The following is a 72,089-nucleotide window of genomic DNA, read 5'->3' as shown; positions in this document are numbered from 1 at the left end:
TTTTCTTTGCCTTCAGTTTCCTTCCTGTAATGACTTGATGTTAATTCAAATGTTAGTTTTTATCGTTGCCTACTTTCGTTGATAACTCTTACTATACGCGGGGTAGGAGATCAAGTGTTCAATTGAGAGGTCACTATTCTTTTATTATTAATTTCGGCAACTGTTGCAATATTGTATTCGGGTGCACATTCTTTAGACACCGCAGAAAGTCCAGACCGATCATTCAGTGGTGTTGCAACATTAGGTGCCTTCCAGATTTTCGCATTATTGCTTCAGTTCCATCAGCTGGTCATGGTGTGGTTGATCAACAACTTGTACAGCAGTAGCTACAAAGACCTCTTCTGTGACGAAATTTCCATCACATGATGATAAGCTGTTTCTTACAACCTTTTACTGCTGTGTCCATACAAACTGATCTGGGGTATGCGTTACTCAGATTTGCCGTAGCCACAAAGATGCCGCTTCAATGCAGCTGTTTTTTGTATTCAAAAGAACGATCTGTCCAATAGGTGTGGAAGATGAGTCGTGTGAGCAGGAAATAATGATTATCCCATAATCACGAGCCAGCTGAAATACCTCTAAATTTTTCGTCAGTCCTCTTAGTAAAAGCAAAATTAGTTTCTGATACCTGTTTTCTTCCTTTGTACGTTTTATGAATCCCAGCCATCGGAGGAATATTTCTCATGTTATCACCAATCTGTAGAGCAGCCGTATGGTGTGTCTGGTGAAGCTCACATTTTAAGACGTCATTCATTCCGCTGCGCTTAAAATTTAACGTCGAAGGTATGAGTTCGACCTCTGCATTCAGTGCACATACACAGGTATTTCTAAACCCCTTTCTCCGCTCACTGCGCTCCGATTGTGATTGGGCCCTCTTGGTGTTAGCACTTTCGGACAATTACCTTAGACGGTTTATGAACTGCAGATAATGCGGTTTCATCTACCTTATATATTAGGTCGGCGGTAAACTTATGATCATCTATAATTTTCTCCTTCGTGCCATTGATACTACTTCGGGAACTCGCAAGGACAGAGTGGGATGGATGATCTTTCACAAATCTGTAATACCATTTTTTACCGGCTCTATTTCTTTCTTTGTTGAAGCAATAGGATCCACGATATTTCTCAGCAAATTGGTAGGCTAATTTCATTAATTAATTAATAGTTTCTCTGAATTATATGCTATGCTATTTCATCTTCCATCTCTGCTGTCATATAACTGTATCTTCCATATTTTGACGGTGTATGTAAACCATTGATATCACAGTACTTTGTAGGCTTTCGTGCATTATCTACTACATGCTTCATTAAATGCAGTTTCACCATTCTAGCGTTTCAGTAAAACTCCATCCATATTGTCCTGCTTCCACTTACGGTAAGCTCTCTTCGTCACACTGATCAGCTGCAACAAACAGTATTCAGTTGGTGTCTAATCGATTGATGGATCATCCACTGGCACGATTTAGCGACACATCCACCGTATCAAACCAGGACTAAAGACAGAACCTCAATGCTTTCTACTGTTTGTTGATCCAATGCAATTACTTTATCATAACATTCTTTTCCGAAATTGCTTACGAAACAGTGAGAGAATATATCTTTACCCTATGTGTGTGATATCTGTTGTTTCGGACGTGTTCGAAGTAATGGACACCACATATAAAAAGAAAAGTTTAAATTTGTGTCAGTAATAAAAAGTCCGCCCAACAGATGTTGTGTGACCACTTGTGAAGGACATTATTTGGCGAGACTGAAAGTGCAAGACTTTCATTTTAGAAGGAAGAACCGTTATTAGAGAAATGAAAACGGATTAACCCGAGGGAAGATTTCACTATAACAAAAATAAAAAAGGTAAGTTATTTCGGTTTCTTTGTGTGTATATTGTAGTACGAAGTTAACAATATGAAGCTTAACTTTAAATTTACACATAACTTAGCACTTACTGTGTAAATGTTTTGGCGTTATTATTATTGTTGTTATTGATATACCTTAAATTTTCTAATGACATGCTTTTGTGTGTTACACGTAACGTGTTTAGAGAGGTAGTTTTGTCATTGATTTAGAGCAGTGGAGGTTATTACCATCACATTGGTGCCCAAGTTCGTAGCATTTTTCCATAAGTTCAATAAACGTAACAATACACGTAACAGAGACTTCAGTCATCAATAATACAAGATTTTAAACATGGCTGCAGCAGCAACTGTTAAAATTCTTCACAATAAAGGATGACAGCCAAAAACAGTTGCAGGATAGAATTTTTTTATTGAAATTCTTGACCAAGGTTTCGGTACATATAATTTTAGAAGTTTTACTTCTGATGAAGGTATATTTATATGTACCGAAACCTTGGTCAAGAATTTTAATAAAAAAATTCTATCCTGCAACTGTTTTTGGCTGTCATCCTTTATTGTCATCAATAATACATTCCACTTCACTATTTATTACAGTCTGCCAACGGTGGAGTAACTTTATAGCTTCGCAACTGTAAAAATCACTTGGTTTGGAGGCAAAGAACTCGTCGAGCCATGTTCGGACTTTATTTTCATCCGGAAAGCAAGTTGCTTGGAAGTTTAGTCGGTGGAGAGCAAAAAGGCGAAAATCTGAGGGCGCACTATCAGGTGGATAACGCGGATGTGGAATCACTTCCCAGCCCACCTCTTGTACAGTGTTTCTTGTTAGCCTAGCAGAATACGGGTGGGCGTTATCGTGGAGTAGCATCAATTCACAGAGTCTTTCTGGTCCTTGTTCTTGGTCTGCGTCTGAAGACGTCTCAGTTGTTCATAATAAATGTCAACAGTGTTGATATACCTCGGGGAAGCAATTCATAGTATACCGCAGCTCCTCTGTTCCATCAGATGGGTAACATTATCTTCTGTGGATGAACACAGGTCTTTGTATGAGGAACTGCAGCTATGTTCGTGCACAACCAATCCTTTCTTTTCCTTATGATAGCGTCAAGACACCATTTGTCGTCAACAGTAACGGTGCAGGATAAGGTTGGTCGGTGTTGTTCACGAGCCAGCTGATGGAGAGCGAGTAGAGATGCACCCGCTGACTTTTGTGATTTGGCTTACGGTACCCAGACACTCGATTGCTGAACCTTCCCCACTGCATACCAATGTAGTTCAGTGGTCGAATGATCACATTTCATCACATGTGACACCTCTAGAGTGCACTGATGCATATCATTATGGATTAATGAGTTTAAACGAGCTGCATTAAACCCTGAAGGTCTTCTTGAAAATGAAGAGTGACTAATGTCAAAACGATCCTCCTTGAAACTAGAAAACCATGTTCTTGCCGTCCTTTGACCAATGGCACTATCCCATGCACAGTGAAAACGTTTCTGGTTGCATCCGCTGCAGTTACCCATGTATTGAATTCAAACTGAGGAATATGTCGGAAATGTACAGACTTCTCCACTTGAAACTCCATTTTCTAGTGTCCACAACTCCACTAACTATCTCCAAACGACAAAAGGACAATGTGTAAACTCAAATAGCAAGAGTAAATGACAATCTATAAATAAACCCATAGCAACTGGAATACCAACACGAGAAACTAAAAAGCTGCACACTTTTGCACCAGTCTAACATGTTAATTGAGTTGCTGGCAGAAATTTGACAAAGCGTTGCGTTTAGCACATGCTGTATTAGTGTTGCAGCACTCTAACAGCTAAGTTCTCGAGTCTCAGCTAAAAGGAAGGTAGAAAGACTAGAGGTTTTCGTGTTGTCGCCAAGTGATTAGAGAAGGGAGTCTATTTTGCTGTTTTGTTATTTGGGCGTTTCAGAATAACAACAGTGTTTCTCGAATAATGTGACGTGAGAAACCCCCAATATGAATGGCCAGAGACTGAGGTCCTTCAGATAACTAATACTTCATAAATACCAGAATTACCAGAAACAGTAATAAAATGTAATATTCAGCATTTACAAACACGTATGTAGCTAAAAACGTGTGTATAGGCCTAATTAAACCACATGTTAATTTGTAAATTCTACATTTCCAGTGTCGAAGCAGGTACGTGTTAGTGTATTAGTGCATGAAATTTTATTTATTGAGCGTATGGCAATACACATGAACGGCGACTAGCAATTGCGGATTAGATAGTTTTACAAATTTTTACAAAAAATATTAATTTCATGATTTATATTTAAAAAAATAAGTATATAAATTAATTCGGAGTGCAGGAACGTCAGAGTGCATTGGAAGCTCGGGGCTTTTGAGTAATTTTTGGTATTCCTTTATTCCTTGAGGAGGGCACTCTGTCTTCGGAGGTCTGGTGGCGCAATGTTGCTTAGAGGTGGTAACCAGTATAGAGGAGCAGATTTGATACAGCTTGTTATTGTCATTGCTGCATTTAGCTCCAAGTCAATTTTTCTCACATGTGTGCTACTGAGCCACACTGGGGCACAGTATTTGGCAACACAATAGACCAGCCCTAAGGCAGCGCATTGCAGGTTCGTAGCTCTTGCGCCTCATGAAGTACCACTCAATTTCGGTATAATGTTATTGCGTGATCTCAGCTTTGCTGCGGTGTTTTCTAAGCGCTTCCTGTAAGAGAGTGTTCTATCAAGAGTCGCTCCTAGATATTTTGGAGAGTCTTGGTGGTGAAGGGCCTGACCATTATAGGTGACATTCAACTTCGCTTTAGCCATTCTGTTTTTAAGGGGAAAGCAGCTGACTTCAGTCTTCGTTGGATTAGGTATCAGTCTCCTCTTTTTGAGGTATTCATCTATTGTCCTTAGATCTGCGGATAGGATCTCCTCACCAGCTTCAAGAATTCTCTGCTGGGTGGCCAAGGCCAGATCGTCTGCATAGATGAACTTCCTTTGCTCTACTTCAGGGAGGTCAGATGTATACAAGTTGGACAGAATTGGCGCCAAAACTGAGCCTTGAGGAAGGCCATTATTAAGTTTCTTCTGTCTGCTTAGTTGGTTGCCAAGGACTACTTGGTAGTATCTCTCAGACAGCATGTTGTTTATGAGCCTGCTTTTGGTTTGGCCTGTATGACACTGGCGAGTTTGTACAAGAGTCCTTGTGTCCATACTGTATCATAGGCAGCTGTAAGATCAATAAAAGCCACTGACATTTTAAGGGGATGATGGAATCCACCTACTATGTGTGTAGTTAAGCTGAGTACTCCGTCTGCGCAGCTTCTGTTTGGTGTGAATAGTGCCTCTTCAATGGAAATAACTTCATGAATCTCTGGACCGATTCGGCTGAGGATAACTCTTTCCAAAAGCTTGTAGGAGCAGCTCAGGAGGGCGATTGGGTGACAGATGGCAGTTTTGTTCGCTGGTTTACTCGGCTTCAGTATTGCTATGAGCTTTGCTTTTTTTGAAGGCTTTTGTAATGTTCCCTGATAGCATAATATTAGTGAAAAAACTTGCAAGCCATCTACAAATCCTGTTTCCACAATTCATGAGGAACTCTGGGTGTATCCCATCAAATCCTGGGGCTTTATCTTTGTGAAGTCTCTGGAGAACTGATTTACTGGATGCCTTCTGCTTCATTTTTCTAAGCTTTTTGTTAACCATTCTTGTGTGTGACTTACGTGGGGGTGCTTTGGAGAAAGAACTTATTCTTTTCGCAGTCTGGTCTGGTGTTACTTCAGGATGTTTTCAGGTGGGTGGTCGACTTCCTCCTAGTTTTCTCAAGAGGTTACACGCCACTCTGCTTGACCTCTTAAAATCCGGAATTTCTGTTTCTCGCTCCCAGCACTCTTTACGAGCTTTATCAAGGTGTTTTAGGAGTTCTGCAGCAGTTCCGCTGTCATTGGTAGTGAACTGACTGATACAGATCTTCATAGTCATTACGCCAGCCTGGGGTATATTCTCTCCGTAATCCTCTAGGCACGCATTTTTTTGCTGTTGTTAGAACTGCTGCGACGAATGTTGCATAATTTTCACTTAGTGATAGATCCATCCTATCACTTTATCAAGTTCTTTGGAGAATTTAGGCCAGTCTGCTTTTCTGAAGTTCCATCTTGGTCTAGGCACTGATGGGATTACAGGAATTTCACTTCTAGAATTAGTGGCCGGTTTTGGCTTTTTGGGAAACCTCCAAGGACTGTCTTTACTGTATGTAGAGGTTGTCCCTGGTAGCCTTGTGTTACAAAACATAGGTCAGGGTTGGAATCCTTGCTCCAGGGTGCAGATTTAAATGTTACCTTGTGCTTTGAATCAAAAAGTAGGCTAAGGTTGTTATGTTCAGCCCAATTTGCCAGTTTCTCGCCATTTCCATCGGTATCGCTATATTTACAATTGCTGTGATGGCTGTTGAGGTCGCCAATGTATACGCTTGGCTGCGAGGAAACGGGAAGAACATGAGCTGGTCAGTTATCTGCTGGAGGCTTGTAGACATTTGTTACAGTAACATCTTCAACTTTAACTGAGACACTCTCCATATTTTGCATGGAGTTTGCAGATATCAGATGCGCTTTTTCAGTGTTACTGCGTATACAGGTAGCACAGGCATAGCTCTGGTGGTATGTAGCTCCCAGGAGTTCATAGCCAATTTTTGCTCGTTATCTATATGAGTTGCTTGAATGACAGCCACATCCACGTTGTTTTCGAGTAGCAGACGAGAGAGATGTTGTGATTTAGATCGACTGAGCCTTTCGATGTTGAGCTGTAAAATCCGAATGTTATGGCTTAGGTGTCTGGTTTGTTGAATCTGAGAAGAACCATTGTGAAGCAGTTTCGCGTTCATGTTTAAGACAGGAGATCTGTAGCAGATAAGTCTGGCTGCCAGCTCTGATACTTGTTTAGCACCACCCAGGGGTACGTGCAGCTTATGGTGTGCTACAGACGCGAGTCCATGAAACGATTTATATAAATTTGATGCTATTAAAATAGTGATGTATGCCACTACAAATATAGAAATTAGCCAGTAAAAAGCGTTTCTAGAAGTGCCTAACACTAGAAGCTGCTGTGGATTGATCAGAGTTGTATGATAACTCCTGGTATGTGGGCTGCTCAGCGGATAGTCCTCCCTAGTCTAGAAGGCGTTGCTAGAAGGCAATGAAACAAGCAAAATATCCTAATAAACAGAGATCCAGAAACCAATGGCTTCGCAGATATGTTATATATTACGACTGAGCACATGAACACCTTCCAAAAGAGTCCCCGAGGATCCAAACTGCAGATATACACTACAGGATAAACACATTACAAGAAGTGTTCCACATAGCCACTGTTCACATGAAAGCAGTGTTCAAAGCATTTCGTCGTCGATAACCAGACACGTTCAAAAATCCCCAGCCATTAACAGTGTATTCGTGGAGTTCATAAACAATATCAACAGAGCAACAATACATAAAAATATTTGACAACCTCCTCCCCCCCCCCCCAAAAAAAAGAAAAAATGCAACGGGCTCAAGTCGAGGATACTGGGAGGCCATGGCGGTGGCCGTGCGGTTCTAGGCGCTGCAGTCCGGAACCGCAGGACTGCTACGGTCGCAGGTTCGAATCCTGCCTCGGGTATGGATGTGTGTGATGTCCTTAGGTTAGTTAGGTTTAAGTAGTTCTAAGTTCTAGGGGACTGATGACCTAAGATGTTAAGTCCCATAGTGCTCAGAGCCATTTTGGGAGGCCATGGTATTGGCGAGCCAAGACCGATATGCTCGTTGTCGAAGATTCATCGTCTAATTTTTCGTAAAACTCCGACGACCGACCGTAATAAACACACACATTCGTCAGCGTTGTAAGTTAGCAGATGATGTTTTAGCTAGTGCTCTCTTCGGTGTAAATCTTCAAGACGCTACCTCTTGAAACACCATACACATCGCTTCCTTGTCAGTCTGCGACCGACAGCTAGAGGGAGTAGTAGAAGATACAGAAAATACCCAGTGAAGAGCGGAGCGTTTCGACACGGGTTCAGTTAGTACGCAGAAGTGCGTTAAGGAGATACTCGACAAATTCCTGTGGCAGACATAACAACATAGGCGTTTTTTACGGCGCATAAGTTTGCTGTTAAGATTTCCAGAGTACTCTTCGCAACAACTGTCGGTCAACTGGTTACTTTCTCTCACGTACTCCACGGGAAGTACATCGACGAGTAAATTGTAGAAGTTAGAACCAATATGGAGACTGACCGACAATCGCTCATTCCGTGCACGATTCACAGATGAAAGAGGAGAGGAGCAAATGTTTGTGGAACGAGAACTACCCTCCGCCACAGACAAGGATGTGGGCTTGTGGTACAGATCCAGACGTACATTTTATGCATTACCTGCAGCCGACACTTGCAGTTGCGGAGCTAACCTGCACGGGCGGTTCAGCGACCCCACAGCATTAGAAGTTCTGTGGGGTTGCAGCAGTGCTGCAGCACCTCCATCCCCGCGTGCAACGGACGGTAATTGGATTGCGGACACACTAAGCGGCGGCTTGGGGGCGGCACTCAGGCGCTCAAACCCCCACCCCACCCCCGCGTCTCCACCCCCGTAGCGCGGCGCGCAATATTTAAAAGGTAAACTCTGCTTACCGCCCGGGCGAGCAGAGTGCTTGCAGCGGCAAGGAGGGAAAAGAAGGGGGGCACGAAGGAAAAAAGAAATAATATTATACGAGGGCGAAAAATACTAGAGTCGAGGGGCGGACGCGACGAGGGGAGTAAGAAAGGGCGAAGGGGAGTGAGTCACCTTTTTAGGGAAGCATAGAGTGCGGACACCGAGCGCAGAAATTATCAGCGTTTGTTGCCCCGTGTGTGTAGGCGCGAGGGAGCGCGCACGGCCGCGCCTTTTTTTTCTGTGGAGTTCCGACGCTGCGATCTCCCTCGCTCCAAGGAATCCGGCTGGCAAATTGCGTTAAATTATTCTCCTCTTGTCTGTTTAGGCGTTCTGGTAGGATCAGGCGGAAGGGAACTCAGCAAGAAATTCTGCCGCTGTGGTCGCTTTTTGATTGGTGGATCCTGGCGACAGGAAATCGCGTGCGCATCTCCCTTCCTATGATCGAGAAAAGTGGGGAAGCCATCTTTATGAGAAGCGCTTACTACTCTTCCTATTTTTCTGTCTATCTGTTAATGTGTGTTGCCGAGCGCAATATGCATCTTTATTCAGTTAACCACTGCACGCATTAGATGATCTGCACTTGATAACCCTGTCCACTGCTTTACGTTGTTTGCGTTTAACTAAGAGAATCCTCTTCTCCTTTTCGTCTTATACCCTTGATTTTCCCCTCCATAATCAAGTGCAGAAGCGTGTGGTGTACCGTAAGATGTGTCCTAAGTATGGTTGTCTTCATTTAAAGGTGATTTTCGTGTCTAGTTGTTTGTGTATTCGTCGCATTACTTCGGTGTTTTCATATTTTATTTTATATTATTTTATTTCAGACTGAGCCCGTTTCACCAGGTACAGTTATTGCACATAACTGTAGAAACAGGACATCGGTTTTATTTCGTTAGAAAATACAGCGGGAATCGCCTACGATATTGCGGAGACTGAAAGTGCTTTTGATCTGCGGTTTTCACAGAATCGATTGGTAGTCAGGGGCCCGTATTGTTAGCAAGTCAACAGCCTGTAATAATACTTAGAAATTTCGTATCTTTTTGCAGAAATACAATTTTTTAAATGCAACAGTGCATATTGTCATTCACAAACTAAAAGTAGGATGAATCAGAATGTCAGCGGTGTCTGTTACGGGTTTCTAGTGCGAGTCGTTTACGAGATCTCATATTTTGAAAAGTTCCCACACCGACACTTGTACAAAACCTGCGGTAGTAAACACTAAAAAACAAGACAAGTGGGTAGACTAGGTGTGCGGCTCCTGACCAGTAGCGACACAGTTGACCATCACACATTATGTTCGAAATGACCACCAGCAGCGGCAATACGAGCTTCAGGTATAGTACCGAATGACTTCTACAACGTACTGCATTTCGTCAGAGAAGTTCGAGCAGGCTGCAGTAATATATCGTGGCATAGCATCGAATATAATTGGTATTTCTTTGTGGACGGTGTCTTTCAGCTTTTCCCACAGAAAAAAGTCTGCAGGCGTCCAGGGGGGAGAAGGCCGAGGTACAGATTGTCTCCATCCGATACAACGGTTTGGATACAATTCGTGGAGACGTGCTGTAGTACATCGTGCACTACGGGCTGGACAGCCATTACATTGGTTCCTTGTCTGCAGAGGAATGTCTTCTAGCATTCGCAGAAGATGGTCTGTTGGGAGGCTGCGATACTGGTGCAGTTTCACTGTTCCGTCTATGAAACTCGGGCCTATGAGCTGATGGTTCGCTACCCCACACCACACGTTTACATTGCATGGACGCTGACGTCCCATCCGACGAGGCCAACCTTGTTTCTCAGCAGACCAACAGTATAAAAGAATCGCTCTAGAATCCTGCAACCAACACCAGTGACACTCTAATTTACCCTACATGTAGTTTGTTAATATCAATAGACATTGTTCCACTTAAAAAAGTGTAGTTTTGCACAAAAAGACTCCTTCTGAGTATTATTGCAATATGTTTATCGGCTAACAATACGAACCCCTGATTACCAATCCATTCTATGAAAACCGCATATCAATGGCAATTACCATTTCCTCAATATTTGAGATGCAAGTTTTAGATGATTCACCCGTATAAAACACATTAAACGAGATAAGGAGTCAACAGATTACTTTAGTCTGACTGCACCGTTACAATAAAATCCGCGAAATTTTACCATCAAATCGAATTATATACGTACATAATTTAGCATTAAAGATATTCTCAAATTTTGAAGTTCCATTTTACAAAGGCGAATGAAATGCCAATCACGTTTGTCAACGGACCTATTCGTGGGACTAAGACTCACTCTATGACAAAAATAGTCCTTCACTTTTAAAATATTGTGGAGTGGAATTGTTTTGATTACAGTATTTATCGCATTCTATGAACATATGTAGAATGTCCTCTTCAGTGAGTTAGGAATCACAGTTCAAAGAAGGAATGAAATTTAACGGATGCTTTATTTTACTGGCGTTCATATGATCTGCTCTTAGTCTATTAATCACTTTTCCCCTTCTTGTAAGCTCCAAGCTGAAAAACCAACGGTGGGGTAGAATTTGTTGATGAACCGCGTTGATGTTTCTTTGATTTTACACTGTGTGTCCACTCACTTTGTCCATTCAGTTTTTGTTTGACTGGGGAATATATTACGAAAATCACTGTATGGTACGGGTATGTCGCTGAGAAGCAGATGCTGTACCATTTTCACAACTTGATCTACAAGTTTGTTGCCCCTACTTCCAGCCTGTACCGGTATCCATTGATAATGAATCCGTTGACCTAGCTCCTTTGCTCGAGTGAGACATCGCAGGATTAGCAGGTTTTACTTCGGCTGCCCTTGCAAGAGACTGTAGGGCACTCATCCGGACCAGGTCGACCCGTAAGTCGACTATGTAAAGTATAGCTTGACGAATGCCACACAACACCGCAGTTACTTCGGCATTAATTTTTCTTACTGTCCACAGTATTATATCCTGGACTTTCTATCTCTTGCTGTTGGAATATTTAGTCTCCATCCTTCAGAATAATCAGAAATGGCTAGATATCTCATCTTAAAAATCGAACTTCAAGGTTCAGGTGTAGATCTGTACTTCTGAGAATTTTATTGACTTTCTCTTTGCGACATTCTATCTCCATGTGTGGCTTCAAATATTCACAGAAACACGTTCCAAAAACTTAAAGTTGTCTACACTTTGTCTTAAGTAGTAATCGAGTCGGAGATTTGCATTTGTAAAGGAATAGAGCTGTCGTGTGACAATAATAAAACACTTCTTTCTGGTGGCGAAGAGTTCTCGGGCTTCCAGCCGGGTGGCGGTGTCTTCAAACTGCGACGTTTCGACGAGTGACATACTCATCATCTTCTGGCGAAGTGCCGAGACTTTGCGGATACCGATCCCTTTATACCTGCAGTGTGTCCCCCACCACCTGGCCGCGGGAGGCTGGGTCCAGAGGAGCCGGCGGTCGAGGTGGAGGGGGAAGCGGGTGCGCCGTTCGTGTCTCCGTCAGAGCATTCTGATCGCGTCTCGTGAGCTGGACGGTTCTTGTTGCGTTCCTGGCGTATTGCGGCTAATGCTGGATTCCAGGCCGCGCTCAGTTGATAGCCTTCGTCCCTGTTCACAAGGTTCTCGTGGACCCGTATTTCTATTGATTCTTTAATGACGCTATCCCAATAGCTCCCGGCTCGGCATAGCACCCTGGTGTTTTCGAAGTCAAAGGTGTGGTTTTCTTTGATGCTATGTTCAACTATAGCAAATTTCTCTATCTGTCCAAGTCGAACATGCCTGATGTGTTCCTCGCACCTTTTAGAGATGCAGCGCTGCGTTTGACCAATGTACTGCACACCACATTCGCAGGCAATGTTGTATATACCAGGTGTGTTTAGTTTGAGTGGGTCTTTAGCTGAGCCCAGCAGCTCTTTCGTCTTCGGTGGTGGTCGGAAGACGGTATTTATGTTAGATTTTCTTAACAGCCTCCCGATTTTGGCTGATATGAGCCCCAAATATGGAAGAAAGGCGAGTCTCTTGTTAACTTCCTCTTCCTCTTCCTGAACTTTGTCAGCCTGGACACTATCAACGCGCACAGTTAAGGACTGGCGTCATGGTATGGTTTTCGCTAATACACAGCTGACAGCGTGGAGAATTTTGTTACGTACGGAAGTAATTCTTAACGTTTATTTGCTGCTTAATACCGATAACGGCATATTTTTTTTAACCGTGAGCTATATACTTCTGTGGCCCCATGATGACCCTTCGAAGAGAGGTCTAACGACATTTATGGAAATTGATCGAACAGAATCAAGAGTGGAATCTTTCCTATTCTCTCAAGATTCGAACGGCCATCTATAAAACAGCTTCAGATGTTTGATTAGAAATGAGTTAGTTTTAAGCTAGTTTCTTAAGTCTCACAATCTTTATGATATCATCTTTCCCGAACAATGTGTCGTACCCTAATATAATTTTACAGGTGCATTAAGTGGTTATTAAACTGGTGTGTCGGTGATATTAACACCCATATGACTCTGTCTATCTTGGAAAATTATTATTTTCTTCTTGAGGTCAGAGAGTATTCTGTATGTCTCGAATATCTTGAATACTAGATTAAAGAGATTAGTTTTTTTACGACATGTATTGGCTTTCTGTATGTGCCGTGTTCTGGTTCCCGGTTGACGTAATCCTGACCAAAGAGTGTTTCAATTACCATGCATTGCGACATCCGAGAGTGGTTTCATTTGCGCCTTCAAATGACGATGTGTTCACCTGTCAAAATATGGGCGGTTGTCGAGGACGTTATAGAGCTACATTCCTGTAAGTTATTTGAACACAGGATACGCCGAGAGAGGTTTAAGTTTCATAGTCTCACAAAAATACGAAATCCATTCTGTCAGCATGAACGTTCTACTAACTGCTGCAGTTTTTTAAATAATTGAAATGTGGACTTGCCAAAGTATGCAAGTTTTCAGTAGATGTGAAAAAGGACTATGGGCATGTTAAAAATGTGTTTCAGTCATATAAAGTCGTCATGAAACATGCGGAATCTGTTTCAAACTAACTCTCATACGTCATGGACATTAATGATCGCCCAGTATTATCAGCATACAGGCACAGCTTGTATTTGGACAACTATCTGCCATAAAACATACTGTTTTGTTGTGAACATTACTTTCTGCGTGCCAATACAAGGCATGAAGATCGTACTTCAAAGCATTTGAGATTTACTATTGTCATATCCGCAGGGTTTCGTGACTTTATCTGCTTTTTGTAGCTTTGTTCATTTTTATCCATGCATCTCAGCTTCTTTGGTCCCAAAGTAGCTTTCTACTTTACTTAAAAATGGAAAAGTCTCTGACCAGAGACAATGAAGTGTTTTCTGAAATTCCAGTGATTGAACCGTTGATTAGTTCTCACTCTGGGTGAGCTATCTGAAATGCATGGTACGTCATGCATATATTTAAGAATAGCTTAGTTGCTCTGGGCAGTCAATAGTAATTTCCTTACGCCGGCAACAGAAATATGACCTTTGATGAACTAGACGTCCTAGTAAGTGCCTTTCCATTTGTGTTAACAAAGCTAACTGCACTTCCTTTGAAGGTTTTGACTCCCCTCCCTTTTATTTTTTGATCTAGACATTTTAACACGATTGTCAAGAGTCCCGAAAAATTGAAATTCCGTATCGTTACTGAGCCTTGCCGCGAATCATTAGGTCGCGCCGCGCTCTACAGTGTATTTCTCTTTAGTCAGAGGGCGTGAATGGCGGCCAGATATTCCAGGAGGGCTCGCTCTCTTGTAGTTCACTCGTGGAACAGAGAAGTTTGCGGAGGTGCAAAGCCGGCAGTGGGGTCACAATGTCACTCTCTGTTGTCTCGAAATGTGTACATATATAGGCCTAAGAAAGAACTGATTATAGGCTAATAAAAAGGAAATTTAAATTGCCTTTCACTTAACTGGGTGTCCCATTTCCTCCCGTATTTCTCTCCAGATTGCTCCCTTCCTTCCAGCGTCGCTGTAGTGACAGTAACTCATCTCGTATAGTCCTTGCCTACTGGCGATTAGGTATGCCTCATATTATGGGTCCATGCATCGTCACCAAAGTCCTTCCTGATGCTCGTGGCCCGTGCAGGCAGTGGCGACTTGGACGGATCAGAATGGGGCCAGATGCGCGGAATGAAGGTGGATTCACACTTGTCGGAAAGTCACCGTCACGTCTGTCACGTGGAAACATTGTCATCTGCACTTCAAATGGTGGCGTTAACACATGGCGTCAACGTCACATCAAAGTTTTCTCGGAAAGAACGTTTGACGAAGCCACGCGATATTTCGCTGTTGCTCTCATCAAGTAGCACCTCCAAATTTATTTTGTTTAGTCCAGCATATTCTGAAGTTGTGCTAATGTATCTGTGGTTGAGACCACCTGTGTCTGCTATTGTGTATATGTTTCAGTTCTGTTTCTCATTTCTTATACTATCGCAAGTTTTTGGCATATTTTGTTATTGTTATTCTTATTGCATATACACGAAATGTAATTCGAAGATTACTTGATAGAGCTAGTTCTTAATAGTCGACATCTGTACGACATGAGTGACCGTCACTACAACGATACTGTAGGGAAGGAAACGATATGGAGAGAAATAGGGGAGGAAAACGGACGCCCAGTTAAGTGAAAGGCAATTTCAATTTCATTTTTATTAGGCTATAATCAGTCCTTCCTTAGGCCTATATGCTTACAAATTTCGCCAGAAGGATGAATGTTTGAATCCACCTTGCAGTAAACGTAGTGTCCACCAGATTTCATAAATACACAGCTGTTAATATACTGATCAGTTGCAGATGTTGAATGTGCTATTAAATAAATCGCATATTAATGTGTTGGTAAAATTCGAATTGGATACGGTACAGTAGTTATGAGCATATCCCAGATATCTCTGGGCACTTTTTCACTCTTCTGAGTTAGAATTCATCAGGTTTGCTGACAGACATGTTTTAATATTACACGTAAGACTCTGAAACTAAAGTAGGCTACCTTGCGTCTAATGTGGTATCTATTGGCATTCCATTAGAAATATTAATTTCGTTGATAATAAGGAATCATATGCGAAAAGCTACAGAGCTGTAAGCCATATAAATTCGCTAAATAAATTAATGCGTCATTTAAGCTGAATGTATATTATAGGGAAATACATGGATGAACATTCAGGTACCTGAGATTTGAAGAATCACTGCAGATGATGCGATCTGAGGAAGCACAAGCAGAGAGTTCTTTCATGAACCACAAAATCTGAAGAGGAATTGTTTTAAAAAGAAGAAACTAGAAACATTAAAAAAAGAGGCTAATATTCACAGCTCATATGTTTAACAATTTCAAATCCACTTGTTCAGTCCAGGAAAAAGTCCGTAACTCGAGTTGTGGAATACATAACATCCTCGATTAGAGTTACTGCAAAGCTTGAACGGACTGGACACATAGCAAACTATCTTGCTCCAAGGCTACAACGCGCGACATGACGAAGTTAACCACAGGAAAACTCCAAAAACGTGCTCACCCGTAATAAATATCCGACAAGCTGCTAGACAACAGAGGTAGACGTTGGTGTGAGGGCCGCTTTCCGCCAGTCGTAGGACTCCCTCTCTGCTAGCGGCTATCGAGAAGACGGCTGCAACGTCTATAAACGTCATGCGCTGGAGGTGGATTCACACGCGCCTGAACGTCAGCGTCACGTAACCGTCACGGTTTTGAGCGTTGACGTCAGAGCAATTCCTGATCATTCGCACTACACGGCACGTCAACGTCGAAAGAAAGTCGTGACTTTAGAGCTGGTTCATAAAATACTCGTCAGAGACGCGATATTGCAGCTCATTGTAGACCGTCATAAAATGCCGAAATTTAAAGCTGCTTGCAAATTGCTGTTGCACTAGATGATGAGGAACGGAACAGCGAGCAAAAAGAGTCTGGGTTGGAAAAATATTAAGAAATCGAGACAGTGAAGGGGAGTTTCACACTCTTTACAAGGAGCAGGATATGGAGAAGTCATCGTTCCATAAATATTTCAGAATGTCTAAACAACAGTTTTTTCTATTAAGCAAGATACAAGTAATAATTATGAAGAGGATTTCAAGATTTAGGTGTCCAATATCATGACGACATAAGCTGTTGGTTTGCTTAATAGTCAGAAATGATCCACATGATTTAAATGTATGAGATTTATTGTGTTCTCCTTAATTTTGGCTTCCAGGAAATTAGTTTTTAACAGTTGATGCATAAGTTGTTACAGAAACTGACTCATTCATACACTACATGGTTAGTACAAAGAGCATTGATGTGTTACAAAAACTATCCAAGTTGCTAGGAGATACACCCAGATAACCAGCAAAAGTGTTCGAAGCATGTATAACTAGTGAACAGTATCATACTTGCTTTGAGCACTTTCACAGATTATCTGGGTGTATCTCCTAGCAAATACTGTAGAGGAACGGTTTTGAAAAAAACTAGTTACATACACAAACAGGAACATTAAAAAAGAGAGAGGCTAATGTTCACAGCACACATGTTTAACAATTTAAAACCCACTAGTTCGGCCCAGGAAAATCAAATTTATAACAGTCAGTAACTCGAGGCGTGGAACACATAGTATCGTCGGTGAAAGCCACTGAAAAGCTCGAAAGGACTGGACCGATAGAAAACTATCTTGCCCCAAAGCCACAACGTGCGGCATGATAACTCAGCGTAACTTGTAAAAATTGAGCAAGTGAATTCTTCTCCCTCTGTGTGTGTTGGCGGGAGCTCCCATCCTCACTTAGCACTGTGACTCATTGCACCGTATACCTTAAGTGGATTTAATACGCCGAAGTGGATGTGTTTTTCATGCCTCATTTGCGGGTTTGGCATGCAAGCTGTATTTGGATTTATCTCATATGTTAAAGAAGTTGATTCTTATTCGGTTCAAGTTATTTGTTGTGGTGGTAGCTTGGGCTCCTGTGCGTCATTACTCAACTGTTGTCTCTAGAGAACTGTTTTAAAATAACTATGACTGTGTGCCTTTATTTATAGAGGGAGTGACGCATTTTCGTTAAAATTACTGGGGTTTATAATCAATTTTAAGTATGTAATTAACTTGCCTGTCAAAGTAGTTAATTGATTTAAGAGTGCGTTATACTTTTTGTTTGAATGCAAGTTCGTTCGCCAAAGTTTTGACCTTTGTGTTATTGGTCTCGTTGCGTAACAGATTTACCTTCTGAATCTGAATCTGTTAGGATTGGGTCAAGGTGTATATCTTCTTCACTGTTTTGAACAAAAAGTGTATTATTAATTTTTGTTTCTTGATTGCACTCAAGGTAAAAGTCAATTGAGTTTTAAAAAGAGTCTCGTCACCAATTTTAGACCTATTGTTACTGTATGCATTTCAACGTTTTTTAATGCTTATGTTTTAGAGTGAAAGGGTGAACTCTTTAATGAGCCTAACTTGTGGAGCGTCTCGATTAGCCGGAAATGCCGGAGATTAAAGTTTTTCACTTCAATTTCAGCTGGAATTATTCATTGCACTGTTAATTCCACACTGTCATTATTTCAATGATTGTACTTAAAATTTATTTGTGCCACAAATGATGTTCAGTTCCTGATCGCCCAGTCCTTCCATCAGCAAGCCAAGCAATCAGCTGGCCGCCTGTCAGTTATCATACTGCTGTAAACCCTTTGCCGAGAAGTGGTAAATTACCCCAAAGAAAAAGTCTCCTCAATTCACTAAGCTTCTTTTTGCAAAACTCAGTATGAATTTTAAGTCCAGAATCGTCTGATTATTAGTTTGAGATAGAACATTTTCTTTCGCTTAACATGTGTTGAAGAAGGTCACAGGTACAAAGTTAAGAAGAAGTGCTTTATGCACCGTTCGTCCAAACGTTTCCGAGATTTATTTTATTCCTGGCGTATAAGCGACGTTAACGCAGTAATTAGGTTGCAGACTGAACGAACATTTTTATACAACAGTTGTTCATTCGACCAATCGACTGTTGGTAGGCACTTAGTTAGTGGACGTGCGATCATAGTGTACTGGCATTGTTGTGTCACAAAACCAAATGGAGCAACATCTCTAAACCAAGAGTTCAAGACATTCTTCAGAATGTTTTGGAGAAGAGAAAAGTGTATGCAAAGTTCGTCCCGCAAACCTGACACTCGAAGAAAGACATCGACACGTGGACAATTGCCGCGACTGGATCGAAATGCGAAACGCAGATAATCCTTTCCTGGAAAAATCGTCATGGGTAAAAAGACTTGGTGTTATCAATACGAACATGCCACGAAACGACAAAGTGCAAAAATTCACATGAAGGATAAACGTTATGACAACATAACTGACATTCAAGCAAATGTAATGCGGGAGCTGTATAAGATCCCAATGAAGCATTTTTCTCACAGGTGCACATGATTTTATGAGCTTTCTGTGAGCTGTACTCGAGTGGAGGGGTGGGGGAATGTGGTAGGGAGGCAGTTGGAGACAATATAGAGCGCCTGAAACATTAGAACCATCATATTAACATTTCTCTTTTTTTTTTTTTTTTTTTTTTTTTCATCCAGTCACGAAGAGTGTACGACTGATGGCGTGGGTCATAGCCAACATAGCAGATAGATTATTGAGATAAATGAGCATTTAGCTCAGAACCTCTACCCGTTTCTGAATACCGAGTTACAGTTGAGCACATCATTCCATGAACCTTCACATGAGCTAGTCAACCAGTCAGAAACTGCCACATCTCCATCCCAATGATAACATTCATATCCATAAAAGAATTGTCATATCCTAATTTTTTTTTCTACCTTTAGTATCATATTCATACATCTTCTATCCTTTAGTGTTGTGTATTTTCCTTTTGTACTGTGTTTGATACTCATCATCTTGCAAATTGTAATCTAACACTGTGATGTAAAATGTTTGGTGCCTAGCATGAGTGGCAAGAGCTTGATTTGACAATGAGTAAATATTTGGGTGTGTTCATAGTATCTTTTTTTCTAATAGTGTTTTTGATTTCCTAGCCAGTAATATTTCCTGTGGATATGTCAGTTGTTACCTAACGATGCGACAAAAAGCTGAAAACTGTTTCGAAACAAACAAATGTTAGTGAAACAAAAACCGACTTTGTTTCTATTTCAAACATAATTAAGTATGAAAATTACCTTTAACCACATTGTTATGCTGTGAAGAGATATCGTTTCTTCTGCATAACAAGGATAACATGTTTTGCTATGTCAAAGTCTCCATTCACGATGCAACGAAACAGTCTTAGATCCCGTGACCTCTCATCCAATATCCAGGACTCGAAACACATTCTGGGTGACTTTAGATTGAAACGGTGAGTTTACTACCGTCTGCGATTCAGAATCAGCTTTCTGGTCAGTGATAATCAATGAAATCAGGTCATTTGGGGCAGCAAACGCAGCTCTTGGCTAATTACGCCGTGTTAAGCAGGCTGTGCCGCGATCAGCCCCTCACTTGACTCATAACGCGGTTACTGGCCAATTCATCAGCGCCCACCCACCCTCAGTAGTCCAATAACGGCGCCGGATGCGCGCGCCTCACCAGGCACATGCAGCTCCAACCCTTCAGCACTGCAAGCACTTGGCCTGCTCGTGATGCAGCCATTACCCCTGTGGGCAGCCTCACCATCACTGACACGAGCAGTTACTGATTCATCTTAAGGCCACTGCTACCCTCTGCACGACTGGAGAGCAGCAACAAAGAGAATACCATAGGACTTAATTTTGGGTAGGCTCGTATTCGTTAAGCTGTAAACGAGGATGACCTTGCACTTAAATTCATGGATCAGGACTGGTACCTTCTACAGTCGATATTAATCTGCAGAGTAATGAAATTTCCGAAATACATTTCTCTAGGTAACATATTTAAGTGATTAGCAATCCCAAGATCACAAGCTAATATAGGCACTGGATAAGCCATTACAAATGTGAAATGATGGTACATTAATAAAGGTGTAGCAGTCAGAATGGTGAATGCAAGTATGCAATGTGCATACATTGTGTTCTACAGATGATGGATGTCACTTTGTGGGGTGGAGTCTCATACCTATTGCACTTGTCCTGCCAATTCAGGGATGGTTAAGCTGGTTTGATTGACGTTGTAGTTGTCGTCCTTTGACGTCCCATATTTGCTCGATAGGAGATTGATATGGAGATATGGTGATCAAGCAACATGTCGACACCCTGTAGAGAATATTGGGTTACAACAATGGTGTGTGGGCGAGTATTATCCTGTTGGAAAATACTTCCTCAAATGCTGTTCATGAATGGCGCCCAGCAGGTCAAATCACCAGTCTGATGTACAAATTTGCAGTCAGCTTGCATGTGATAACCACTAGAATACTCCTACTGTCATACGAAATTGTGCATCATATCATAACACCAGGTATAGCTCCAGTGCGTCTAGCGCGCAGATAGTTTGGTTCCATCCCTCAACTGGGATCCTTCCAACTACAACACAGCCATTACAGCCAGTATTTTGATATTTGTAAAGATTTTACTTTGTTTGATTTTCCTACATATCGGAATTTTATTTTCGTGCAGATATCTGCCACCATCCTTCCCAGATGATGAGTGTTCTCAGTACTTTGGTTCGCAGAGTACCCATCGTTCATGTTTACAGCATTCTGTAGAATGGGCATTTACAATTAAAAAGAGCTTCGGGGCCAACGAGTATTTTCCACAGGAGATTCTTAAGACTTAAGCAATAAAACCTAAAGAGGACATAAGGAACGCGGAAGAAGACATAGGTTGAAATCAATGACTTTCCTACTATATGTAACAATCCTGTCGTCAGAACTATGACGGATCCTCACCAAGCACCAAGTGAAAGTCATTTTTCGCTCTTCACTGAAAACAGTAGCACTCCTGTTTCAGTTGTTTTGAAGCTATTGTTGTTTAGGATTTACAAGATCCCCTGCGAGCGTGGCCATCATGCACTGAACACAGAACTACAGAACTCAGTAGCTACTTAAATTCTTTTGGCCATAATTTTATAAATACAGATTGCGATTTCAGCTTGTGCAAGTCGTGGAATCCTGCGCTTCTTTAAAGAAATTTATAAATGCACTGCCTCATTGTAGCTTAAAATGATACATCTACTTCCCAGCGTGGATCGAGTCAGGCGCTCGAAGAACACTCTTTATCGCCAATCAACTTCTTCGGCGCCCGTGAGTCTGTTGCCTCATGCACAGTGGCAGGCTCAAAAGGACGGAGCGGCTGCTTTAGCGCCAGTCTATCGGCTCTCTCTGAAGATGGTCGAATGGTATACGGTCCAAATATCAGAAGAAGGAACCGAATTTATGCGGCTGCATACCCGAAATTTAAGGGAGTGGAGATCAGTATGGTCGAATAAACATGTTTGCCAATTTGCCGACCATCACAAAATGTTTAACAGGCTGTAAAGCAGTTTTTAAATCCAACCTAAAATCAACTCCTTCCAATACGTAGGAGAATTTTTATTTTAAAATCGACAACCTACAGCCCAAAAAAGAGACAGAAAAAAGCCGCCATTAGTTTTTAATATAGTTGTGTTAGTAAAACTGGACAATAATATGTTCGTTAGTGTTAAATTTAGGTCAGTGTACCATTGAGGAATATAAAAATGGCCAGCATGTAGCCATTCATTGAGAATAATCGTCTATACATTCCCTCTACCCTCACTCGATCCATAAAGATTCGTTAAAAAAAATTATTCAGACTATGTATGAACATGTAACTAGCTAACTAGGGCCGCTCAACCACACACAAGCTCATAATAAAAGTTCATCCACCAGTCCAACGTAATACTTACAAACAGTAAAGGTGTAAATAAACTGTGGTAGTGGCATACATATACATTCTAAGGCTAGCGCCTCATCAATGCAACCACTTTCTTCTGTCATCGGCTGTTGTAATTGTCATGTCGTTCTCCCCTATTCCTGATGCCTTCAAAATACTTCACCCTATGCCATCCTCTTCCTTTCTTTCTCAGCACAGCCACTTCAAGAACATTAATAAGGAAGGTCTTATGTCTGATAACATGTTCATTGAATTTTATTTTTCTGTTTTCCACTTCCTTTAGCAAATAAATTATACGGCATTACTATTCCAGCTGAAGATCATATCAATGATTCATAGTTCCCATTAATATCATAATAAAGAAGTTGAAAAAGTGGTAGATAGAGGCTGGCCGAAGCGTGAGGCGGACGGGTCGTGTGTCGTGGCTTAACTGATAAGAACATTTCCTGCAAAGAGGAAGACTCCAGTTAGGAATTCTGATCTAGCACACAGTTTTTATCTCACAGGTAATTTAGAATGGAAAAAGAGAGTGGCACAGTGAATTACCAGCATAATTGCAAAATTAGAGAACGTTTGTTTCTTCAGGCGCGTTTATTCAAGACAGCGAAAGAAAATTTATTTTAAAACATACTTTCAGGTTGTAACTATTTTTCTACTCAGTTCCACCAAGTCGTTGAACAAATCACTAACGTCCTCATTCAGTTCGTTGCCATTTCCATATGTTTCGCGCCAAATAAAATCTTCGAAATTGGGAAAAAGAAGGTAATCAACTGAGGCCAAGTATGGCTACTAAGAGGATGTTCAAAAACGTCTCACTTAAACTTCCAAAGCAAGTGCTTCATCAGTGGAGCAGAATTCGGGCATGCGTTATTGTCAAGAAGCGCTGCCACAAGAGAACAATGGAAACCATTTGTTCTGAATGATGCGTCGTAGTCGGTGAGGAGTCTGGCAGTAGACCGCTGCATTTATGGCCTCTCCTCTAAGTGTGAAGTCAGTGAATAGGATGCCTTTTTTCAGTGACGGCCCGTGATAGTGCGTTAATGTGCTAGGCATATTGTGGATATCGCACTGAAGTTATGCCATTTCTCTTACAACCGGGGCCGGAAATAGCAATAAATTATGCCAGTTCTCTTCGAATGCGTGCTTCCATGTAAACAAAATGGAAGAAAACATTTTTAATAGTTCTTTAACTAGAAACCAGTGCCGAGTGCTAAAATGATGGTCCGCCACGCTACGATCAGCCGGCCGGTGTCGCCGAGCGATTCTAGGCGCTACAGTCTGGAACCGCGCGATCGCTACGGTCGCAGGTTCGAATCCTACCTCGGGCAAGGATGTGTGTGATGTCCTTAGGTTAGTTAGGTTTAAGTAGTTGTAAGTCTAGGGGACTGATGACCTCAGAAGTTAAGTCCTATAGTGGTCAGAGCCATTTGAACCATTTTTGAACACGCTACGATCAACTCTGAGAAATGACGTAGATGTGTGTATTTGGCTATGCATTCTTTGACGTGACGTCATCCTTGCCAGTAATGAGGGTGCTACGATGCTCACAGCGCCAAGTCAGTTTTTTTTTTTTTTTTTTTTTTTTTGGGTGGTACTACGTGTTAATTATTGTGCAGGCGTAGAGCATGAGGGATGTTAGAAATACCGATGCCATAGCCCAGCCTTCAAGTGCACCGACCGGTACTTTGTTAATTCAGGCTCGTTCCTCAGACCATTATTTTTTCTTTTTTCATTTTTTTATTTTCCGCAGTGTTCAACTATTAATTAGATATAAAATTTATCTTTTTTATTTCTACAGAAGTTCTCTCTACATTCTGTGGAGAGTGTGGCTTTCTTGTCGCTGTACTGATCGCCTAATGCTGCTGCTTGTACTGAGAGACCGCGCTATAGTCGCAATAAATTACTTGTCACCCGACTTTCAGCAAATTATTGAGTAAAGACGTCGTCACAGTGCAGCTCACAATGATATATCGATATGCCAACACAGATCAACTGCGGAGTCATAGATACAACTCGCGCATTATGCACGTTTCTGCCGCCGACCAACGTCTCTGGCGCATTTGCATCTGTGGGCCGCATGCGCAGTCGCGCGGTACAGCAGTATAAAGGGATGAAGCGAGCGCTGGAGCGGCAGTCTTGCGGCTCACTCTGAAGATGGCTGAACGTTATACAACCGAAATATTAGAAGAAGAAGCAGATTTCTTGCGGCTGCACACCCGAAACTTAATGGAACAGTCTTTGCGCCGCCAAAACCTGAAGATTCACAAGAAATATACAGTTTGACCTCCTCTGTAAATAAAGGATTGAATTTATTTTCGTTATTCATCATAGTGACTGTGCTGCATCAAATGAAGCATTGCAAGAAATTTGAAGGAGTTTACAAAGGTAATAATGAATTGAGATTTGCTTAAGGTTGTCGTTAGACCCCCATAGTGCTCAGAGCCATTTGTCGTTAGACCATATACTATGGTGTATCAAAGAAGATAAGATATCGAAGTATTATTTAAAACTGAGAGCAGAATGATATCTCACGTTGTTCTTCAGCAATTGGCTTTTCTGTCCATCAAATGGTCGCGCAATGTGCTCCTAATTCTGTCCGTGTAGACTGGCCAGCTGCTATGAAATATAATATTTATCACCCAATTCTAAGAAATCTCTGTCCACCTGCTTTGCTGAGAGAATGCCGGCACGGTAGCTGAGCGTGTTCGGTCCTCTGTAATAAAAAAACTCAGTGAATGTATCAACGACGAACTTGAATGGGTGTTATGGACCGACAGTCCCTAGCAAATGCAACAAACAATAACGAGCAACATGAGATTAACGAAAAAGAGTGGTAACGTGTTTTCCTACGATACAGGGGCCCCGGGTACGATTCCCGGCGGGTTGGGGATTTTCTCCGCTCGTGAACTGCATGTTGTGTTGTCCTAATGATCATCTCATCACCGAAACCCAAGTCACCCAATGTGACGTTACTTGAAATAAGACTTGCAACCCGGCGGGCGAATTTCCGTTGATGAGCCTCCCAGCCATCAGTGCCGAACGATCATGTTTTATAAGAAATTTTTTCGGTGGAAAATACGATTCTGACGCATCTTTTAGTTTGATATCTTTGCTCGATAGAGGACAGAATTTCTTTTACGTTTCGTTATAGTTACAGTGCTGCACAAAATGAGGCAAAGCATTCTACAAAAATTTAGAGTTTGCAAAGGAAAAAAAAACTCATTTTGTGAACTTTGCACATGAATAATTTTCGCCCATACATTACTCTGAAAGAAATGTAGATGTTATATCGAAATTTTATTGAAAACTGATAGTACAACGATATCTCATATCGTTCTCCAGTTACTGGTTTTTATATTCGGCAGACGGTCGCGTGAGATAGATACGTTTCTGTCCTTGTGCATCGGGAATCATGTGGTCATAAGAATCTTCATGTTTAATATACGGTTCAAGATATCGAAACGAGTCTTCTTTGCAAATGACAGCACGCAAAGAAGCAAGCACCTGCCATGGTAAGAACTTGAAACTTTTTTATTCGCCAAGATATAAGCAACTCGTCCAAAGCAGTTAGAGGGAGGTGGCGACGAAATAACTATTTGGCTCCTCAGATCGAAACGTTCTTCCCACTGACCGTCGGATATTCACTAAGAAAAGTTCTCTCCGTCAGTGCGCTATTACAAGAAATAACACAGCAATAAAACTGGAGCAAATGGTAAGAACTGAGTTAGAAACATATATTTTATTTGATATTTAAGGAAATACTGGATTACAGTGAAAAATGGAAGAAATAATGAAACAAAAATGTTAGATAAACGGGATGACACTGAACAAATATAGAAAGTCTTTACAACAGAGAAAAACTACAAATAAATATTTGAACTCGATAAGACTTAATAAAAATTTCTATGTTTAGGGTGATAGTTTCTATGAGCTCCTTACATTCAACAGAAAAAAAGAGTCCATCATGGAGGACTAGGTGGGAAATATTTGCTGGTATGAAATAGAAGTATATGTTACATGTTTTAGGGTGGCGCAGAAAGTAATGGGCTGTTCTGCTGTTACAAATGGATATGAATACGCGGAAGTTGATGCACGTGTGAAATGCAGTGCATATGTCTTCGGTGTCTTGGAGTGAAACAGTTTCATTTCCACCTGTACTGCAGTTACATCCTCTTTGCGTGTTGCCGTGGGAAATATACACCCATGGCTACTTGAGGCACAAAACCACATAGCCTCCCTCAAGAGTATAAATTATGAAATTTGACTGAAGTGGATAGGCAAATAAGGTACAGTGGTTAACGGTGCATTCCTGTGCTCAGCTATTGGTATGACGAGCACGTTGTCTTAACTGAACATGAACTACAGCTGTGTCGCATGAGCGATACGTGCTGTTACGGGCAGATATCAGAAATTCAGGCTCTCGCGTGTTCGTGCCATGGGAATTTAGCTCCTGCATATAAATAAATGTTTACGGTTTGTATTTTCAACAGTCGACGTGTACCAAACTCATTACTGCTCAGTTTAAATTCCTTTCAATCAAGTTTTGAACCGTAAATCTAACCTGTAAGTATTTTAAGCCACTATGACTGGCAGCCATATGCTCAAAGATACTCTAATTTCTAACAATACAAATGACCGCCGGCCGGTGTGGCAGAGCGGTTCTAGGCGCTGCAGTCTGGAACCGCGCGTCCGCTACGGTCGCCGGTTCGAATCCTGCCTCGCGCGTGGATGTGTGTGATTACTTACTTTACTTTTCCGTGTCCAGATCAAATTGATGTGTGTGATGTCCTTAGGTTAGTTAGGTTTAAGTAGTTCTAAGTTCTAGTGGACTGATGACCTCAGATGTTAAGTTCCATAGTGCTCAGAGCCATTTGAACCAATACAAATGACCTAAACCCTCCGACATAACATTTTAAATACTCTCGTATTGATTCCAATTCCCGAATTATAGATGCAATATTTTCAGTTGAAAACTGAAGGAGTATTGTGTAATTGCTTGAGAAAATAACATGGCTCAACTATCGAGATGCGGATGAAGAATTTCATGGTTTGTGTTTCTTCGACTGTGATCATTCCTGTTATCTTCTTGACGATGCTTACGAATATTACATATCTTTCCATGTTGTTTGCAAAATAATTTAAGTGGAAATACTACAATAACAATACTCTATAAATCTCAAATGATTGCACGCGTCATCTGGAAATGAAGTAGCAGACGCTAACCAATCAGGATTACTGTTTGTTGTTACTGGTTGACATTACTCCAGTACGCTATGTAAAATTTTGACAACTATTGCACATGTGTTTTGCTGATTTCTGTACTTTTTCCGCTTGCTTACATGAGTCGAAGAAAACAGTTATTAGTACATTAATGGGCGTTTGGGATATAGTGAACTGTAACACACTGCCCTGTAGTATTTCATGTATAGTCGACAATTAATTACAGCTTTACTTATTTATGAAGTGAGTGATTTATCATCTACAATTTGGGTGATGGAATAGTTGCCTGTTACGTAATTGACGATATCGGAGGGTGAAAAGATTATTTTATCTTACATGGGCATGTGATCAGAGTTCCTAGCGGCGTAACCATTCTATATAAGATTCTCGGGTTAGTTCCCGCGTCCGATCTGGATAAAATTTCGAGCTTTAAACGAAATTCTTCATTGTCATTATTATGAACACCTGACTGTCGTGGCAGAGGTTGTAGTGTCCACGTATAGCACTGAGACAGTAGGTCTAATTATCACTAAGTGCCGGCCGGTTCGGACGAGCGGTTCTAGGCGCTTCAGTTCGGAACCGAATTGCTAACACGGTCGCAGGTTCGAATCCTGCCTCGAGCATGGATGTGTGTGAAGTCCTTAGGTTAGTTAGGTTTAAGTAGTTCTTAGTCTAGGAGACTGATGACCGCAGATGTTAAGTCCCATAGTGCTCAGAGCCATTTTAACCATTTACGACTAAGTCATGCATTCACGGATTGTGCCCATGACTGCACTGCTGTCGGAAACGATCTCGTAGGAACGTAAATAGTTTTCCGAATGTCTCTGTGTCCTCTGAGCTAAGAAGACTAAGAAAGTGTTATGCCGAGTTAAGGGCAGTTTCGGTCTCAGAGTCCCTGCAATTTAGAACCGGTCAGTGTATCCGTCCGTTTACTGTTTGGTGTGCAGATCTCCAAAGGCTCTGTAAGAATCGGCAACTGTTGAGCACAGTCTCAAAGACAAAGACAGAATGTAATAGTAGTAGTAGTATGGTATTCTGCCTTACGGCAGGTCTTGTCGTAGGTTAATCCTCTTCCACTTTTGTCTGTCCATAGCCAGTCTTTTCATTTGTGAACATTTGTCTCCTTTGATATTGTCCAGAATTTGATATCTTCTTTTTCCTCTTCCCCTTTTCCCCTCCACCATTCCTTCCTTCAATAAACAGCTCCTCCTCAAACAATGTCCAGTCCAGTTCAGTTTCCGCTTGGTGATGACTTTCAGCGTGTTTCTTTCTTCTCCAACTCTTCTTTATGCTTTTTCATTTCTTACTCGGTCTTCCCATTTCACTTTTTCAGTCTTCTCCATATTCACACCTCTAGTACCTCCAATCTTCTTTCATCTTCCTTCCAGGTGTCCGTACCACACAGTGCAACGCTCCAGATGCAGCATTTGGCAAGAATTTTCCTCAGATATTTGTTTAGTGGTCCGCCAAGTAATTTCTGTTTCCTCTTGAATCCTTCTTCTGCCATTGCAATTCTTTTCCTAATTTCTGTTGAGCAGTAAATATCATCCAGTATTACACTTCCCAAATAAATGAAATTATTAATTTGCTAGCCGGCCGAAGTGGCCGTGCGGTTAAAGGCGCTGCAGTCTGGAACCGCAAGACCGCTACGGTCGCAGGTTCGAATCCTGCCTCGGGCATGGATGTTTGTGATGTCCTTAGGTTAGTTAGGTTTAACTAGTTCTAAGTTTTAGGGGACTAATGACCTCAGCAGTTGACTCCCATAGTGCTCAGAGCCATTTGAACCATTTTTTTTAAAATTTGCTCTATTTCTTCTCCCCCTGTTTTCATATGGCATTTTATCCCCTTTCCTCCATTTTCAATGCTTTCTCAATGCTTGATGAAACTAAACTCATTTCCCATGGTTCTGTATATGAGAATTTTCTTATTAAATAAACGGTACGAATTTGAATGTGGAAGCGAGGTCTGAGAAAAAGAGAAATGCACGGAATTGTTCACGTTCCTGCGAGACCTATGGCTCCATCGGAACGGGCACTGAAATAAGCACCGAAGGAATAACGTATGATGATGGACGCCGACCAATTGCAAGCCAGCTGTGCGTTATAAATGGTCACCACAACAGCAGCTACTCCTGACAATGAACATGACAGATACGGCAATATCTCAATATTTTACCTATATTTGATGCGGCTGCTCAACCTTTATTTGTTGACAGGGCCATTAAAAATATTGCAGTACGTGTTTTTTTTGTCTGCTGTGTCATAGACTGGGCATAATGGCAACCACATATCGCGGTGAGATATTTGTTATTACTATTGTAATTTTTTGAGTGTTCCTGGGGAGAAGACATGGCATGCTACAGGAAGAAGGCTTCTCATTTTCTCGTTAGAAATGAGCTTGCCCGGGCATTCGTACAGTGGTCTGGCTTGACCATAGGACTTTAGCCACAGAGGCTTTAGAGAAGTGACATGGGGCCACAGCACATCGCTGTTTGCGAACGTTGCTTGCGTTCAGTTGCTGCTCCGCACTTCGCTGGCAAAAGTTGTTTTCTCCTTTGAAGGCAGTGTGCCGCCAAGCCACTGTAAGCCCCTAGTGTATCACTTCCAAGATGCTACTCCAGGCGAATGTAAAATGAATATGCGCAACGGAAAATACTGAACGCGAAAATGAAGATTTGGCCCTGACTGACCACCCCCAGAAGCAGATCTTAGAATCTCTTAGTGGTGATATTATCTCCTTATCCTTGCTCTTTAACATATGAATTACAACATAAACATAAATGATTTATTAAGGGAACTAGTAACTACAAATGATATATGCTGTTTCTGCTTATACATTTATTGTGGATTAAAACGCCTTTCAATATTATAAATGTTTATATACCAACGTTCAATGGACATAAAGAAATACAAATGGATTTCCTAACTAATATGATTGATCAATTGCTCACATCTGCCCCATTTTATGGCTACTCGATCAAATATAAATACTGCGAGATGACTGACATCACCTACGTACCAAACAGTAGAAGACACCACTCCCAAAGATGATCTACAGTGGTGTGCAACCTCAGGGTAAGTAAAATTTAAGTGATCATAGCTGTTTAGCGTTATAGCCCTAATAAGCCATAGCAATTGGCAATATCACCGTATGTACTGCGTCTAGTGCGTCGGAGTGATTGTTCTCATATACGTCTGCAACTACAGAAGAACTCCAGTAACAAAATAAAAAAAAAATCTCATTCAAACACTAGAATGGCAGAAGAGGGTCCTCTGACTAGTATAATGTAATATTGTCTTCTCTTCTCTGTGTTCTACTGACGAGAAACGCGAACTCCCAGCCACAAGGACGGAGTTGAGATAACCTCTCAACGTGAGTATAGGCAGAAGAAGTGCTCTCAATCGCTGAACGCTGCGTACTCAACGACGACTCCCTACCTGGAGGCGAAATCCAGAATCGTATAAATTCGCAACAGTACAGTGCCTAACCGTTCTAACTATAAAATCTCCTGAGATCAAAGACAGAAAGCCCATCTGTAGCAACAAAGCTGATTCTGAGCGACTGTCAGACAACGGCGCCGGCCGGAGTGGCCGAGCGGTTCTAGGCGCTACAGTCTGGAACTGCGCGACCGCTATGGTCGCAGGTTCGAATCCTGCCTCGGGCATGGATGTCTGTGATGTCCTTACGTTCGTTAGGTTTAAGTAGTTCTAAGTTCTAGGGGACTGATGACCTCAGAAATTAAGTCCCATCGTGCTCAGAGCCATTTGAACCATTTTTGAACCAGCCAATGGCGCTCGAAATGGAAGAAACCTCTTTCTCTCCACCGCTGGCTTCCTAGCAAAGCTCAGCTCTCGTCCCTTGTAACTGCAGAAAGCGAATCATGTTCTCGAAACCACCGAATATTCTCCCTCTCTACAGATTCTTCCGACCTCCGACAAACCATATTTTAGTGTTTTGTCCTCCAGCGCGGAAAGTTTGTGAGGAAATACCTACCCTCGTTAATTAATTAGGAATATTTACAATGGTAAGCTTCTCAGAGTAAAAATTCTCGGAAATAACCCAGCGTGCATGATTTCTGAGGTAACGCTTCCTCGTTCCTCTCTGCTGTGTCCAAGATTTTCAGAGCTTCCAAAGTATTATCCAGTTGTCCTTCCAGCCTCGCTACAATACAGGCCAGCCTCCACTGTATTGTGCTTCAGTGCTCAGGTGCCCCTACCGTCCGTCTCCGCTACTTCCTGTGTCAAGCAGGACCAACACACCTGTGCGGGCTTTTCCACCCAGGGCTTGAGTTACGCCTGCCATTTCATTTCCACTAGCGGACCAACCTCTACTAGTATAGACAATCATTCATTACACCATTTTGATAATAAAGACACTCTGTCACCTTTCATACAAGGTGTACGTGACAAGTCAGTCTTCTTTAAATGTTCATATATACGATGTACAACCGATCAAATGATACCTAATTCCGGTTATAAATCACGGCAAAGTATGTAGATGAGTGTTTGTAAGGTGCGAAATTATAGCCACCTTACACACTGAGCGTGTCAAATTCACACCCTTGTATGCAGGTGTAAGAACGAAAATCCACGGCTTTACTCAGACGCCATGAGAAAATTCGTAACTGTGCACTACACATTACGTTATGCTATCAAATGCCTCTTAACCGCTACCAGGTCTCAGCCTGAAAGGATCGACCAATAAGTGAAACTTCGGTAGCAGCCGATACCAAGCTCTTGCACGTTAAGATGTGTTCTGTTAACCAAGAATGGCAAACACCTGCTGGTGTTCCGTGCATTGGTGTAAATAAAGCAATATTCTGCAGGTAATGTTGGCTGCAGCACTGTGTTATCCCTTCCGCACGGAGTTTTCCAAAAAGTTGGGAGCTGATTTTATACGAGGAGAATTTCGGACTTGCGATCCTGAGTGAAGGGAGAGAGACTTCTGTTCCTAGCGCCGAGTCCGGCTTCCGCTTGCTGACACTGATTCGGATTATCTTTAACTGGTGACGATGAGAGCGGTTTGGCGCGCGTTTGCCAACATTGGAGAAAGTGTCGTATTTTGCGTTACCGCTATCCACTTTCCGAGTAACTCACAATTTCCAGGATTTGCCAAGCAACCTGTGTTGCCTGATTAATATTATTGTTTAGTTTGTTTTGGAATAGCTCGTTTTGTATTTGCGAGCTGCACAGATTAGGAAACCTAGAAATGTTTCCCAGGCTGTCTTCCACGAACAAGTACTTTCTCACTTGATTAAATTGAGCTCCTAGAGGGCTTTGTGATCCTGCATTTTAGGCGACTTTCTTGGAGAAATTTCACAGACAATTTTACAACAGGTTATTTTCATTTCGTTGGAAACCTATTGCCTGTCAGCTTAATGTTGTATGTGTCAAGATATCAGAGTAAATAAATAACTTGATTTGAATATTAGAACCGAACTCTTCTCCTGAAACTGATCCTGTTAAGGCAACCACCTAAACATAAATATAACTGCTTTCTCTGCATATCTAATTTGTTTCTTTCATTGTAAAAGTGTTCCGTTGCTTTACAGTGACTAAACCTTCCGATTATTCAATTTATGCTTAGGTATTGTGATTTGTTGTTTAAATGATGAGTAACGAGCACTGCAATGGCTTGTCTGTATGGAAGGTGTCGTAAGTGAAGACGGATTGCATACCAAACACACCAAACGGAAAAAATAGCTCATACATTTCAGTACAACAGACTACATTTTTTGTGCAACAGTGTAACACTGTGTAATAAGGATGCAAAATTTGATAACAAGGATTCGTTCACAATGCACTGCCGATGCAAGCAGTTAAGTCTCTTTTCTTGAAATGAAATCTGAGACAGATGTGAACTACAGTTATCTTCTCATTTATGATGTTTCCGTACAGCGACAGGCTATGAAGAAAGAGACACTTTGTATGTACATAGTGCGGCGTTGAAGTTCTTTGACAAATCTTCTATAGAAGTAGGATAATCCACTAGCTTTTATAAAAAATATGATAAAAATATTCCGCTATAGCATCAAAAATTTTATAAAACATCTTTTAGATGCTAAATTTGTATACAGGACATAAATTTTGATCATAGCGCCCATTCGTTCTGCTAAAATTTCTCCACAAAACCCATTCTCTTATATTACAAAAAGCAATTTTTGACACTTTTCCCAACACCTTTTCCCCAATATTCGTATGTCTGTAATTTGTGGTGGAAGCAGGTTTTCAAAACTGAAGGAGATAAAGACGTACATCAAAGCAACACTCCCTATAAATGAGTGAATGGAATGTCTTCTCTATCCATTGTAATTGATACCTTAACTACAGGTACATTCTATTTCTTCACTACTTCAGTCATACAGAGAAGAGAATAAACTTCTATTTTCAGATACTACTGCTGAACTTTAAGTGGCGGAAATGACAAATAACACCCCTGTGAAACATGTAGTTTATTTTGCACTGTCACTACCGCAGTAAGCAGCATTTTCTACTGCACTACTTTTTTAGCCTTTTTCATCTACGAGATTCCTGACAGTGTGTGGTTGGGGACTGTTTACTTTGATTGGTCCTTTGTTTATGTGGCTATTTCGTTCTTGGCGCTCTAGTGGGAAACTTTGAACCTCTATATTTCTCAAGTTATTCAACCTTCTGACATAACGATCGTTTGGCAGGCATGCTAGCTGCAGCTTACAAGTTGTGCGTGATGTATGTTTGTGCGTTGGTTTCAGAAGTCGAGCTGCACCTCCTCTACCACACGGTGACCATTCACAACGGATGTCCTGTCATCCTGTCCGTTCTTGTTGTCAGTGTTTTCCATGTATTCTTTTCTCTCCCGATTCTGTGATGTACCTCCTCATTTCTTACCTTGTTTATCTATCTAAGTTTCAAGATTTTTCTGTACCATGACGTGTCAAATAATTCTCTTCTGTTCCTGTTTTCTCACAGCCCATGTCTCATTAGCATACAAGCTGTTCTCCAAACGTACATTCCCGAAATATCTTCTCCAGATTAAGACCTATGTTTGATACTAGTAAACTTCTCTTGGCCATGGATACCCTTTTCGCCTATGCTAGTCTGCTTCTTATGTCCTCCTTGCTCCATCCGTCATTAATTATTTAGCTTTTTAGGTAGTAGAAGTTCTTGACTTCATCTACTTTGTAATCACCAAACCTGATGTTGAGTTTCTCGCTGTTCTCATTTCTGCTACTTTTGATTACTTTCGTCTTCCCTGGATTTAGTCTTAATCCAAATTATGTACTCATTAGATTGTTCATTCCATTCAACAGGTCGTGTAATTCTTCTTCGTTATTACTGATGACAGCAATGTCAGCAGCGAATCGTATCATTGATATCCTTTCACCTTGAACTTTAACGCCACTCTTGAACCATTCTTTTATTTCCGTCACTTCTTCTTGGAAATACAGACAAAGTCACCAGCGAATCGATTCATTGATATCCTTTCACCATGAATTTTAATGCCACTCTTGAACCAGTCTTCCTTCACTTCTACTTGGAAGTATAGACTGATCAGTAGTAGCGAAGAGTGCATCCCTGTCTTAGATCTTTTTAGTGCAAACTCTTCGTTCTTGGTCCTCCAATATTATTGCTCACTCCTGATACTTGAACGTACTGTGTAGTACCAGTCATTCCCTATAGCTTTCCGCATTTTTGTCAGAATGCCTGTCTTCTTGCAACATTTGACATTGTCGAACACTTTTATCAGGTCGAAAAATTCTATAAACGTATCTTGATTTTTCTTTAGTATTGCTCCCATTATCAATGGCAGCGTCAGAAATGCTGTCTGTTGCGTTTACCTTTCCTAAAACCAAGTTGATCGTCATCTAAGAACAGATCCTCAGTTTAATTTTCCATTTTTCTATATATTATATTGTTGTCAACACTTTGGATACCTGAGCTATAAGCTGATTGTGCAATATTTCTCGTACTTGTCCGCTCTTGATATCTTCGTAATTATGTAGATGATGTTTTCCGAACGAGTGGTGGTATATTGCTAGGAAGTCCTTCTTTCGTCGATCAGCCTGTAGTAACTGCTGCAGTAAATGGTTAATCCCTGCCCCACGCTGCCGACTGCCCTGTGTTCAGCTGTGGGGCGACGAGGCCGCGGCGTACGCGTTACCGACGAAGTGTCAGCAGTGGAGTCAGAGGAGGAAAGTAAGTGGCGCGCCAGCTCACTCTGCGGCCAGGCGGCTCGGCGACCCGGCGCATCCGCTGCCTGCCTGCCAGCCGGCCTGTACTAATGCGGCCGCTGTTTACACGTCCCCTGACCGCAGCGGACGCCGCGCACTGCAATACTGTTCGTTCCCCGGCGGCGTGGCCAATTTGTGGCAGGAAATTGCAGGCCCGTGGCGGCATCAATCTTAACCGCAGGCGCAGCGCGCGGGGGACGCGGCCGCTGTCTGCCCAGAGCGGAGCCGGCGTCGCCCGGCGGCCGTAAACAATGCCCCAGAGGTGCGGTGGCAGCCGGCAGCGGCGCCGAACGCACAGACACACGAGCCGGAAGCAGCAGAGGGCGCGCCAAGCGGGGACTCTGGTCAGAAATGAACAAAAAGCAACCGACAGTTATTTGTATCATTTCCTTCGCCGTTGTGGCCGAGCAGTTCTAGGCGCTTCACTCCGGAATCACGCTGCTGCTACGGTAGCAGGTTCGAATACTGCCTCGGTCGTGGATATGTGTGATGTCCTTAGGTTAGTTAGGTTTAAGTAGTTCTAAGTCTAGGGGACTGATGACCTCAGATGTTAACTCCCATAGTGCTTCGAGCAATTTGAACCATTTGAGCCTTCGCCGTTTTGAGTTCCGCCTGAAACTACGGAAGCTACTGCGCGACAGAGACATCTAATTGTACAGCAAAGTATTTCAACTAGTGTACTGCATTGTATAGCACTCACAGCGTTCAAAGTAACAATCTGCGCTGAGATTGTGTTACATGGTTGGTTGGCTGATTTGGGGGAGGGGACCAAACAGAGAGATCATCGGGCCCGTTGAATTAGGGAAGGGTGGGGAAGGAATACGGACGTGCCCTTTCAAAGGATCCGTCCCGGCATTTGCCTGAAACGATTCAGGGAAATCACGGAAAACCTAAATCAGGATGGCCGGAAGCCGGTTTCAACCGTCGTCCTCATGTGTGCGAGTCCAGTGTGCTAACCATTCCGTCACCTCGCTCTGTGTGTTACGTGATTGTAGCTGACTGTGACATGTTTTTTTTTTTATATTGATCATGCTGACGAGGCCGGTGACAATGAACGTAAACATATCTAAAGTTATCGTAGCGTAGAAATCCTTGAATATCACAGGAGATACTGAATTTAATTGATGAGAGGAGAAAATACAAAAATGCAGCGAATGAAGTAGGGGAAAAGGAAGCATGCGATGGCGGCGTTGACGATACACACGTCGACGAGACATAGTGCTTGAATGCTGTTGCAGTTAGAGCTCACAGCGGAATGGTTCCGCTGGCGTGCACTGGTATTCATGTATAGATGAAAGGACTTGGTGTACTTGCAGAAAATGTAACTGTAACTGGAGGTATTATTCTGTACTATAATTATTAATAAAGTGTTATCCTTGACTTCTGTAACCGGGGAGCGTACATCGCGAACCGGGGGCTCAAGGAAATGGAACAGCCCAAGCAGTTATATTAAATGTGTGGTGTCACCGCCAGACACCACACTTGCTAGGTGGTAGCCTTTAAATCGGCCGCGGTCTGTTAGTATACGTCGGACCCGCGTGTCGCCACTATCAGTGATTGCAGAACGAGCGCCGCCACACGGCAGGTCTAGAGAGACTTCCTAGCACTCGCCCCAGTTGTACAGCCGACTTTGCTAGCGATGGTTCACTGCCTACTTAGGTTCTCATTTGCAGAGACGATAGTTTAGCATAGCCTTCAGCTACGTCATTTGCTACGACCTAGCAAGGCGCCATTATCAGTTACTATTGATATTGTGAATCATGTACCGTCAAGAGCGACGTTCATCATTAATGGATTAAAGTTAAGTATTCCACCAGCTACGTCGGTTTTTTTCTAAATTCTGATTTCCATGTCCTGTTCCAGACCTCACGCCAGCCTGCGTGATCTAAAACGCGTGCCTTTCGGCCTCCTCTAGTAACACGGTGTTGGCTCTCCTGCCAACCACAACGAAATGGACCTATATTCTTCGGTGGCTGCAGGGTTAATTTTACTCTGGACGTCGCTACCGGAAATTCTGGTTGTGGTTGGTGTACCCTAGCGATCGTTCGTTGTGAAAACGCCTCCCTTCCTGGATTTGAATCTTTCTAAGAACTGAGACTGACAGGAAGTGCAAAGTGACTAAGCAGAAATTGTAAGAGGACTAATATAAGGATTTAGATGCATGTATCACTACGGGAAGAACAGATAGAGCCAGCAGAAAAATTAAAAAGGGCTTTGGAGAAAAGAGAAGCAGCGATAGCAATATCATGACCTCAGATGGAAAACGAGTGCTAAGCAATGAAGGAAAAGCTGAAAGGTGGAAGGAGTATATAGAGATTCCATACAAGGGAGATGAACTTGCAGGTAATATTATACGTAGAAATGGAAGAGGACGAAGATGAGATGGGAGACATGATGCTGTGACAACAATTTGCAGAACACTGAAAGACTTAAGTCAAAACAAGGGCAAGGGAGTAGACGACAAGCCGACAAACGTCCCAATATTCTCGGGAGAGCTAAAAACGACAAAACTCTTATGTCTCGTGTAGAAGATATATGAAAAATGCTTAACACCCTCAGACTTCAAGAAGAATGTAGTAATCCCAGTTCCAAAGAAAGGAGGTGCTAACAGGTGGGAATATTACCGAACTATTAGTCTAATAAGACATGGTTTTGTTAGATGCGAATCTTGGGGAAGATCCGTTTGGATTTCGAAGAAATGTGGTCACGCGCTAGGCAATATTGACACTACGACTTATCTTAGAGAATGGGTTAAGCAAATGCAAACCTATGTTTATAGCACTTGTAGCTTTAGGAAAAGCTTTTGAGTATGTTGAATACTCTCTTTCAAATTCTGAAGTTAGCAGGTGTAAAATACAGGGAGCGAAGGGCCATTTACAACTTGTACAGAAACCATACGGCAACTATAAGAGCCGAGGTGCATGAAGGGGAATCAGTGGTTGAGGAGGGAATGAAACAGTGCCGTAGCCTCAGCCGGATGCTATTCAAACCGTACACTGAGCCAGCAGTAAAGGAAATAAAAAAAAATTTGGAATAGGAAATAAAGTTCATGCAGATGAAATAAAGGACTTGGAAGAACAGATGAACGGAATGGACAGTGCTTTGAAGGTGAATGTAAGGTGAACATCTACAAAAGCAAAACAAGTATAATGCGGTGTAGTCGAATTAAACCAAATGACGGTGAGGAAATTAGATTAGAAAATGAGACACGTAAAGTAGTAGACAAGTTTTGCTATAACTGATGATGGCCGAAGTAGAGAGGATATAAAAGGCAACAAAAGTGTGGCCATCTACGGAAGTGAAATATCGACGATAAAAAAATTAGGCAACAAGATAATAATAGCTTTTGAAAAGCAGTGCTACAGAAGAATGTTGAAGATCACGTGGGTAGACCAAGTAACTAATGAGGAGGTACTGAGTAGGAATGAAGAGAATAGAAATTTGTGGCACACCTTGACTAAAAGAAGGAATCGGTTGATAGATCACATTTGAGACACCAAGAGATAATGAATTTCGTATTCGAGGGAAGTGTTGGGGGTAAATATCATAGAGGGAGACAAAGAGATGAATACAGTAAGCAGATTCAGAAATAATGTAAGTAGCAGTAGTTATTGTGAGATGGAGAAGCTTCCACAGTATGGAGTAGCTCGGAGAGTTGCATGAGACCAGTCTTTGGACTGAAGACCAGAAGAGGAAACTCCAACGTGAATGTGAGTGTTGCACTACTGTTGTTATGAATGGTTTAGAAATGAAACAAATGGAGCAGTATAAACATTAGATAGAACTTTATAAAATTTTTGGCCCAGATTTGTTTGTTAATTAGGACTAAAATTTGTTTTTGGCGTTACAAAATGGTTCAAATGACTCTGAGCACTATGGGACATAACATCTGCGGTCATCAGTCCCCTAGAACTTAGAACTACTTGAACCTAACTAACCTAAGGACATCACACACATCCATAACCAAGGCAGGATTCGAACCTGCGACCGTAGCGGTTACGCGGTTCCGGACTGAAGCGCCTAGAACCGCACGACCATTGGCGTTACAGGTTCATGGAAATTTCGATATGTGGAATTGTTTCTAGGAAAACTGTGAAATTGCTTTCAAATATACGCTATGGAGAAATGGGTGGTTGTATATCCCAGAGGTTAAAAAGTGAATCCACAACTTTAAAACAATTGCTTGTTTACTTTTTGCCAACTTCTTCTTGTATTCGTTGTTTACTACGATAATAAAGGATCAGTGGACAAAGTTCAAAATGACCGTACAATATGCACTAGATGGGTTTGTGCCAAGCAAGATCGTAAGAGATGGAAAAGAGCCACCGTGGTACAACCGAGTTAGAAAACTGCTGCTGAAGCCTAGGGAACTTCACAGCAAACATAAACATAGCCAAAGCCTTGCAGACAAACAAAAATCACGCGAAGCGAAATGTTGTGTGAGGAGGGCTATGCGAGATGCGTTCAATGAATTCGAAAGTAAAGTTCTATGTACTGACTTGGCAGAAAATCGTAAGAAAAAATGGCTCTGAGCACTATGGGACTTAACATCTGTGGCCATCAGTCCCCTAGAACTTAGAACTACTTAAACCTAACTAACCTAAGGACATCACACACATCCATGCCCCAGGCAGGATTCGAAACTGAGACCGTAGCAGTCGCGCGGTTCCGGACTGAGCGCCTAGAACCGCGAGACCACCGCGGCCGGCAAAATCGTAAGAAATTTTGGGCTTATGTCAAAGCGGTAGGTGGATCAAAATGTCCAGACACTCTGTGACCAAAGTGGTACTGAAACAGAGGATGACAGACTAAAGGCCGAAATACTAAATGTCTTTTCCCAAAGCTGTTTCACAGAGGAAGATTGCACTGTAGTTCTCTCTCTAGATTGTCGCACAGATGACAAAATGGTAAATATCGAAATAGACGACAGAGGGATAGAGAAACAATTATAATCGCTTCATAGAGGAAAGGCCGCTGGATCTGATGGGATACCAGTTCGATTTTACACAGAGTACGCGAAGGAACTTGCTCCCCTTCTTGCAGCGGTGTACCGTTGGTCTCTAGAAGCGCGTAGCGTTCCAAAGGATTGGAAAATGCACAGGTCATCCGCGTTTTTAAGAAGGGACGTCGAACAGATGTGCAGAACTATACACCTATATCTCTAACGTCAATCAGTTGTAGAATTTTGGAACACGTATTATGTTCGAGTATAATGACTTTTCTGGAGACTAGAAATCTACTCTGTAGGAATCAGCATGGGTTTCGAAAAAGACTATCGTGTGAAACCCAGCTCACGCTATTCTTCAACGAGCCTCAGAGGGCCATAGACACGGGTTCCTAGGTAGATGCCGTGTTTCTTGACTTCAGAAAGGCGTTCGATACAGTTCCCCATAGTCGTTTAATGAACAAAGTAAGAGCATATGGACTATCAGACCAATTGTGTGATTGGATTGAAGAGTTCCTAGATAACAGAACGCAGCATGTCGTTCTCAATGGAGAGAAGTCTTCCGAAGTAAGAGTGATTTCAGGTGTCCCACAGGGGAGTGTCGTAGGACCATTGCTATTCACAGTATACATAAATGACCTTGTGGGTAACATCGGAAGTTCACTGAGTCTTTTTATCGATGATGCTGTGGTATATCGAGAGGTTGTAACAATGGAAAATTGTACTGAAATGCAGGAGGATCTGCAACGAATTGACGCATGGTGCAGGGAATGGCAATTGAATCTCAATGTAGACAAGTGTAATGTGCTGCGAATACATAGAAAGAAAGATCCCTTATCATTTAGCTACAATATAGCAGGTCAGCAACTGGATGCAGTTAATTCCATAAATTATCTGGAAGTACTCATTAGGCGTGATTTAAATGGAATGATCATTTAAAGTTGATCGTCGGTAAAACATATGCCAGACTGAGATTCATTGGAAGAATCCTAAGGAAATGCAATCCGAAAACAAAGGAAGTAGGTTACAGTACACTTGTTCGGCCACTGCTTCAATATTGCTCACCAGTGTGGGATCCGAACCAGATAGGGTTGATAGAAGAGATAGAGAAGATCCAACGGAGAGCAGCGCGCTTCGTTTCAGGATCATTTAGTAATCGCGGAAGCGTTACGGAAAGCTCCACTGGAAGACTTTGCAGGAGAGACGCTCAGTAGCTCGGTACGGGTTTTTGTTGAAGTTTCGAGAACATACCTTCACCGAGGAGTCAAGCAGTATATTGCTCCCTCCTACGTATATCTCGCCAAGAGACCATGATAAAATCAGAGAGATTAGAGCCCACACAGAGGCATACCGACAATCTTTCTTTCCACGAACAATACGAGACTGGAATAGAAGGGAGAACCGACAGAGGTACTCGAAGTACCCTCCGCCACACACCGTCTGGTGGCTTGCGAAGTATGGGTGTAGATGTAGATGTAGAAAGATTAACTTGGTGAAATATTTTAACAGCACATTCCTAAAAGAAATCACTTCCTTAAAGTAATCGATTGCTTACTTGTTGCCAAATTTTTCTTTATACGTCGGACTTCTGACTGGTTTCATGCGCTCCGACAAGAATTCCTCTCCTGTGCTAACCTTTTCATCTTAGAGTAGCAGTTGCAACCTATACCCAAGATTATCTGCTAGATGTATTTCGGTCTCTGTCTTGCTCTACAGATTTTACATTCTACATTTCCCTCTAATAGCATGGAGGTTAATCCCTGATGTGTTAATAAATGATCTTATTATTAATGTTTTCCAGATATTGCTTTCCTCGCCAGTTTTGCAGAGAACTTTTCACATCTCACCTTCTCAGTCCATCTAATTTTCAACACACATTTGTAGCGCCCTATCTGAAACGCTTCTATTCCCGTTTATTCCAGTTTTCCCACAGTCCATGTTTCACTACCATACAACATAGGGCTCCAAAAGTACGTTCTCAGAAATTTCGTCCTCAAATTAAGGCCTGTGTTTGATATTAGTAGACTCTTCTTGGCCAGAAATGCCATTTTCGGCTGTGCCAGTCTGCTTTTGATGTCCTCCTTGCTCCGTCCGACATTGTTTATTTTCCTGCCTATGTAGCAGAAGTCCTTACTACTAATTCGTGACTTTCGATCCTGATGCTAAGTTTCTCTCTGTTCTCATTTCTGCTACATATCATTACTATCGCGTTCCTTCGATTTACTCTCATTCCATATTCTGTACTCACTAAACTCTTCATTTCAATCAGGAGAATCTGTAGTTTTTCTTCACTTTCACTGAGGATAGCAGCTTCAGCCAATCTTATCACTCGCATATATTCACCTTGAATGTTAATTCCACTCTTGAATGTTTATTTCCATCATTGTTTCTTCGATATTTAAATTGAACAGTAGCAGCAAATGACTACATCCTTGTCTTACACCCTTTTTAATCCGAGCACTTCGTTCTTGGTCTTACATTCTTATTATTACGTTTTGGCTCTTCTACATGTTGTATATTATCCATCTAGCCCTATAGCTCATCCTCATTTTCCTCAGAATTCCAAACATCTTCCACCATTTGACACACACTCGAACGCTTTTTCCAGATCGACCAGTCCTATCAACGTGTCTTGAGTTTTCTTTAGTCTAGTTTCTAATATCAACCGCAACGTTAGAACTGCCTCTCTGGTGCCTTTACCTTTTCTAAAGACAAACTGATCCTCATCTAAGAAAAGGACCTGAGCTCTCGTTTCCATGTTCTTGTATATTATTCTTGTCAGCAACTTAGATGCATGAGCTGTTAAGCTGGTTGTTCGGCAATTCTCATGCTTGTCTGTTCTTGCAATCTTCGAAATTGTGTGGATGATACTTTTCCGAAAGTGAGATGGTATATCACAAGGCTCATAGATTCTACACAACAGTGTGAATGGTCATTTTGCTGCTATTTCTCCCAAAGATTTAGGAAATTCTGATGTAATGTTATCTTTCCCTTCTACCTTATTGGACCTTAAGTCTTCCGACGCTCTTTTAAAATCTGGTGCTAACACTAGATCCCCTATTTCTGCTATACTGATTCCTGTTCCTTCTTCTATTATATTAGACAAATATTTCTCGTCATAGAGCCCCTTCAATATACTTCTCCCACCTATCAGTTCTCTCCTCTACATTTAATACTGGAGTTCCTATTGCACTCTTAATATAACCAATGTTGCGTTTAATTTAACATAACGTTGTTTTGACTTTTCTATTCGCTGAGTCCTTCCTTCCGAAAATGATTTTATTTTTCAATTTGCTCACATTTCTCATGCAGCCATTTCGTCTTGGTTTCCTTGCTCTTCCTATTTCTTTCATTCCTCATCGACTTGTATTTCTGTGTTCCTGAATCATACTGAACGATTTTGTACTTCCTTCTCTCATCGATCAGCTGAAGCCTTTCATCTGTTATACATGGTTTCTTCGCAGTCACTTCTTTGTATCTACGTTTTTATTTTCCACTTCTGTGACTGCCTTTTTTTAGAGATATCCATTCACCTTCAACTGAACTGTCTACTGAGCCATTCCTTATCGCAGTATCTGTAGCCTTAGAGAAAAAGCGTATCTTATAATTCATTAGTAATTCTGCATCCTACTTCTTTTCATATTGGTTCTTCCCAACTAATCTATCTACTCCCGGGTAAGCCTTGCAATCTAGTATCCGATTTCGGAAATTATGTCTGACCATGATGTAATCTAACTGAAATCTCGTATCCTCCGGCCTTTTCCAAGTGTACGTGTGATTTTTGAACACGGTATTCACTATTACTTACCGAAACTTATTGCAGAACTAAGTCTTTCTCCTTTCTCATTGCCAATAACAATCCCATGTTCTCCCCTAATACTTACTTTTGCTCCTTCCACGCCAACTGCATTCCAGTCCCCCGTAACTACTAGATTTTCATCTGCGTTTACGTTCTGTATTACCCTTTCAATATTCTAATATACATTATCTCTTCATCTTCAGCTTGCAACATCGGTTTGTATACCTGAACTATCGTCGTCGGTGTTGGTTTGCAGCTGATTTTGGTGTGAACGGCCCTATCACTGAAGTGTTCACAGTAACACACTCTCTGCCCTACACAACGAATCCTACGCCAGTTACATCATTTTCTGCTGTTTTTGATATTACCCTGTACTCATCTGACCAGAAATCCTTGTCTTCTCTCCATTTCACTCCACTGACGCCCACTATCTCTTGACTAAGTCTTAGCATTTTCCCTTTTAAGATTTTCTAGCTTTCCAATCACGTTCAACCTTCTGACACTCCACGCGCCGATTCGTAGAACACTGTCCTTTCATTGGTTATTCAGCCTTTTGTCATGGTCACCTCCCCCTGAGAGTCCTGTCCCGGTGATCCGAATGGTCGACTTGTCCGGATGTTTTGTCAATATACAGATCATCATGACACTTTTTCAATTACAGGCCACATGTCCTGTGGGTATTTTTGTTGGTTCTTCCGCTTTAAGGGTCAGTTTGTCACATCAAGGGGAAGAGAGTACCCTGAAACTCTGTCCTCTCCACCGGCCTGTTTGTCAAGGCCGTTGTCAGAATGAGGGTGACTTCTTATACGGTAATTCTTTGGCTACCAATACTGAGAATTTTTATACTGAATTCAAGTAGTGATAAGATTCGAACATGGGACCGAGGTCGTTTTGATTACTAATCAAAGACGCTACCCCAAGACCACGGGCGCGTTACTATGATGGCAAAACATCAATTTTGTGAAAAAATTTTTAATTTAACTTTATCCGTATTTTGCAGCTGCAGTCGTGATTGTATTCATTACACTGGCATTATGAAATAAAAAAGTCTTTAGACACGAATATTTGTGATAAATTTTATTTTTGTAAAATTTGTGAATGAAGGAGTTTTTTAGTTTTGAAGTTCATTATTTTATAATATTCTTGGGACGCGAAGGATTTACCTATAAAATTTCTTGAAGATTTGGGTATACAGGGTGAGTCAGAAGAAACGACAAATCTTTCAGGAGATGGTGGCACAGAGTTATTGGAAGAAAATAATACGTAGAACATGTGCTCAGTTTTATTGTTTACAGAGAAACAGCTGTTAGAATGGATTCCAAAAAAATACTCAGAGAAAATGTTAAGCAAAGGCTAACGATTAAATTCAAAGTTGATAGCCATAAATTCCACAGTCAACACCCCCTAAAATCCCCGTTGCAGGGTTTAATTGTCGATGCAATATGGTGATCCGTGTAAAATAAGTTTTTGACACTGGAAGCCTTGTCTTCAGAAGAAGAATAAAGGCTGATGGTGCTCCCACACCCCTTGCATCAGTAATTCGGCGGGTAAATTCGGTAAGAGCCAATCATAATGCTAGATTCATTCACAAGACAGCCTTTGTGCCGGGACATAGGAGACGCTACAAACTGATTCGAACAAGATGGAGGCAAGGTATGTACGGAAAGTTCTGAGAAAGCAAGTGTTCAAAGACAAATTGGAGCATACCATCCACTTTGGCGGGGATGCTTTCAGTCATCTGCCACTGTCGCATTAGGACATCTCCAGACCTGTAGCTGTAGGATACCGAAAATTGATGACATTTTTTTCCTCTTCTGTATGGCAGTGCTTCGAATTCTCTTTGCGTAATTGTTCTGACTCGCCCTCCATCTGTGCTTAGACGGTGATCTATTTCCAAACAAGGAGAATGCTGTTATGATTAAGGGTGTTTTTGCAAGCGTGCACAGGCTTTTAGCTGTGTGAACTTTTAACATTTCTGAGAGGTATATTCACAGCAGGACGAGCATTCCACCGCGAGGCGTGAGCCGTGCTGGGTATGCAAGTATGGCTGGACACGTCACGCATGATCCACTAGAATCGCTAGGGAGAAAGCAGCTTGTGCTATTCTGGAACTGGTTTCTATAGTGCGGTCTGTGACGTCAGTATCCATCCAGTATAGCAGCAGGAACAGTAAACACTTGTGCCACCCGGATCGTTTCGCGTATTGGATCAGTGTGAGCACGCCTTGGAGTTCTGTGGCAAGGTGGACATGGGTGTGTGATGTACCTCACATGATCGGCGAGGATGTGACTGCGGAGGAGCTGCGGGCGGCTAGTTACTGGGACGTGGTGGCAGGTGTGGTGCTGCAGGCCTAACACACTAGCCTGAAGGAGGGCGAGCCATGGACGCCAGAGCTATGATGTGGTTGAGGCCAGGGGCAGCGGCGGCGGCGGCTGCGGCGGCGGCAGGGGCGGCTGTGACGTCGGGCGTCGGGTGTTGAGTGGCGGGATGTCTTTTTTGCTAGCGATCTTTTATTTGATCTGTATTCCATCGATTTGACTGAACAACAGAATGCTGTGAATTAAAAGAAAAAAAAGGCAAGCCCATACATGTGAAAAATATCTATTTAATTAATTTGAATAAATTTTTTATGTAAATGTGGTGTTAGCGGTACAATAGTTAAGGGGAGGGTGTGCGTGAGTGGGGTATATGGAGCAGAACAGCAGGTTAAGTGCAGAACACCAGGTTAATTTGCATAATTTTTATGTTAACGCAGTACAAAATCTTAAGGGGTTGGGTGACGAAGAAGAATGCGCCAGAAATGGCGTTTAAAAGCCCAATGGCGGTAGTTTAAGGAAATGGGGGTGACATGGAAAAACAACTTAACAGAACAACAAGTTAAGTGCCAACAAAGGGTCCAAAATTATGTTAAGACTCCCAGAGTACAGTGCTCAACCTTAGGCTATGCATTTTTGCTTCATGTCATTTCTTCTTACAAGACCTACATGTTTCCAAACAGCAGAGAATGATGAGCAAGAGAAATCCAACCCCCACACACAATTTTTTTAATAAATAAACAATATACCCCAGAATTTCCTGTTATAAGACCCTTCCTCTCCACCATCAGACCGCCATCTTCAATTACGTCACGGAAGGTAGGACAGCGCCCTCTGGATAATAGTACTTGAGTCATCAGCTGACGTCATGGCTGCCATCTTGGATGACACCATCAACTGACTTCACAGACGCAATCTATGATGACATCATCAACTGATGTCAGTTGATAACATCATCGCCGCCATCTTGGATAACGGTACTTTGCGCCAGAGACCGCCTTGGGTTTGGGTGACGTCGTTGCCGTAACCTTGGATAACGATACTTTGGCGTAGAACGTCCCTTGACCCAATACTAGCCCACACTGGACTGCTGTCAGTAGGTGAACCTTAATTATAACCTCCTGGTACCATATCGCCATACTCAGCATTTTGAAATACGAGTGGCATGCTTAAACGGTACAGTAGAATTCACCAACAAATCAAAATTCAATCATAGTTGAAAAATTCAACTCGAGCACAAATGCAAAACTTGAACTTCAAAACGAAAATGGCTATATGTTAACAAACCTCTAACGACTGGAGTACCAACACGGCAAATGAAAACTGATCTATGTACCCAGCTGTATCACTGTAATCAATAAAAACAGGAAACATGTTATATAGAATATATCATGGAATTAAAAGTCTGACAAAATAAAAGATCCTTCCAAAATTTCTCGGTCTGAAGGACCTGAAACCTGGCACAGATTCCTTATTTAAAGTGACCTACACATTCTCATTAATAATTTTGACACTTGACCAAAGGTGTTACTAAATGATCTACATTCAGGTGTCATAACTGTTTTATTAAATGCACAGTAAATGAATTGCAGCAAAGGACAAGGAAGCATTCAGTACAACCCAATGTTTGATTGAAAAGCTTTGATGTCTAGACCCGAGGAAGTAGCGTTAGTATATTTTATGTTTTTTAATGAGATGTTTTCATGCTTAGAGTTGTCTTATGCGTAAGATTCATGTTGCTAATAGTGTGTCATTCATTACGAAATGGATTCGCAAACTACACATGCAATTTGACATCTACAATATATTTTATTAGTGACGTATGAGAATTTGGCCGGACTGGGACTCGAACCCGGAATTCGCTTATCGCGAGCTATCAACTAAGCTTGCACTTAGTGATTTGCGCACAGGGATAGACAAATTTTTAGTGTTGTCATTTTAGCCGGTTGAGACATATATACCAATCATTTACACGTTGCCTATGATTATACAGTGTTCTTTGTTCGTTAAATTCGTGAATGTGTGAAGCAAAAAACACTGTTTGAAGATCCGCAGCTATTGTAAATATTACTCAAATATTTATGTGTCACTAATAAAACCAACATTTAAATTCAAACTGTATCCGCTATTAATGTATCCATTTCGTAATATTTACAACAGTTCTGAATCGCCTAACAGTCTCTATATGCCTGTCTGGAGAACACTGTAATGTAACTACGAACACTGTATAAATACATACATTGTGTAAGTCATTAGTATGTCATTCGCTACAGTGACCCATTTTTCTATTACTGTATTTCATAATATTTTTCTGAAGATGGTTATTACAACTTAAACCGATTACCCGCAGTAGAAGGAATGTAAATTGCGATTTGGACTGTAGCCATTTATTTTAACTATACTGAAGACAGATACTGTCTCTGTGCTCCAGTAAGGTGGTGAATAGTTATACTGAATTCTTGAGCATTTTCAGTTGCTTAAAAACCAAGGTTTTAGTTCGTCGTAGTGGACTTTCATGGTATGAAGATGGTGGCTATAAGAGATTGATCCAGTGAACACAACAGCTAAAGGTTCATAAAGTGGGAAAGAATACTACGATTTAATCTCTGGTCGAAAATAGTCAAGTGCATAAGTAAAAATGCACCTTCTCTTCTGGCCGTCTCTCTTCAGACTTTCCTGTGACAGTGGCTCGCTTCTTGTTATTTTCAAGATATAAAGAAGACGCCATCAACTACAAGTGGCAGAGCAATATCCACCACCAATTCCAGCAGAACAACTTCCATCGCTCACTCGCATATTTCCTCCAGGACATTCGATACAATCTTCTGTAAGGTTCTTTATCTGGTTGTCTTGTGCAACAATTCGTTTCGATGGCCCTGCAGTTTACTGGCAGCAATATCGATCTTGAGCGTTTCTTCTGCGTAGTGTAACTCGCTGTGCTGCACGTCAAACGCAATGTAATCTTTGTTCTTTGGTGACTGTACATGGAGCAAAACCACCAAGACAGAACACCGCAGATATATCCACAACAAGTAAACACATTGAAGTGCGGTTTGTAATAAATTCTAGCAGACAGTATGGTGTACACTCTAAGAAAAAACGAAACATTGCGCACCACTAAGAAATTATATAAATGGGACGGGATCAGTAAATGTAGTGTATATGTAGAGACAAAAATGTGATGGATTGTTCAAGAGAAAGAGCTTTACAAATTGTGAAAGTCAGTAACGCTCTGTCTGATCACAGAATAACAAATAACACCGCAGGAAACCACCCTCCCATCGTCATAAGGAAAAGAGGTCCCACAAGCGTCTGCGCTACTTTACTAAATATAAGTAGACGCCTAACGCTGGAGCAGTTAGTATGTTTATCTATGCGCGGGGAGCCCAGCGGTACGTGTTCAGCGGGTGTTTCTACTGCACAACTTCTCCTGTATCTATTCAGACTCTCACATTGTGTAAGACACTTGAAAAAGTAGATGTACATTGCGAAACCCCCTGACAGTGGCACAGTAGTTTACAGAGCTGTTACTGAAGTACTGTTTGATAAAGCCACATACATACTATGCCAAGGAAGTCTTCTTGAAAGTCTCTTTTCAATGCCACAGAAAAAGTATGTATTTTCTTTAAGAAAAAGAAAAGCGACATAATTTGGCCACTATAAATGGTTAAAATTACTACCAAACATGAGGAAATTTGCCACGTTTTCGACATAAACTGACGAGAATAGCATCTCGCCATATTAGATGATCTGCCCTACCTACCTGATATTGTATATGGTCGCCATTTTTATACTAAAGTTTTAATTCTTTGCGTTTATTCACCACCTACGACATGCATTTTACCCTTCAATTTATTAGTTGTAAAAACAAGAAATAAGTGATTTGAATTCATAGTGTACACATAATCTGTTTGTACATATGTAAGTGCTTCACAATATTAAAGTTACTTGGATAATGGGGTGTAGTCGAATTAACTCAGCTGACGGTGAGGAAATTAGATTAGGAGACGAGACACTTAAAGTATCAGACGAGTGTTGCTATTTGGGCAATAAAATAACAGATGATGGCCGGAGTAGAGAGGATACCAAATGTAGACTGGCAATGATAAGGAAAGCGTTTCTGAAGAACGGAAATTTGTTAGCATCAAATGTAGACATCAGTGCTACTAAATTTTTCTCTGAAGGTGTTTGTCTGGAGTGAAGCTCTGTACAGAAGCGAAACATGTACGGTAAAAAGTTTAGGCAAGAAGAGAATAGAAGCTGTTGAAATCTGCAACTACAGAAGAATCCTGAAGATCATACGGGTATATCAAGTAGTTAATGAGAACGTACTGAGTGCAATTAGAGAGAGCCGGCCGGAGTGGCCGTGCGGTTCTAGGCGCTACAGTTGGGAACCGAGCGACCGCTACGGTCGCAGGTTCGAATCCTCCCTCGGGCATGGATGGTTAGGTTAGTTAGGTTTAATTAGTTCTTGGTTCTAGGCGACTGATGACCTAAGAAGTTAAGTCGCATAGTGCTAAGACCCATTTGAATTAGAGAGAAAAAAAATAATTGCATAGGTTGACGAAAAGAGAACACCAGTTTAGTACTGGAGGGAGTCGTGGGAGGGGAGGGGGGGGGGGAGCGGGTAAAAATCGTAGAGGGAAACTTAGAGACCATCTAGTAAGCAGATTGAGAAGGATGTCGGTTGCAGTAGATATTCAGAGATGAAGAGTTTTGCACAGGATGGAACAGCATGGAGAGGTGCATCAAAAAAATCTTCGAACTGAAAAGCACAACGACAATATTTGAAACCCAGGTAAGTGTTCCACAATTGGAAAGATCAAACATCAACACGTGGAAGGAACACCCATCAGATAGTTCGTTTTCACCAAATTAACATTTAAGAAAAACATACTGTTCAGTTAAATTACAGATTAATGACATGAAAACCATCAGAATTAAAGTGACGTATTAAGTGACACATTACTGACATTTACCAGCATAAGCAAAAGGAAACAGTATTCAATAAACACAAAGCGTCTCAGTTTATAACAGTAAAAATGAAATTAGAATAGTAATTTACTAAGTTCATGACCTAATCCCGCCAAACTCCACAGCCTACAACCCTGGCGGCGGTCGCTCAACCCAGATGTAGCTCCAAGGAACAAGACAACTACTCAGCTTTCGCTAGGTATGACAGACGACGCGGCAAAGCTCTTCCACGGCAATAACTTAGACCTCCGGCGTTGGCAGCGGCCCAGGAGCCTTTAATCAGATCAGGGGAGACTCGCTAAGATTGACAGAGATAATTAGAATGGATTTTATCTTACACAATAAATACATACTCCTCTGTCTAGGGCCGGCCGTAGTGGCCGAGCGGTTCTAGGCGCTACAGTCTGGAGCCGCTTGACCGCTACGGTCGCAGGTTCGAATCCTGCCTCGGGCATGGATGTGTGTGATGTCCTTAGGTTAGTTAGGTTTAAGTATTTCTGAGTTCTAGGGGACTGATGACCACAGCAGTTAAGTCCCATAGTGCTCAGAGCCATTTTGAACCTCTGTCTAGATAAGATGATAAACTAGTACATGTAACTGAGAAGGTGCAGGTACAAACAGAGCAGTCGCAGTGAAACCCTTAAGCAAGGTAGAAAATTTCACTCAGTAGTAGCCCTACGTAATTCAGCTACGACTAAAGCACATCAACGTAGGTTAAAATAAAATACACTTTACTAAATCACAATTAGATTACAAATTCATACCCAGCAACATGACATCACCACCAGGTACAGTGGCACTCACCGGTGTTACCACCTCAATTCATAGCATCACACCCCAAGCGGACGCACACAAACTGTTTACCAAGAAACAGAATCACGTGGCTTCAGAGAAGACGCAGTAACAACTATTGGCCACTCTCAAGCCACGTCATACTGCAGAACAAACAAGTACATATTATTCACTAAAGAAGACAATAATATTGCACCAATTTTCCTTTAAACAATTAAACCTCAGGGCCAGAAGATCCACAGGCACTTTTTTACGGTGCTCTATCTCCACCATCAAATATCCTTCTAACTCGTTTTCAAGTAGAGGCCCCCGTCACCAGAGCTCCATAGCACGACCTTCGTCACCTTCTTTGGCGGCTGCCCAACATTCGACAAGTCGCTCGGCGATCCGGCTGGGTGGATCCGTTGAAATGAGAAAAGGCTGCAGCACGTAAAATTGAATGCCATTATTTGGACATGAAAAACTAAACTCTATTACAGGATCGACTAGAGACGAAAGTCTCAAAAGTGTTCCAAGTGCCACACTGTGAAACTAATATGCAGTTTCATGTGTTAATTCTCAGTCAAACTGGCTATCCTGTACAGTTTTTTTATTGCTTATTGTACGTAATGTTACATTAGCCCCCTGAAAACGTTATTTTTTCTGGAAAATTAAACGGAATAGATTATCTTTATCCGAATGCAGTTATATTTACTTACACCAACAGACAAGCCACTGCGTATTGTATTAGTGTAGTTTAGGGACTCTTGTTTCACTTGTATTTCTTTTAGGCGAAGACATTTCAGCTATTAAGGGTTCATATTTTTAGAAGTTTTGAACGTTATTTTAAGACTGGTGCAACAAAATAACTTCCCACTTGTTTAAGATGTAAGACATTTTCTCTACATCGCATGGATGAATACGTCACTAAATAAATAAACCTGTAATAACATTAGACCACACAATACTATTTAACTCAGGAATAGTGATTGCAATCAGAATGTTGGGTAAGATCTATATATTCTACTGGCCATTAAAATTGCTACACCATGAAGAAATGCAGATGATAAACGGGTATTCATTGGAGAAATATATTATACTAGAACTGACATTTGATTACATTTTCACGCAATTTGGGTGCATAGATGCTGAAAAAGCAGTACCCAGAAAAACCACCTCCAGCCGTAATAACGGCCTTGATACGCCTGGGCATTGAGTCAAACAGAGCTTGGATGGAGTGAACAGGTACAGGTGCCCATGCAGCTTCGCCACGATACAACAATTCATCAGGAGTAGTGACTGGCGTATTGTGACGAGCCAGTTGCTCAGCCACCATTGACCAGACGTTTTTAATTGGTGAGAGATCTGGAGAATGTGCTGGCCAGGGCAGCAATCGAACATTTTCTGTATACAGAACGGCCCGTACATGACCTGCCACATGCGGCCGTGCATTATCCTACTGAAATGTAGGGTTTCGCAGGGACAGAATGAAGGGTAGAGCCACGGGTCGTAACACATCTGAAATGTAGCGTCCAAAGTTCAAAGTGCCGTCAATGCGAACAAGAGGTGACCAACACGTGTAACCAATGGCACCCCATACCATCACGCCGGGTGATACGCCAGTATGGCGATGACGAATACACGCTTCCAATGTGCGTTCAGCGCGATGTCGCCAAACACGGATGCGACCATCATGATGTTGTGTGTGTGTGTGTGTGTGTGTGTGTGTGTGTGTTTGTGTGTGTGTGTGTGAAATCTTATGGGACTTAACTGCTAAGGTCATCAGTCCCTAACCTTACACACTACTTAACCTAAATTATCCTAAGGACAAACACACACACCCATGCCCGAGGGAGGACTCGAACCTCCGCCGGGACCAGCCGCACAGTCATGATGTTGTAAACAGAACCTGGATTCATCCGAAGAAATGAGGTTTTGCCATTCGTGCACCCAGGTTCGTCGTTGAGTACACCACTGAAGGCGCTCCTGTCTGTGATGCAGCGTCAAGGTTAACCGCAGCCATGGTCTCCGAGCTGATAGCCCATGCTGCTGCAAACGACGTCGAACTGTTCGTGCAGATGGTTGTTGTCTTGCAAACGTGCCCATCTGTTGACTCAGGGATCGAGACGTGGCTGCACTATCTGTTACAGCCATGCGTATAAGATGCCTGTCATCTCGACTGCTAGAGATACGACGCCGCTGGGATCCAGCACGGCGTTCAGTATTACCCTCCTGAATCCACCGATTCCATATTCTGCTAACAGTCATTGGATCTCGACCAACGTGAGCAGCAATGTCGCGATACGATAAACCGCAATCGCGATAGGCTACAATCCGACCTTTATAAAAGTCGGAACCGTGATGGTACGCATTTCTGCTCCTTACACGAGGCATCACAACAACGTTTCATCAGGCAACGCCGGTCGAATGCTGTTTGTGTATGAGAAATCGGTTGGAAACTTTCCTCATGTCAGCACGTTGCAGGTGTCGCCACCGGCGCCAACCTTGTGTGAATGCTCTGAAAAGCTAATCATTTTGCATATCACAGCATCTTCTTCCTGTCGGTTAAATTTCGCGTCTGTAGCATGTCATCTTCGTGGTGTAGCAATTTTAATGGCCAGTAGTGTACGTGTTATCTGCCGCCGACAGTCAAGATCTTTTCTTTGGTATATGCTGAAGCTGTGTCGAGATAAATTTGCAGTCTATATGTGTTAGATACAAACAAATAACTGTTAGTGCCCCACTTTTACAGGCCGTTTTCACGATGTCAACCTGACTTTCACCCGTGTGCTCTCCCTGAATCGATGCAGAACGCAACATGTTTTGCAATTTACGCAACTGTCCCACATAGAATTTTCAGTGGCGGTTCTCCGCCGGAGATATAAGACGAGATCTTGTCCACGGGCGCTATCGTGTCTTGCGTGAGAGCCTTCTGCCGTGAATCAGTGCGCTGCGAGGCTGGATGCCCCATACTGCCACCAGCGCTGATCCCGCGAAACGCAAAAATGTGGGTCTACCGTGTTACCGCCGCCTTTCAGGGCTGCAGTTTGTCTGTAGTAGCAACGGAGTCACGTCGGCGCCACATTTCTTTCGCGAAGCCACTGGCAGTCCTCTCCCTCACGATGTAACCCAGTCACAGCTTGCTCTATCCTCACAACTCTTCCCTACTGTCATTACATTTGTTATGCTTCACTTTCTTTTTTCAAACTTTTTTGTGATACAGGCGTAGTCTCGTCGTGTCGCCCTCTTTTCTTTTTTTGTTAGTGTAGCCTACTCAGGGGAACATGAAATAACTTACGTCTTCTTTCTTGTCTCCTTTCCGCCTTTCTAGTAGTTTCTCATGCTTTGCGTATATAGTTCTCTACTTCCTGCTGTAAGCCGTTGAAACTTTTTACTTTCGCTCTGAATTTTTCTCTTGCTCCTATTTCTTCCCTCTGTCAATTTCATCTCCTACAAGTTTGCTTTCACTTCTTTGGTCCACGCCTTTACGGTTTTGGGCACAGTCAAAAGAGTTAAAAATTCTGCTTGATACCTGTTTTGCTCTAATCTTCTTAGGTGCTCATAGAATAGAACTCTTTACTGCCTCATTCGTTCCAACATTCCTTTTATAATTTCATGAGCTTGTTTACTACTTCTTCATTTCCATCTCACATTGCCATATTTTAGTCACAATATTTTATTATCTTTCTTTCCTCTCTCCCCAATTCATCTAATTGTTAGGCTGTATTTGACGAAACTCATTCTGAAGCGTAAGGGCAGTCTGGGCAAATGAAAGTGCTGCAGAGCCGGAGTTCTGCTCTTTACTTCGTTGTGCATAACCTATGCACCAAGTCAACAGTAGAAGTCGTGCACCTCTGAGGGTACTATACTATGCATTACCTTTACAAATACACGACGACTTAACACGAAATAAACATATAAAGAGACCACAGTTCAGTAAGATGAGCTTGAGAAATGTTCATTATTATTTGATTTATGTAGCTAAAAATTTATCTTTGTCTTTCTTTGATTTTCCACTCAGATGTTTTGTAGGTCTCTGTACAGGGTTACGTCCTTTGATTCCAATGAGGGTTTTGGCGTATGTTGGTATTGTTGCGTTACTTCGTTTTCCGAAGATACCCTGAGAATTCTTCCGTGGTACTTTGCTGTATTCTTAGTGAGACGAAGGATGCATGGTTGATGTTTTCTTCGAATCCGTGACGCCAGAGTGTAGTTTGGACCATATGGAGACGATACAGATGATGTGGGATCTCTAAGACGTGACGTTGTCACTGAGAAGTTATGACTGCAATTAATTTTTGTTTCCAAAGAAGGTTTTACAGATTGCGTGCCATTGTTGCATAATCTCTTTTCTAATTGTCTTGTGACAGGTATAACTTGTCGTTCTATTGATTTGTAATCAGCATACTTATGAAAGAAGTGACGGCCAACTATGGTAGTTCATCGAATTTGACTGATCCAGAGTACATTCCTTCCTCATTCCGATCATCGACTTCTTCATTTCCCTTCATTCTACTGTGATACCTGATCGAGGACATGATGGTGCATCTATTCTGGCTTGAAGGTTTCTGTGCTGCTTCTAGGAGGTGGTAAACATGTTTTGCCGGTTACAAGTCTAAAGCCATTATTGTTTTGTCGTCTCAGAATCGTTTAGCACAATGGAGTCTCTCTAGGAATGCTGTCAGCTCAATTGTAAGTACATTTTTAATGCTTCAGCAAAGAGTCTGAGGTAGTAGCAATTTTGGTAGTAGGCCAACGAAAGGATGATGTTCCTGAAGTTTAAGGAAACGACGAAATTCAGCGCTCTCCGGACGAAAATATTTTCTCCCAGTGTCGTATTATGCAACAGAAGTCTATAAATCCTTCGCACTTTTGTTACACCAATATGAGAATTCGTTTTTATTCAGAAAATAAACTGTAACAGTCTGTCCACCATAATACAAGTAGTAGTGAACTGTTCACTACATCTGCCGTGCAGAAGACTCATTGCAGTACATGAAATAAATGTTAGATAGGTGAAACACGGCGCAGGTATACAGGAGGTTTATGGGTCTGATAAGACTAAATTAAAATAACAATTCATACCTACGAGAAGCGAGACATACTGTAGATAGCACAGAATAAGTGTTAAAAGAACTAAATGAAGCGAAGAGAGGCAAAGTCCTAGACATCTTGGACGGCATGGAAATTTATAAACATCTTAGGCGACAGCCCAGCAACTGTTGAAAGAGCAAACAGTTTTACATAATTTTAAAATAGGTCTTTAAAAGATATATTTTATTTTCCGTTGTATACTCATATTTCCATAAAACACTGACGGAAAAGAATCACAACTTCAACAAATAATTAATGTACAGTAACGAAATTTTGAGAATACATTTTTCTAGGTAAAATTGGTAAATGATTAACATTGCAAGATAAGCTATTGCAAACGTGAATTGCTGGTACATTAATAACCAGTGTACCAGCCAGAATGTTGACTGTATGCATCAAAACGTGCATCCAGTATGCTGTACAGGTGCATGATGTCACATTGGGGGGTGGAGTTCCATACTTGTTGCACTTGGTCGGTCAGTACGGGGACGGTTAATGTGCTCGACTGGAGACAGACCTGGTGATGAAGTAGGCCTAGGCAACATGTCGATACTCAGTAGAGCAGTGGTATGTGGGCATTCACTGTCCTGTTGTAAAATACCTTCTGGAATGCTGTTCATGAATGGCAGTACAACACGTCGAATCACCAGACTGACGTGAAAATTTGTGGTCACGGTGCTTGGGATAATCACGAGTGTGTTCCTGCACTAATACAATGTCGCTGCCCAGACCATAACTCCAGGTGGAGGTCCAGCGCGTCTAGGACGCAGGCAGGATCGTTGCAGGCCCTCAACTGGGCTCCATCTAACCAACAGACTGAGTTCAGTGGAATACACGTTACAGGGCATCTGACTCGGGTGTGTCATTGAAGTAACAGATTTGTAACACTTCTTTGTGTCACTGTTGTGCCAACAGCTGCTCAAATTGCTGCTGCAGATACAGTACGATGCGCCAGATGTATGCGCCGAACAGCGTGGTCTTCACACCTCGGTAATGCCACCTGGCCGTTCGGTGTCCTGTCTTCTTGCGACCGTACATTTTCGTGATCACCGCTGGCAGCTGTCATGTGCAGTGGATACATTCCTGCCAAATCTGTCTGCATTATCGGAAAAGCAGCATCCAGCACCTTTTAACTTTATTACACGACCTCATTCAAACTTAGTGAGGTGTCGGTAATGGCGTCGTTGTCACTTTAAAGGCGTTCTTGACGATATCAAACTCACCACGTCAATCTCAAACATCACTAAGGATCATGACAATTACAGCCTGTATTTAAAGCTAACCTGATTTGCATCGTCATAGCGGCACTACTACCTACACTCTTATGCTACTGGCCTGAAATTTGAATAGAGATCGTCTTTCAAATGTAGAAACACGCCTACTAACTTTTATTTATGACGCACGATTTCTTTGCGATTTTCTTTCTGTCAGTGTATTTTCAAAGGAATGTGCAGGGACTTATGATATTCTCTCCGATCGTGGATTTTATCTTACCGACCACCACACATTTCTATGTAACCAGATCTATTTCAATTCTTTTTCTCTTTATCATTCTTTCATTCCTTCGTGTAACACTGACGAAGTTTCATGTCGGTTGGGCAGTGTAACCTACAGGACGTCCTATTCCTCTCTTCTTCCACTTCGCTTGGTCTCCACAGAGTATTGCTTATGTCGTATTATCTGGCAACGGTTTGTACAGCTCAGAATTTTATCTTGCAAATGACTTGATATAGACATTACTAAGCTGCAGCGTCGCGTGTTACTGGTGGGATCGTTCTTCACTTGTGCCGCGTTGGTACAATTCCATGTTCCATGATTTTTCAGCTGTTGCAGTAGAAAATGCTTTTCCTTTGTGTATACATGTGAGCAATGTAAAGTCCTTGCTCACATCGGGTCTTGTTCGAATATGCAAGAACCAATAAGTACATTTCAGTGAATCATCCAACAAAAGAGGTCGCCTTTCTTGACACTTCCCTACTCTTTAAATGGTATTACCGGGATTGTACAGCATATGGGACTGTTTTCCTGACTTTTGTGAATGTGTGGTACTGTAAACGCAGGTACTCCTTTACAGGACCTTTGTATATGCTATTTATGAATTTTCATGTTTGGGTTCTGAATAATTACTGAAATTAATTAGAAAATTAAAAATATCTTACGAATTATTTCCTCCTGAAGTCATTTTCGAGTTCTACGGTATTTTATGATCTTACGCACATTTTTCGGCTTATCGTTGCTCATGCTAGTGTTATGTGCGACTAAAACATATTTAAGAAAAGAATTATCTTCAGCGGAATTGATAATGCTTTAAATTGCCTATAGTAGACACAGTATATTCCTAATTTACACTGCTCTGTAAAACTTAAGAACGGGTTAGATAAAACAACATGTTAACTACTCCTTGGAAATGAATGAAAGTGCGGAAGAATGTTACCAGAAATCTCGCTAACCTTTACGGAAAGTTGGACATCATATGGCCTGAGGTCAGCAGACACTTCCGCCAAATAAAACTGGCGCTGCACTACGAAGCAGTTGAAGGAACGGGAAAAGACAGGGTATGTCAATTATCGACCATTTAAGGTCCACTATAGTGGTGCTCTTCATTACAACATGGGAAAAGAAAAACTTTGGATGACGTCACAATGAGAAGACTCGTCAGGGAGGGCTCTGCAGCACAAAGGAATGTTGGTGGTCTGCCACAGTGAACTGTAGTAGTAGATGAGCGCAACCTTGCGCTGCACGTTAGAAAGCAGGTGCAAATGCAATCACATTTAACTAGAGAACAAGGCACGCAATCTCACACTCCACTGTCGTACAGCGACTGCATGGGGTGGTGGTGTCTTTGCCCGACGACCAGTAAGTTGGAGCTCCGTTGACACCTGCCCATCGGCGGCATCGTTTGCAATGGTGCCAAGACCATAGGAATTGGAGGAGAGAGACGTATGGTCGCGTGCAATGAGAGCAGATTCACTCTGAGTAGTGATATTGGGTAGTTCCCATATGGCGAGAGGTACGACCATCTAGTGTACACAGGAACATTGTCGAACTTGATTGTTTTGGTGGTCCAGGTATTATGTCGTGAGGAGGCATAACGTTGAGTAGGCGTAATAACCTCAAAATCCTTGAACAGGGGGCACTAACCGGTGAAATTATGACAGTATACTGCTTATCTGCGTGATTATATTCATGGGTGTATTCGGCCTTGACTTCATTTTTATGGATGACAATGAGCGATCGTATCGAACAGCGCAGGTAGAGGAACTCTAGGAACGAGATAATATTTGGCGAATAGACTGTCCTACTTGTTCCCCCGACTTAAATCCCATCCAGCATGTGTGGAAAGCGTTAAGCAGATGTACTGCAGCACGTCCTAATTCGCCAATGACCATCTGACAGTTGTCAACTGCGCTTGCGGAGGAATGGAACGCCTCATCATAAAAACTCCTTTCCCAATCTTGTGGCCAGTAGGAAAGCACGTTTCAGGGTAAGCATTGCTATCACTGGTGATCACGCACCCAATTAACCATTTTTGTATCGTCAGGTTTTAGGGCACACCATGTACAGTTCCATCTGCATAGCAGGCGTCTCTTCAACAATTAGAGAGACATTTACACTGAGAGGTTGTATTAGATTGTTTAGAAATATTGCTTGCAACTTATCATTCTTTGTTTTATGTTAATAGTATCCTTTATACGTACCATTTGTTGACTGTAGCGTGACTGTGTTGTTGTTTGTTCGTGGGTCAAATTTTATACAAAAGGGACTAATTTCAGGACATTAATTCCGGTGTACTAATTTGGTGATAAGGCTTTCAGTGTTCGTGTATTTAAACTTCATACCATCGGTTGTCTCAAGTAGAATGATACACACTGGGAAATACGTGTGACGAGCAAGAAATGCAAAGTCACTAAATCATTCTAGAAGTTAGCATTACCTATACGTGTCCAAGGGAGAGTTTCTTCTATATTTTGCTCACCCTAGTTAATGACTTGACAATTACTTCATAAAATTATTAAGGCTTTCGTGGTCACTTGTTGACAAACTGCCTGTTGTCTTCAGTCTCAGATTCTTCGGCCGAAGTTTGTTTGATGATTTTACTGACGTTTCAAAAGCGCGAGTGGCTGGCGTTGTCAAAGCTTCACTCTCCATTGCTGGTGGTGGACTGTAGTTGAGCTCGCGGCTGAAGATTGTATGTATCTGGCGTATCAACGTCCAAGGGCTTTTCTGTGGGCATTTTCTGTACGGTTTTCCTCTTGCTACCTGCAACGGTCGTTCGCTGCAGCACAGGATTCCAGGATCCATTCACCTTGAGGCTTTTTTCTTTCTCGTTGAAGCTATTCTCATGTTTGCGTATTTCTATAACTCTTCTGAAGAAGCAGGTGTGTGAGCTCTTCTCTCCATCCAGAACTTCCGTCTCGGCGAATTTTAATATGTTGTCGGCTTCACACAGTATATGTTCTGACACGGCTGATTTCTCCACCTGGCCCAATCAGCAATGGATCGAAACGTTTTAATGTCAGTTTAGAACCTGACACAGACCTGAAAGTTGTGGTGGAAAAATCAAAATGTATGACAGTGTTCAAAGTCGGTAATCATACACTGCACGGACGTGCTACAGCAGAAAAAAACAATGTATCAAACAACACCATAAGGATCATCTCTTGCGACTGATAATCAGTGGGATATGGACCTCCTACAGTTCCGGCGATGAATGTTTACACTGGTGTGCACAGATGGTTCAAATGGCTCTGAGCACTATGGGACTCAACTGCTGAGGTCATTAGTCCCCTAGAACTTAGAACTAGTTAAACCTAACTAACCTAAGGACAGCATAAACATCCATGCCCGAGGCAGGATTCGAACCTGCGACCGTAGCGGTCTTGCGGTTCCAGACTGCAGCGCCTTTAACCGCACGGCCACTTCGGCCGGCTGCAGAGATGACTTCGATCATTGGATACCTATATATTTAAAGAATCGGCACATATGCTCGATCCCAGCACACAGATAATTTATTTCATGATATATTGGAAGAGAGAGATATGGCAAAATCTTATCATGTTCTCTATCAGATGATGGTTGTACAGTTTTTCTTTAGTGAATGGAACAAAATAACGATGATAGAGATAACGTATGGGCGGCAGACGTGAATGCACCCTAAGGGATACAGATCTTCTTCAGATTGCCATACCTGTGTGTTGTTTGGAAACACACCGGAATGCAATAGCAAAATCCTTGTCTTTCTTCCAGCTCCCATAACTTTTCATACCATCTTTTCCACTACCTCATGTTGCAGGAGAAAGCTTTGTTTTGCGCTCGCCTTACACATCACACATGATTGGTAGAGCTACGACAACATGTTCCAATTTCCACTGAGAGGAAAAATCATGGTCCTCTCCGTTTTAACTAAGCTCACCATGTTTCTCGACAGGTTGTAGAAAGTGGTAGGTATAGCACCCTCCGACTTCTGCTCGGTTCCATCTTAAATTGGAACGATCACTTGGACAAAGCTGCAGGCTGGGTGGCGCAGAGACTGAGGGACAACTATAGGATGCAGAGGGCCTTTCTAAACCATGTTGGAATTTTGCTATACGGGCTCCTGGTTTGTAAAAAAAAAAAAAAAAAAAAAAAAAAAATGTGACCCGTTTCGAGATACGAGAGTGACACAAATATGATTCACTAGTGATTGTTATCATTAAAAAGATATTTCTGTAGGTACGTGGTTGAATGGAGAGACTTGATTCCAAATCACAGACAGCATATCTATCAGAAAGTGTAACACTATAGATATGAAAAGCCAGTGTAATGGTCATAGGAATTTGTGCATTTCTTAAGACCTCAATCTAGCATTAAATTTTTCAAAGTGATTCATATCATAGCACACCATCTACCGTATTTGGTCATTTTCAGTCAATCATCATCCTCCCTCCCCTACAGTCCAGTGGATATATTGCAGAACCTCTGACATGGGATCAACATAGAAAGCGTTACAAATACTGTTTGTTAGCGTGAGAAATATCTAGCGCTAGAATGAGGAAGTTGGAAATGTCGGCTTAATACCACGTTCCTTAGCCGAATCACTTTTAAATTCGGTGGGAATGGTGATTTTATTACTAGCTTACGCCACTGGTGACGTGCACCCGCGCATTTGGTGTGTTAATACACACACAGGCGGTCACTGTCTATTTTCATTGTCGCAGTATTTTTGTGAAAGACCGCTTCATTTGGAAGCAATATCATACCTCGATTTGTAAAGCATGTGTAGTATCTAAAATGGATGGCATTAGCGATAAATGTATGCGCAGATAGATATAAGACCACTTTTTTATGCAGGTTGCGATCGCGTTTTATTAATGGCTCACCGCTTATAACATGCTTACCTCTGTCTTCTTGCGACACACTGGTACCACTCACAAGAAGAAAAAAATAAGGTATGTCCGTCCATCGCGGATTTTCGCTCAACATTATTTGTATCACCAGCTTACAGTTACTGGCAAAGTGTTATACACAGTAGGGGATGTATGATAAATTCACTGTGATCAGGAGGCTTATAAAGTATGTGTAGGGGTGCAAAGCTACCATGGTCAGTGTTCCGACATGTGCAAAGAAAATGAGTGTGTCCTGTCGTAAGAAAGAGGTAAAACTGCCGTCGAAAACTGCGTTTTCAATGCATCGATAGCTGTAATGGGGATGAAAGATTTTACATGGAAAATTATGTCCAGTTGTAAGAAGGATATAGATATTTATATTTCCAGAGCCACAGGCGTCGGGAGGGGGTATTTCCAACACTTTGCTCATTGTCGAATCTCATCAGGTTGAGGCTGCAATCGTAAAATTTAGTTGTAATTACAGTCATAAATATGTGGCTGCTTCCTACGACGATTCTGCCTGGCGTGTGGGGCGCGTGGTGAAGGTAGCCTATGGCGCGGAAGATAGACATTTATGGCTTACGTTGGGGGCTGTCGGCTTAAGGTGGGTACTATATGCAGCTCATCTAACCACGTCGCCCTCTAGGCAGCTGAATAGCGGACTCATTGTGTGTTGGACAGCCTTCGTCGTCACGTGTGTTGCGAGTATTCTTCATGGAAATTCGAGAAGATTCAATATGGGCATGTGTTTGCGGTAAACAGTAATTCCTTCCCACGTAAATTGACTGTTTCACTGCTTGTACTGCCATTCTACACATTTTCCGACTTCAGTTAGTTGAAAGAACGTCGATTGTGATGTGTGTAGCTTGTGTCTAGATGTAGAAAAACAGGTGGAAGGGACGTTTGTAGTTCTCTAGACACAAGAAGCACCTTGGTTGACTTTAAGAGTACCAGATTCATTTGAAATCTGTTATATCATTGACGTTGGTAATGGTTAAAAAATACAAGTGGGATTGCAGGATTCCTCTCTTTTCGATTTTTCGTGTAAAGTTTCTAGTTACTCAGTGGTTTGCAGCACGTCCCACATAATGACATTACTACAGTTTCGGGTTTCTAGAGACATAATTTCCACTCTTTATCTTGGGAATTACACTGTGCAAGCGATAGATATCATACTGCTATGTGGCTCATATCGATAACTAATGATACTCGGTCAAACCATGTGAAAATACATATGTTCTTGTAATCCCATAGTCTGGATACGGCTATAGGAAGCGTGGCAGCAAGCATGCAGGTCGAGGCAAGAATAAGTAATGCCTTTGTGCTAGGGGAACCAGCGCAGCCTTCGTACACGAGTTCGGAGAGTGACTGAAATATATGGAGGGCGCTCTGATCGCTCATCAGGTCAGCGTCTGTAGTGGGTAGTTGACTCGTGACTGTTGGCCGCAGTGGATGTCCGACCGACCTAGCGTGAAATGTCTAATGTTGTGACTATATAAGGTTCATGTTCCTATATATTTTGAAGTCTGTCTGTCTTTGTGATATATGTACGAGTGTCTGATGGTTGACAGCTATAATCAGGATGCAGAAGAGACGATTTTGTATAGTGAAGGAGACGAAATGTGTCTACTACCTCGAAATGGTATGGTGGTGCAATCGTTTTTGGTGATATAGACTGATTGTAAATCGGTCTCACACCGAAAAATTCAAGCCCTCCTTGACAATAGCAGAGCAGTGTAATTGAGAAATTGTCTTTGGCGGTATTTTCTGTATTTTATAATATGTAGACCACTTTTGGAGGGATTAACTGTCAGTGCAGTATGACTGCTGTATATGGCTTTCCTTCACCAGCAGGAGCAGTTTGGCGGGCAAATTCAGTTAGAGTCAATCTGAAAGCTCCATTCACAGGAGGTTTGATGACGTCATAGAGTCACAGGGCATCTTTTTTGTAGGGGGAGTTGGAACCCCAACATACTTGTTCGAACAAGTCAGGGGGCAAGGTATCTACGGAACCAATGAAGTGTTTTTGATGTTTCTGAGCAACAGACATATAGTAACCTTTAAATTAACACACCGCCATTTGACTGTACTGCTGTTTATTAAATTACGGCCCAAGTTTCGACCTTTTATGCCCTTTTCATGTGACTGAGTTTCTGTAATTAACTTACATTGCAATATATGTTAATTTTATAAACCCAATTACTTGAAAATGTCATAAATGGTCGAAACCTGGGTCATAATTTAATAAACAGCAGTACAGTCAAATGCTGGTGTGTTAATTTAAAGAAAAAATATCTTTGCAATGTTCCATGACATCTGAGAGTCACGTGATGTCTTCTTTGTTTGAGTGTTCAGAGACAAGCCCTCCTCTGGTTCAAATGGTTGGATGCTGTCCCCCTCCCGACGTTGTGGCTTTAGAGCATCTCCAGGCCAACAGCTGTAGGACATAGAAAATTCATCGAAAACTGCAGCCATTTTTCTCGTCTGTAGGACAGTGCTACGAATTCTGTTTGTGTTTTTCACGCTCTGTTGCTGGACCCGAAATATATCGTGAAATTTTGGGTATGTATCTGTTCCGTTTTTCCCATCTGTGCTTATACAACAATGTGTTCCGAGAAGAGAGGAAAATGAAAAACCAGAGCCTTAACGTGCCTGACTCCAGCAGAAAATATAAACTATGTCCACTCAGCGTTCAAGACAAATGATGAATACCACAGCAGCTGTAGGACTCAGAAACTTTTATCTCTCTGGCAATGCCTTCAGACAAGCAGCTAAAACTTGAGAAGTGGTGAGCGTTCTGTTTAGAGTTACAGAAATATTCATTTTGACCTCGATATATCGTCGTTTTGGGCGTGTAAAATTCGATATTGAAGCTGATATCAGTTTCGGGATCTATTTCCCACAAAAGCGTTTGTAGTGTCTCAAGGTTGAAGACTGGGAGGTGTCACAAGTGTGCCACAAACATTTTAGAGTCTGTGTTCATATGCAGAGGTGCACATTACAAAACTGAAGCAAACTACTGTGCATCAATCTTTTTGTAAGTGTATTTAGACATATTCAATTGGATATAATAACTCCTTAAGCAGCTTGTGCCCAAAGCCTGGGAGAGGCTGTGGTATTTCCCATAAAACGTCGAAATGTTGAAACGTCCACCTAGAAAAATTATACATGACTGTGCTTAAACTGACACACAATATTTTTTAGCGCAACGCAATCTGACTTTCAATAATCCCTACAAAAGAATGGCTCTGATTAACATTAACCTATACCTTTCACAAATCACTTACCTCACAAACATCTTCGTTACTCAAGTTACTGCAATACAGCGAGCGCCACTACTGCCAGCTAAATAAAAGATTCAAACTGCTGAAGGCACTAATTACCGATAGGCATAGTTAGCAAATGAAAGATTTTGATAAAGAACAAACAATGTATTTACCTTAACAGTGTTCAAAAGTCATAATATATATATCAGTTCATGATACCCAGTCTTACAAATTTACTGTCTCTGTCCAGATCATCCGCTATCAAAACTCCGAAATCTCACTCCCCACATCCACCACTGCTGGCGGCTCACCTCCAACTGCGCAACGCTACACGCTGTTAACAGCCAACTGCCCAACACTACGATAGCCAACAACAATGCAAACCAGCCACAGACTGCACACAGCACAGCCAGTGATTTTCATTCAGAGCGCTACGTGGCGTTACCAATATAAAAACCTAAACAGCCTACTTACATAGCCCCCATGCTCCCCACAAATAATTTTACAAATTGATTTGGGCAGTGGCCAATACAGATTTGAAAAAAAATTCATAATTACAATAACAAAGAAATCAAATGCACATACTTATCCACCCAATGTTGGTCAAAAGCTAAAGTTTTCTCACAGTCCATAAAGACAGTCCTGATCGTTCATCACAGTAAAATTGCAGTGTTTTTATCAAAGTCTGAACAGTAAAAGAAAATGCACACTGAAGTAGTGGATTTCCATGCAGTCATGAAGAAGTAGTGTTGTCCTTCCAACAGAAAGATAATGCTGACTCTTCACATGCAGACAGGTAATGGTCCACAACAGAGCAAACCCACCGCAGAGTCAGTCGAAGTTTTGTAGAATATTGGTAGGTAGGTCGTCACAGAACAGATCCACTTTAGTCCTGGTAGAGATTACGGTATTGGTGGGCCACCAGACGTGCAGACCCACTGTAGTCCTTGTAGAAATAATGGGATTGGTGGGCGATAAAAGATGCAGACCCACTGTAGTCCTTGTAGAAATAATGGTATTGGAGGGCCATCAAAGATGCAGACCCACTGTAGTCCTTGTAGAGATGGCTAGCAGCCATCCGTTGCGACTGTGCAGGTGCACAATCACCATCGAAGAGTCTTGCGGAGAATATAGCATGTCCATAAACCACCACTTGTGCACTCACAAAGTTTTTTTCTAATTGTCCTTGGAACCAGCAATGCTGTTAACCAGTCCCTTGCTGAATTGTTACCACACGTGCAAACACTATCAGTCCCTACTTCTCGCATATTGTCCATATACTATGACCAACAGAAACGTGTACAGTGAAATGTAACTTACAAGTTACTTAATTTGATGAACTGGTGTCAATTACAATTTTATAACATAGGAATACAATAACAAAGGTACAAAATACATAATTAAAGAACATAACAATACAGATAACATTTGCAGTAAAACAGGCTTTACAAAAGAATAGAAATAAACATTTACAGCAGTGTTACAAGAATTATGACATAAGTACATACACAAAAGGTCAGAATAACTTTTGAAACATCAACTTCACACATGAGCATTAAAACAAAACAGAATAAATAATGTCTAAGCATCTTTACAAAGTAAATAACATATTATCAGAAAAATTCTACAACGTAAATCTTATTAGCTAAACACATAAAGACAAGAAAAACACAAATTCACATAGTGTAATAACACAAAAATACGGGACAGGGTTAGTTTTTAGTGTGACATTTGGTACTGCAGTCCAACCCAAAACTTCATTCCGTAGATCTTTCCTCTTATTTCAACATTAGCTTCCACAAAAAAAAAAAGTCCTATCCAAGCATGCTTTCTGTATTCTGTTCACATCATCTTTCAAAAATACTTTTTCTTCACTGTACACTGCTTTTTTGGCCAAACCATTTTCTTATAGCTTCTCAGTGCATTTCTTCCAATTCATCGTAGTTAGTTTATTATATAGTCTACCCACTCTTAAGTTAACTTAAATCTACTGAGCTCAGATATATATATATATATATATATATATATATATATATATATATCAAGGGAAGCAATGACAAAAAAATGGAAACAGGCAGCAGAATATATAAATTAGCAAAGGAATTGCAATATTACAACTAATATAAGGCAATGTGCAGCAAACAAGAAAAATAAATCCGTAGTAAAACTGGCTTAACAGAGTAATACAAAGTCAAATTCAGTAACACTATACCTGGCAAACAGCAGCAGCAAATGCTATAACTTATACCTAAACATGACAAAGCTCAAGCAGAAAAAATATTACACTAAAGACAACAATGCAGATAAGGGAAATGTATATTCACATCTTAATGTCTATGTAATTAAAGTGGTGCACCACAACTTATTCTACAAAAGAAATTACAAAGTACTTGAAAAGGAATTTCTGTATGCAATTCCTGTGAAGGGAAATGTCTTTTTGTGTTCCTTCGTTTTTTTAAGTACATCATAAAGTTATTATTTACTGGATCTGTAGGCATAAAATATTTATATTAGTACATCTATAAAATTTTATTTTAATCAATGCTGCAGTGCAGCTAGAAACTAGATATTAAACAAAATAGGCAAAGCATGGCGTGAAACGTCATTCACTACCCATATGGCATTTCATAATGCATTAAACGATCTTTCAACTAGCAAGACAATAGACGTGAAATGTTTCTCATCATTTCATTTCAGTAAATATCATAAATTAAGAACTCTACAGTGTAATCATGTTTTTAAGTTTGAGCGTGTCGTATGTGCGATGCTGTCAATATCGCGGTTAATGGCCTCTTTTTTCTCCACCTAATGGCTTTTTCTCCAGGCGACGCACAGCTGGGCGTCAACGACGCATTACGTCGATGTCACTTAGCTTTCTTACCGAAATTTACAACAGAAGTTTCCGCTACAGTGACAGTTTGATACAAATAAAATTTTACATGTCGAGAAATTACAGTAGAAATGTGTAGAAACAAAATCCTTTAAATGTAACAGTGTCCAAAAAATTTTCGGTGGCATTCTGATACATTCACGCATGTACACACATTTCATAACTCTTAAAGTACGATTCTTGGTTTCCAACATCCTTTTTCACATATCAGAGACCCTAACCGCTATACATTACTCCTTACCTTATTACACATATACATATTCGTTGACACTACTTCAATATTTCATCGTAATAAATACGTAGCATAATCAAATTCCTCATACAGCATCAGCTTATTGATCATAAACATACCTCAACAGCATAATACACATCGTCATTGTAATAATAACATCATAACACCTCAGTCAAATCTCAAAAATGTCGTAGTTTTCAGCAATAGTTTCAAAACCTAAAACAATTCTCTTCTCATTTCAATAGTGTCATCTACCTCAAACGTACTTTGAAAATCATGACCCCATTCCAAATACATCATTCAAAGCTCACATAGTAATACAACGGTTCCGAAAAAATATGAACAGTTCACAAAGTACAGACAAAATACAATTTCATAAGTATGAAGTTATCCAACTGTGTAATTGCGTAAACATGTGTCACTGACATAGCAAAAAAAAAATTGTTTCTCTGTTAAATAATCAGGTAGCTGTGTAATTCTGTGTTAGAGAAATATGGTACCGATGTGTAAAGTTGTATAAGTAAATACCATATTAGCTAGGGCTCCTTGTGCTTGCTAAATACAAGGTACACATTTAATAATGTAAAAGTAAAGCTGATAGCAGCTTTACACTTCAGTAACGCTTGGTGTCTATGATAGGGTTAAAACGAATGAGTAATGTTACTAAAATAAGTTTAAATGTTAGATTTGAAATTTTGATCTAAGTATATAATTTCTTATCTCATTTTTGGTTTATAATCATTCTCTACCTTTTCTTAAATGTCAGACATTTGGAATACCTTTGGAATATAATGAGTACGAAGAGCATTGTTAGCAAATGAACCGAACGACGAATTGGTAAGGCGCTGCCTTTCTTGACAGGTGGTAAATTACAGCACACAGAGCAGTGCCTTTCTCTTCCAGTTTATTACGTCGCAGCAGCATTGTCACTGGCAGCTATACGGAAGAGAACTGCGTGCCCGTTGCAGGTGAGATATTATCAGGACTTAATTACAGAACTCATTTGGAAGGAGATTTCCTTGTTGCATACAGTGAAATAAACAGGACGTTAACACGTTCTCGACACGCAATGTACAGCTGCTGTGAGTGAGCAGTTCTGAGACAAGGTTAGCTTCATTTATTGGTGTCAACGGTCAAAGTTTCTTTCACTAGAAATTTACAAATTATGTAATTTTCTTTTTATTTGTTACTCTCTGCAGTTTCGCATCATTAAATTTTTTCGTTCGATACTTTAAACCCATATTTGGCCCAATGCACTCCAAACAAAATATTGTAAAATAGTGCATATTTGGTCATCTATTCCTACTTCTAAGCTACTGAAAGCTTTGGATCAAGGCAATCAGGTAGACACAAGGTTTCTTGATTTCTTATTGTCAAAAGTAAGATCATGTGGGGTATTGACATTTGTGACTGGACTGAGGACTTTTTGTTGGGGAGGACGTAGCGTGTTACTTTGGATGGAGAGTCATCGTCAGATGTAGAAGTAACTTCAAGTGTACTCCAAGGAAGTGTTCTGGGACCCTTGCTGTTCATGTTGTATATTAATAATCTTGCAGACAATATTAACAGTAAAATCAAGGTTTTTGCACATAATGCTGTTACCTATAATGAAGTACTATATGAGAGAAGCTGCGTAAATATTCAGTCAGGCCTTGATAAGATTTCAATGTAGTGCAGAGATTGACAGTTTTCACTAAATGTTCAGAAATGCAAAATTTT

This window comes from Schistocerca americana, chromosome 6 (assembly GCF_021461395.2).
Source record: "Schistocerca americana isolate TAMUIC-IGC-003095 chromosome 6, iqSchAmer2.1, whole genome shotgun sequence".
Taxonomy (NCBI): Eukaryota; Metazoa; Arthropoda; class Insecta; order Orthoptera; family Acrididae; genus Schistocerca; species Schistocerca americana.
This window is presented reverse-complemented; position numbering follows the sequence as displayed.